We start from the raw sequence: 71,757 nt of genomic DNA, 5'->3' as shown, positions 1-71,757 counted from the left end.
CTCTGTCACTACTGACGTTCCTTGTGGGAGACTCCGGAACCTACATTAAGTCTTCTGTCCCCAACATAGACCTGATTCTTATCCCACTAACATTTGAGGGGTCACTTATGTAGACAAGGGGAATCCTTTAAGAATTTAGAGAAATTGGGATGCCTGGGTGGCTGAGTCAGTTGAGCGTCTGACTTTGGCTCAGGTCGTCATCTCGTGGTTTGTGGGTTCGAGCCCCGCGTCGGGCTCTGTGCTGACAGCTCAGAGCCTGGAGCCTGCTTCGGATTCTTTGTCTCCCTCTCTCTTTGCCCCTCCCTGACTTGCACTCTGTCTCTTTTTGTCTCTCAAAAAATAAAACATTAAAAAAAATTAAATACAAAGAATGTAGAGAAATTGAGTGACAGAAGTAGATTTGGGCCTAAAAACCATATTCTGATGGGACTTTGGAAGGAAGATTGGAGGAGTTTGGGACTCCTGAACTCCTGGGCCGGGGGCTGTGAACCAGTGCTTCTCTCCTAATGCTCTCGATGAAAGCATTGGAAACCTAGCAATGGCATATGCAGAAAAAGGAAACGATTAGAAAGTAAAATGATACAACATTGTGCATATGGGGAATACAAGGAATAAATGCTTGGAGAGAGTTTCTGGCTGCGTGGATGGTGGGGTCACGATGGAGCTGGGGCCTTCAGCAGGGAGGGTGGCTAGACGTCGGGGCTGGTGGGGGCATGCCGACTCCGCTTCCTGTCGGACCTGTAAGTTGAGATCTGAGTATGTACCTAAGTGATTTAGTTGAGAACAGCAGTCTGCCGGGGGTTGGAAGGAGGGAGTCTTCCAAATGCAGGTGGTAGTGAAGCTTCTGCCCTCACAGCGATTGTTGCCTAGGGAGCGCACAGAACTTTCGTTAAAGGACATGTATGTGGACTTGTGTTCGCCCCTCCCTGATTCTAAGTGAATCTCCCTTCCAGAACATGAGGCTTCTGGGAGGCATGCTGGTTTTGACGATTGGAGACTGAAAGACGTGAAAAATCAGATAAAGGCAATGTAGTTACATCTTTGAATAAGCCTAACTGGGGTACAGCGTGGGAAACCCTTAAACCTTCTGATATAAAAGCTGTGCAGTCCAGCTTTGGAACCAAGGCTGTGCCTGGAAAGACGGGCACGATTTGGGATGTTGTCGGGAAGGTTGCACTGAACACAGTTGCCAGTCTACAGGGTCAGTACAGTTAACGGGAATTGCATCTGGGAGATCTGATCATGAAGATCTCCAAACCAGTGGGTTTTCTTTTTTTAAGTGTTTATTTGTTGGGGTGGGGGTGGGGCAGAGAGAGGAGGAGTCAGAATTCTAAGCAGGCTCTTTGCTGTCGGTGTGAAGCCTGACAAAGGACTTGGTTCCATGAATCGCAAGATCATGACTTGAGCCGAAATCAAGAGTCAGATGCTCAACCAACTGAGCCAACCAAGTGCCCTGTTTGTTTTTTTTAAACTCTGAACTGTTTTCCCCCTTAACACACATACTCATGCCTTTGAAATGACGATAATTTGGATTGAGGTCTCTTCAGTAAGGAGATTCTAGCTTTAAGAATCATTTCCCAGGGGCCCCTGGGTGGCTCAGTCGGTTAAGCGTCCGACTTCAGCTCAGGTCACGATCTCGCGGTCCGTGAGTTCGAGCGCCGCGTCGGGCTCTGGGCTGATGGCTCGGATCCTGGAGCCTGCTTCCAATTCTGTGTCTCCCTCTCTCTCTGTCCCTCCCCCGTTCATGCTCTGTCTCTCTCTGTCTCAAAAATAAATAAACGTTAAAAAAAAAATGTAAAAAAAAAAATCATTTCCCATGCAGTTGTTTACTTTTTACTCCTTCATGTTGGGATTTGTACGTAAGATGTGGAAATAACCAAAGGGACCAGTGTCTTCATTCTGGCTTTGACCACCTATGTCAAAAATCACAGCTGCTTTCTGTTTTGGGTCCTCCTCTTGACCTCTGTTAGGAGAAATCGTGTAAAGGGGTTCCTTCCATGAAACCGGGGGGTGTTTTTCTGCTGCTTCTGATAATAACATACTCAGCAAGTGCTTTGTACAAGGTATCTTGGTCGACCCTAAATGTCTTTCATCAGAAGTCCCAAGGTCTCCAGGCCTTAGTATGGCTTTCGCTGCCGAGGCGTTGGACTTTTGAAAATCCCCAAGTCCCAGGCTCTGGGAATGGGGGAGGGCCCCATACTGAAACTAATTTTTGCAGTGCTCGCTGTGGCTTGTGTCCTCCAGCATTTGTATCACCAGCACTGCTAATATGCAAGCGTTGATAACGAGACTGTTACATGTCCCCACAAACCGAAGCTTGGCATGCAGGAGTTGAGACTGAAGCATGCCTTTTGATTGTAAAAACTGCAGTTTCTCTATAAAGCCACCAATAAGCAAAGCTAGTGATTATTGTCAGAGTACCCAAACTGCTCGGTTTACTTAATACTGCAGAGACCTCAGTCTGCGGTGCACACCCGTCACTTCGGGAGTTTGGGGGGAAAAGACCTATCTATGAATGTGGTACTTAACTTTGAAAGGTGTCCATTTGAACAATGGAGAACGTTTTCCTCCCAGTCTCGAGATAAGTTTCGAGGCTTGTTTGTCTAGGTGTCTATGGGGGCGGAAACAAAAATGCTCAAGGCCTCAGACAAGACCCCCGTCTTCCACGGGGGAGCAGGAGCAGTGACACGTAAGACGAGGGGCGCCGTGTGACCTGAATCTGCCACCGCGTAGGGACTGGCACGATTCAGTCATGTGCTTTCATTCCCAGGTAAACTTGATTGCTGAAGGACCCTTGTAGGGAGAGCAGGTACCTGGAGATCCCTCTCTCCCCCCATAATGATGATGGATTTCTGTGGGTCTGCCCCACTGCTCTGGCCTCCCTCATGACTAGTCGGAAGCATATGCAGAATGCTCGTTGGAGCTAAGCACAAAATCTATTGCCCTGGGACAGAAACTGTGTGATTCGCATTTGGATGAATCTGTGACTCTGGCCGAACCACTCCCCTCCATGCTGAAATCACTGAAATTACTTTACCCGTAGGTTAACGGCTGGCAAGCTACAGATAACCCTGTGTGGGTCCAGTCATGCTAGTCTTGTCCTCTCTCTGCCACGTTGTCCATAGACATTCATTCCTTTTTTCTTCTCTTTACCACCTATTAATTCCTTTTCTTTTTTTCATCTTTTTCTATCCTTGGTGGACCTTCTTTCCTCTCCCTTCAAATAACCGAAACCCAGGAACCCCTTGTAGAGACTCTACGAAGTACCAGGTGACTGAGCCCCATGTTGTCACATCTGTTCACTACATAAGCTGTAGTTGGGTGGACTCCAACTTTGGCAGTGAAATGATAAACACCTGTAGAACATATGTATATATGTTAAAATTGTTTTTAATGTTTGTTTATTTTGAGGGAGAGAGACACAGAATGTGAGTGGGCAAGGGGCAGAGAGAGGGAGATGCAGAATCCGAAGCCGACTCCAGGCTCCGAGCCATCAGCACAGAGCCCGATGCGGGGCTCAAACCCGAAGCCGAGAGATCGTGACCTGAGCCGAAGTCGGACGCCCAACCGACCGAGCCACCGAGGCACCCCTATGTATATATGTTTTAAAAGTCAAACAGGTTTATTAAAACTCCGGGTTTGAGCAAACATTGATGTGAATAGGGCAGTATCCAGTCTAGGCAGAAGGGAGTGGGAACAGGAAGTTGTACTGTGGGGGTGGGGGGAGGGGGGACCAGTTATTATAAAGTCCTTTTCCTTAGGGGATGGTGAATTAACTGACTAGGGCTGATCAGGTGATTCTTGACTGACTGGTCTAAGGTTCCCTGGGAGAACCAAAACTGTAAACGGAGTCTGATTGGTAGTGACATGGGGCTTAGCATAAGTGATTCCATTTTGGGTTTGTTGTCTGGGGTTGTGTGTGTGTGTGTGTTTAAACATGTCTATTGTAGTCCCCAGATATCCCTGCAATGAAGTCACACACCCAGTTATGCTGTCTCAGTTACAGGGATGCAAAAACCTAATGAATTAGCAAAAGATGGCTGAGGGCCCCTGGGTGGCTCAGTCAGTTAAGGATCTGACTCTTGGTTTCAGCTCAGGTCATGATCCCACAGTTTGTGGGAGCGAGCACGGCGTCAGGTTCTGTGCTAACAGGGTGGAGCCTGCTTGGGATTCTCTATACCCCCCTCCCCTGCTCATGCACACATGTACACACTCTCAATAAACTAAAAAAAAAATCAAATAAAAAAGTATTACCAAAAAAAGTCTCTGCTGCTTCCAGGGCATGTGATTGGTGAGCAGGTGGGGGCTGTCTGTGTGTCCTCTTCCATCCCCACGGTGCAGAGCCTGATCTTCTAGGGTGGAGCCTGCACAGCCCCATGGAGTGGCCTTGAGAATGTCCTTCCTTGGGATGAATCCTTTCCAATGTGTGTTCTTCATCTATTACTCAAAATAGGGCTCCCAGTTTTAAGAAAGGGGTCACACGTACTCAAGGCATAACAAAGCATCGTTAATATAATGTGAAATTCTTTATGTGTAGGAGGATGTACCTAAGCTTTTAGATTACTAGGGCAGGCGAATGGTCTAAGGAATTCTTCGTGCAGATCTCTAGCTGTTCATGTGACCGTGGTGATTTGCAGGCAAGGATTAGCCAGACCTCTGAATATGACCTGTGGTTATTTTTTTTCCTTTCGGTAACTTAGAAGATAATTTCAAGCAAAGCCATCTTGTTTTGTACTGAACAGTTAAGTACTGTGAATGCCAGGGTAGGCCCCTTGGATTCCTAAAGTGTGATGGTTGTCAGTTGAGATTGTATGCTTGGATAAGTAAGTATCTTAGTAATAGTTTTATGTTTTCATGAAATTCCAATCCTAGCCTTCTCTCCAGATCCAGTGGCTTAGGTATAATTAGATAAAAGGTAGGAAGGAAAACCAGTAAATAGAAACCAGGAGAAATGTTTTAGGACGTTGAACTTCTCAACCTCCTGTATATCTATTAAGAAATGGGCTTATTAACTCTACCTTAACATGCCTGGTCCTTTTCCATACCTGTTGGTTTTTTTTCTGTGTGTGGCAAATGTGACCTGTAATGGTGTAACTGTCTTCCTTTAATCTTTTTTATTTAAGAGCTGGGGGTCGGGGGGGGGGGGGGAGGAGAGAGAATGAATCTTAAGCAGATCCACACTCAGTGTGGAGCTGGACACACGGAGCTTGACCCCATGATCCTCGGATCATGACCTGAGCTGAAATCAAGAGTCAGACGCTCAACCGACCAAGCCACCCAGGCACCCCTGTCTTCCTTTAATCTGTAATGGATGTTCTGTATATCCTATGCAGACACAGCCTGTTAATTGGGAAAGGGAGAGAATACAGCTATGAATCCGCTGCTCCCAAAAAGAGACCTTATTTTTACCCAGAAACCAAATCCTATGAATCAAGATGCAAACTATTTCGATGAAATGTGTGAGAATGGACTTAGTCAAATTTTCATTCTGTTCCTAATGACCTGTCTTTGATTGTATTGTTTCAGAATAAAAAGTTAACTCTTGAGTTCTTTTTCCTTTGGCAATCATAGAGCACTTCCTCAGCTCTGTGATTCACTTCCTGTTTTGGGGGACAGGATGTGGGGTAAATGGTGAAGCCCACGGGTCTACTCTACAAGCTTGGGCAAATGGAGTGTTTGCATTGTGCATCCAGGGAACAGGGAGTCAAGTTGGCTCTTGTCAAACTAGAATCTTAAAACCAGAAAGTGATGGTTTAGTGTTTACTCTTTGTTTTAATCCTCATAATCTTTTCTACTACCTTGGCTGTTAATCTATTTTGAGAGAGAGAACCCGAGTGCTCGTGCAAGCGGGAGAGCAGGGAAGGGGCAGAGAGAGAGGGAAACGAAGAATCCCAAGCAGGCTCTGCTCTCGAACCCACGAACCCATGAGATCATGGCCTGAGCCGAAATCAAGAGCTGGGCACTTAACTGATGGAGCCACCAGGTGCCCCTCCTCTTTCATAAAATTGTCTTTCGGCTTGTTTTCTCTATATTTAAAAATGCCTAACTGATCTCGTGTTGTGTATAAGGAGTGATTCGTAGGGACTTAAATAGGCGTCTCCATTATGCCCACCCTCACGTTGCCAAGGTGTCTAAAATGTCGTTTGAATGATACTTAAGGTTTTCTCTTAAAATCTCAAACCTGTCTTCATTTGTGGTATCCTTCAAATGAATGATAAAAACCGTGCCCATACTGAATTGGAATATAGATTTGTCCCAAACTGCTTCTTGCCATTGTTGAGGAACTGAAGAAATGGGACCTCGAGGGAGGGAGTGGGAAAGAAGAGGATTGTACTAAATACCTTGTCCTGTTTTGGGAATGGCCCTTCCACATACATACCTTTTCTAAACTTTGTCTCCTGAGTTACAGAAGCAGATGTGATCTGTGATTCCACAACGAGATGACGGGGGAAAAAAAACACACACACACAAGGGGATTGACTTTTTTTTTTTGGATGAAAAGACCAAGGCTAGACAAAATGAAGGTACAAGGATGCTGCATGAGGGTAGCTTACATGCCACCTGCTTGGTAATACTGAGGAAAAAGAATTCCTAGTCAGGATGGTGATCCAGCCACACATGGGAGGAAAGCTTTCTGCACTTGTGAAAAACAGAATCTGGGTTCCCCTGTGTCTCCTGGATGAGCTCACTGGGCAATTGTCCTCCCAAATCACATGATCTTCGTGTGGTGTAGCCTCTGGAATCGGAATTGGAGTCCAGATTCCATCTGTCGTTTCTGACTTGAATAACTGTCATGAATATGTTGGATTTGAGTTAGAGACTGAAGAAACAGAAGCCTCAGCCTTCCCTTTGAGGAACTGGGCGGGGGGCGGGGGGGGGGGGGCGGTGGTCAGAAGGAGCAGGGTGATGAGCATGGAAAATGGAGTAGGGGAGAGTTTATCATGAAATACATTGTTTTGGTTTATGAGGTCACAGTGCCTTTACTTGGCCACATTTGTTCACACCTTTGTGCCCACATGTCACAGGCAAATCCGGGCCTCTAGATGCTTACCAGCACCTGTGCCTCTTAGGCTAATTCTGTCAACATGATCTATGTGTGGACGATGTATCTGTGACAGTTAAAAAAAAAAAAAAAAAAAAAAAAAAAAAGCCAAAAACAATTGGCTTTTTCCTGTTGCCAGACAGTCACTGTCTGCAGTTGTTAGCTGGTTTGTGCTGAGGGAATATAAAATTGAAAATTCTAAACTAAGCGTAATTAGGGAGGGAAATTTGTTGCCAACTTGCCACCCCCATAGGATACAACTAAAACCACATGTAAATGATTTTCCAGGGATCCAAGTTAGTTTTTCCCTTCTGCCAACTACCATGGAACACCAAGATTAAAGAGTAGTAACAAGGCCTTCTAATAGGTTTTGGAAAGGATTCCGTTTGTCTTAGGAAAGGGTATTGGGAAGAACACCGTTTTGAAACATTGACTTAAATATTTATTTTTGGGTTTATGATCCCAACATACTGCCTTTTGATCTGTTTCTGAGAGCTCAGATTTTCATGTCTTGCTTTTGATTTTTGTCTTGGTGAATTTTTAGAAATTAGAAACTTTAAAAAACAGAACACCCAGTGCTTAGCATATGGGACAGAAGAACCCCCCTCCCCCCTTTGGTTTTTTTTTTTAAATAAGGCATCTAACCTCCCCCCGCTTCCCCCTCTCTTATGCCTCAAATGACCTAAGGATTTAGAGGTCCTAGGTCAGATTCTTTGCTTTACACCCAACTGTTTTCTCCTTATATGGTGATCTTCCTGGTTTGTATGGACCCCAAGGGCTCAGGGAGAACCTTTGTGTTGGCTTCGATGGGTATATGTAAGTTGTAAGCGCAGTTAGAGGATTCTGATTATCTGGCTCCCAAACAGAGCCCTGACTCCTCTTCCCCCTTTGCATCTTCTTTACCTTTGAAGCGAGCTAATTATGAAAAGGTACAGGGTAGTGACTCTATTGGCCTGTTTCTGGCGTGCGGGGTGGGGAGATCCAAGCAGAAGGAAGCTTGTGGACCTTGACTATGCTTTGGGCAGAGAAAATCTTTTTCTCCTTGTACATTGTTAAATCTGTAGGAAAGGCACATCAGCTCAAGATCTGTCACTCTGGCTCCCGGCCAGCATGCCAAATTCTGTCATCTTTGCTGCATGGCCAAGCATATTTATTACATGTTATAATTCTGGGTTTGGTTTTGATCCAGCAATCCTGATACATCATCAGATGGTTAGGGGTGTGGAAAAGGAAAAAGGCTATATTCATTTCTTGACAGGGTCTTGGGAGAAGTGTGAGCACAGAAGTGCATGCTGCAGTTGGCTAGGGCAGGAATTTTTCACGCAGGCTGTAAACCTCTCCTCTGTGCTGACTGGAATATTAATTGCATCATCAATTTCTGTTCATACAGATTGGTGATCTCAGACTGAGGACAAATCTGGGCCATGCTCCTGCTCTGGCCACCATATTTCCAAGGAACTCAGCAGTCAGCACCAGCCTTGAGAACGGGGTCCCCGTGGCCCCACGCTCCCAGGGTCTATGGTGGAGCTTGGCCTCCATCGGTCTGGGGATGGGAAGGAAGCTGAACTCCTGAACTCTTGGGTCTGCCCCGGCCTAGCATTAACCATTCGGAATTGACTTTCCTTACTCCCTTCTTAAAAATGGCTTCAGAAGGGCAGGAAGTGGTGTGAGTAGATGGTAGTTAAAAGGAAAAAAATAGGGAAAATGATCGCATTTGTTTCTTCAGTCCGGAGAGCCTTGACCGTGTCATTGGCAGTAAAGTCTTTCCTGCTCCTAGGGGCTTCACAGATGAATCCTTGGCTTTGGGGTGGCCAGTGAAGGACTGTTCTAAAGCTCAGGAGTACGTTCAGCTGCTTTGCAGGAAGCAATGACACAAGGTTCCAGCCACTCTCCCCCGCCTTCCACTTATTGTTTGGGGCTTGGAAACCGGCTGGGATGAGGAGGAAGAGCCACTGAGAAGTGTGTTTTTTGTTTTTTTTTTTTTTTTGGCAGTTTGGCTGCTGAATGAAAGCAGGCACTTTATTTAGAAGTGAGTAGGGAGGGAAATGTAGCTTAGGGTTGACACCCTTCTGGTGCTTATCCATAAATATGAAATGGTGTTAGAACACCAGACACCAGAGAGCTTTCTGATTGGCTGTTGGTGATGTCATCTTGTCATTAATACTGTGCTCAGAAAATAAACTGATCTGCCTGTTTTCTTTCTTTCTCTTTTTTTAAGCTGAAATGTACAAAAATCCATTTTGTAATCTAAAATGAGGCACTTCAGTCACAGCACTTTGAAAGAATGCTATTTCTCATGTGTTCAGAGTCATTTTGGCCTTCACTTGAGCTCTGCAGTAATGAACCACAGGTATTCAGCCTGTCTTGTCTTCTTGCTGAAAAGTGAGGCGACTGCTTTTCAACACCTGGGCACCAACGGTTGACATTTACCCATATTAAGTGCTAATGCAGTAGATGGGAAAGTCTATCTGTCAGCCTTTAAATGTCTTAGTATGCTCACAGGCAAGGTTGGCGCTTGTGGGTATGGGAGGGATATGGATGGTGATGAAAAGTGCTTGCTTTATTATTCCTAAATCCTAATTTTACTTCTCTGCCTCTGATAACTCTGCAGCCAAGTGGACCCCGGCCTTCTTTTCCACTTAATGCTCATCTGATCTCGTGCTGCTGTTTGAGTACAAGGATCACACTTGTGGCATATGTCCAGGTTCCCTGTGTAAAATCCAATCGCATTCTTGCTATGCAGGATTGATTGACATTCCCAGGAGGAAAGCCACTGCCCAGCAACTGTGTGACCCCTGCATTGATCTGTGACCCCCAGGGGTCTGGGAAGGTCTCCCCATCCTGCATCCCTACTGGTTCACTCTGATCGAAGGAGGCGTACAGAGTCTTGATTTACTGTTGTGTACAACTATACTTGTATGTGTTTTCTTTAAACGAAATGAAGACCTGTCCTTTTGAGGGAAAACCATGATTCTTCATTAGGAATTTTAGCTGTTAAAGTCTTACCTTTCCTTAAAAAACTTGGCTTTTGTGTGTAACTGTTGAATGATAATGCTCCTTTGCTGCCAATGTACTCCTAGGTAGAATGCCTCTAAGAGTTCACCGTGTCACTGGTGAAATGGCTCTCCAAGGTTATTTTATGAAAGCCATGGGATGTAGTCCTTGGATCAGCTAACTGCCTAGCAAGCAGGTGCAAGTGATGTCTGTCTTGCAACCGTATCTCCTGTTAGAGGGAGATGCTGCGTTACTTTTCAGAGTTTCCCTTGTCTTCAGCAAGCTTAGAAACCATAGATTTAGGGGCCTTTGGGGTCAGAGGGGAAAAAAGAAGAGACAATGAGGCCCATTCATTCTTAGGGGCTCTAATGAGTCATAGAGATGGTCTATTTTCCAGGTTAGAGCTCTCTCTCTGACAGGCTTTAATTATCTGTGATCTGAAACAAGGAGTGATAAAAACATGCAAAAAGCCTTTCAGGAACAGGTTTTTGAAGGAGATGAATCATCCAGTTCTGTGTCCCGCTCGGCCCTTTTGCGAGGGGCTGGCTGCCTCTGCCGGCGCCCCCCCCCCCCCCCATTAGTTTGCCGCTTGGTCACGTGACAGCTGTCTGCAGACCAAAGGAAAGAAACAATCCTTCACTATCAGGAAACCTAATCCTAGGCAGGTGCAGCTTGAGTAACCACCCTGGACACGAAGGTCAGCATGGTTGCAGCCCCCACCCCCACCCCTCCCTTAAACTTTTGCAGATGGTCTGAGTAGGGAGGAGCAAAACCCAGTAACCCTTCTCTCAACTGCAGCCCCCAGATCGTCCTCTCCTCCGGGATCCCCATTTCTCCAGATACTGCTGAACTTTTGAACTCAAGTACAGTGCACTATTAGGATGTTTGTTTGAAGGTTTCAGATAAAGCAGTAGCAGATTTTACGGAAACAGTAGACAGATCCATTTTCCTTTTCCTCCAGTGATGGTAGGGATCTAATTAGAAGTCCATGTTTTAGCAACTTCCTCTGTATGTGTTGTGGGTTCTTCCCCCCCCCCCCCCCAAAAGAGGCTTATGGACATGAACAAAGGCCGGATGTTGCTCTAGAGCTTATGAACAAGTGCTGTACTTTAGATTTGTCTGTAGTTTACAGACCACGTTTTCCTTCTCCGGACCAAGCTAGATCCTGTCCAGTGTGAGGACTTGTTATTTTCATCGAGCTGTTGTTTTCACTCTTAAAGTGTCCCCTTGCCACTTTATTTCACATCCCTTACTAACGGCCACTTTCTCTATTTAGATTCTCACTTGGAACTAATGCAGATCCCGGGCACACAAGTGTGTCACGCCCAAGGGCTGGTATATTTGAAAAGCTATAATGAGAGTGAAGGATGTGTGTCACCCTTTGGAGGGGGGTGGGAGGCAAAAAGTTAAACAGGAATCAGTATCAAGTACACAAATCTGCAGGGAGAGGAGTCCAACATTTTCTTACTTGGAACCTCATTGACTGAAATCTGACTTTGGGGACAACAGAATATTTGCTAAACTAATCCACTTCTCTGAATAGCTCTCTCATTTCTCGTGGCTTGGCGACTGAAACTTAGAAATCCACAATTATACTGTACGGATGAGCCTTGTTGTAAATTTAGTACGTAATCTCCACATTCGGGCTACGTATGGCTATGAGCACCCACTTAAGAGCTAAAAATGTAAGTGACCGCCCACTCTGTCCTGAATTGGAATCCTACATAATTGCTCTATGCTTTAAAAATCTTCCCTGGAGAAAGGAGTTCAAGATTCAGTTGTTAGTGGGCAATCCTTTCTGTGAAGCCGAGAGTCCCTCAGTCCTGGGAAGAAACTAAGTAAAGACTTGCTGTTGAACAAATAGCATGAGTGAAGAACATTGGAGGAAGAATTCACATGTGTTGCTTAATCCAGAGGTCACACGTTGGATTCAGGGGCTCGGCACTTAGAAGTAAACATGCATGAGGCAATGGCTGTGGGATATTCAGAATCACTCACTGATGGGCTAGGCTGCTACAACTGGTCAAAATGGAACGTGTGGAAGGTTCGGTGGTCTCCGAATCTGGCCGTTCGTTGAAGTCCTATTGTGTGCTCTTAGGAAACCAGCACCAAAACTCCCCCACTCGCACACCTACCCTCCAGAACTCCTGCACGGCCAGAGGAACCACTGCCTTTGTCCCTAGGTCAGGAATGCGGGAATTGGAAGGACCAGCGGGCGGAAGGCATGCGGGGAGAGCACACGCCAGAGGGGAACCGCAAGGTACTGCGGGCACAGAGGAAAGAATCCCCCTAGTTTTGGGGCTTATTTTAAGACTGATTCGGCCACCAGCCTGACACATTGCGTCACGTATTGTGATAGACGTGTACACAGCGAAACCCCTTGTTGATGGGCTCAGGCAGATGTGAGCAGAATCACAATGGCACTTCTCCCCTGGGTTAGGGACCCCTGAGCACAATTACTAGAAGGACCTGCAGGAGGTGGAAGGTAACAGCTGGATTTGAAGAAGTCATCGTCCTGGGGAGGTGATACTTAAACTGGAGTGGAGAGCTGGGCGTGTAGGCAGTAGTTTTGTTGGGCGAAGGTGCTGGGGATTTTCCTCCTGTAGAGGATCCTTTCCCATAGGATAAGAGGCAGAGGTTGCATGGGTTTGGCCTCCAACAGAATGCCAGCCCTTGGATGGTGGGGAAACGCCTTTCCAAGGGCACCTCCTTCCTGTCAGGCAGCATGCATGCAGTAGGCGCTAAGACCTCCTCCGCTTAGTGCAAGATGTTGAATATATGTCTCGTTAAGCAGCGTGATCATTTTCTGAAAATACTTGTGTGCCCTATTTGTGTTTCTCATAAAAACAAAGATTGGGATGGAAAAGAAGGGAAATCTGCTAGTTTGCTCTCCATTTTTTCCCCCCCTCTCTCCTTGGTGATTGGTTTTTCACATCTCCCCTGTTGGATGACTCTGCCAGGATCCCAGGCTCATCTGATCACAAGGTGAGCACAGCCCAAGTCCGTTTCACACTCATCTGTTTTTCTTCACACCGCTCCCAAGACAAAGCCACAAGGATGTGAGAAAGGAAGGATTTTGAGCATTTGTGATGTCTGCCTGGGCTGTCTTTAATGTAGAGAGACCTTCTCGGTCCTCCTAAGAGGTACAGTGGCTGGTATCCGCGTCCACAGGCTAGAGGTGCTGTTTCTTTTCTTTTTTAACGTTTAATTTTGAGAGCGAGAGTGCGAGGGACAGAGCGTGAGTTGGGAGAGGGGCACAGAGAAGGAGACACAGAATCCAAGGCAGGCTCCAGGCCCTGAGCTGTCTGTACAGAGCCCGACACGGGGCTCGAACTCATGAACTGTGAGATCATGACCTGGGTTGAAGCCGGTTGCTTAACCGTCTAAGCCACCCAGGCACCCCTGTCGGTGCTGTTCCTAAGAACGTTCTTGGTGCTTATTTTTACTGCTGGTTTGTTGGCGTCTCTGCAGAATAGACTCACGAGATAGGAAAGGAATGTGTTTTTCTTCCTCCTTTTAAGATGTCAAACCCAGGTGGGGAGTCATGATCTTGATGAATTCTAGCACTTGTCAATTTGAAAATGTTCAGGGAAAACAAACGTCAGAAAGGATGGGTTTGTTTACGTGCTATCACTCAGTGATTTGAAGTCACAGACATCTTTCTTACGACACTTTTGAAGTTGAGGGTTGGAACTGAATAATAGACAACCTTCCAACATAGAGCATTACCAAGCTTGAGGGATTTTTTTTTTTATTGGGTTTTTTCGTACTGCATTGTTTTCTCGTTTGCCTTTTGTCTTTGATCACTTATTTCTGTGACAAAAATTTGGTCATGTTACTGCTTTTCTCTTTCCCCTAAGCTGATATCGCATGATGGGAGTTCTTCTCCCTGCTTACTCCCCCCCCCCCCCCCGCCCCCACCTTTTCTTACTAATTCTGTTGGTTGCACGTAAATTATTTATCTAGACCTAGATAGTTTAAATATATCCATCCATTGTATGTCTGCTTTCATTTTTTTCCTTCAGATGTTTTCAGTTTTCTTTTTAAAATTTGTTCATAATAATGGATTTCAATAGAACCTAAAACCTGTTAACCTCAAGTGTCGGGCTAAAGTTTATCTTGGTAAATCTTTATCAGTGCTTTGAATTAATAGCTGAGTGATAGTGTGGAGGATGTGGTGTGTTTAAAAATCAGAGTGTAAACTGTTTTCAAGTCCATAAGTCCTTGAGAAGACTTCATTTCCATCCTGGCCCTTGGTGTGGGAATGATGATTCTTCCATGTTCTTTAGCATATAAGCCTAAGGCTCCGTTCACCATTTGCTTCCCAAAGGTTGAAAATAAGATTGCTTTGCTTTAAAAAAAAATTGGGGTGCCAGGCTGGCTCAGTTGGAGGAGCATGCGACTCTTGATCTGGGGGTTGTGAGTTCGAGCCCCACACTGGGTGTAGATTACTTTAAAAAAATTTTTTTAATTCAGTGTTCTCACTAATAGAGGCGAGCTTTCTCTATGCTTTTCTCTGAAGTTTGTAAACGACAGGAGTTACTTTTTAAATATGTCTGAGAAAATGAGTGTAGTCGAACCACATTAGGGAGGAGGAGATGTGGGTTGCCTTGGAAGGTCCTGAAGGACCCATCTGTCAAAGGCATGGTGATCCCCTGCGTCTTGCAGTCAGCCTCTGCTCCTCTGTTTCCAGAAACGACTCCTATTTTTTCCTAAAGCCAAAATAAGTTGTCATTATTTCAATGAGACCGTTATTTTAGGAAAGGGGTGGGGCTGTATGGGTGGGTGGCTTAGTCATTGGAGCATCCGACTCTTGATTTCAGTTCAGTTCGCGATCCCGGGGTTGTAGGATCAAGCCCCGCGTTGGGCTCTGCACTGAGCATGGAGCCTGCTTAAGATTCATGTTTTCATCCTCCCTACCTCTCTCTGCCCCCAATGCTCCCCTGCTCGCATGCATGTGTGCTCTCTAAAATTAAAAAAAAAAAAAAATGGGGGTGGGGTCGGGGAGGCAGTTGAAAAACATGTCCGCATGATAGCCAAAAGGTAGAAGCAATCCAAGTGTCTGTTGGCAAAGTGTGTATATACGTGGGGTAGGATGTTGAGACTGCAAAAGGACCCTCGGGGACCTTGTGCTCCATGACCTAAGCCTGTCCCAAAAGAACAGATTGTGTGACTGACTTGTACGAGGGACCTTGAGTAGTCAGATTCCCAGGCACAGCAGACCGGTGGTTGCCAGGGATGGGGGGTGGAGGAAATGGGGAGTTCACGTTTTAACGTGTAGAGTTTCACTTTTGAAAAGGCTTCTGTGGCGGGTCGTGCCGATGGTACCAAAGTGGGAAGGGTGCACAACACCGTAGAACTGTGCCCTTCCACATGGTTGGGGTGGTAAATTTCATTACGGTTTTTACCGCAATTAAAAAACAGGAGAAAAAGTATCCTTTGTAAAACTTTACAAGTTAAATGTAAAACAACTGGGTCATGTGAGCTAAATGACAGATGTTTGACCTTATAGCAGCATCGAAAAAAATGTACTAAACCTTGATGGCAAATAATTGCACTGAATGTAAAGGAAGCAAAACACGTCCAGTTAGGTTTTTCTGATCTGTGGTATTCGTCTCCTCTGCGTTTTCTCAGTTGGATTCCGAACAGGGTAAATCACTCTTTTTGTTTTGAATTTGGAATTCCTGAAACACACGAAAACAGGCACATGTTCAAAAGCAAATAGGATTGAACTAGGGGCTAAAGTTGATATGCATGTGGAGCACCTGGGGCTCTAATGCCTACATTCTGACTCGGGGTGGGGGGGGGGGGAGGGGGAGGTGGAGATGGGGGAGGAGGGACCCAAGACTCTGCATTCCTCCCACAGTCTACCTGCAGAGTTCTTGAGAATGGTTCAGCCTCCCCATGGCTCTACTAGGATCCCTCTGAAGGCTTACTCACCACCATTTTTCTTGCTACTTTGGGTTTCTGCAAGATCAAGGCTGTCCTCCTCCGAGTTATCTTGACCTCGAGGATTTCTACAATCTAAAAAACGCCTTCACTGCCATTGTAGTGGGGTGTTACACGAAAGGAAGGGAGGTGTACTGCCCGCATCTAATATGAAGTCCGATCCCCTTTCGTTTTATGGCCATGTGCTAGTTATTGGGATAGCTGACTAATTTTGATCATGAGCCATGAGACCATGATGAAAGTAGAAAAAAAAAAGACCCTGCCCTCAATTTCAAGCAGTGGAATGTATTTCTGTGAAAGTTCTTGTGCCCATGCCACTTGATCATGGGTAGCTCAGACTGAATGGCTTTTGTAGTTAGGCAGTGTTGAGGGGGAGAGAAACATGGCTTTATGGCATTGCGTGGAAGGCAAAATTCTAATATAACTCTCAAGATCTCCTTACTGCATGTGCACCCTTAATAATCCCTGGGACGGTGGATTTGGAGTTCAAGTCCTATGACCTAGTTGACCTTTAGGGAGATGGTCCATGTGAGCCTGACCTACCCATATCAGCGCTGTTAAAAGCAGTTTTGTCTTGATGATTGAAGAGAGCATAGACGGATTCCTTGCACCCTTGCTGGCTTGGGACCTTAGTCCTATCACTACAAGCAAGTGAATTGTAATGCTGAAAATCAGCTTGGAAGTGGGTCCCTCCCACCCCCACCTCCCCTTTGAGCCTCCTGATGAAAACTTAGTCCAACTGGTACCCAGATTCCAGCCTCACGATGTGCTGGATTTCTGATCTGAAGAACTGATCTGGTGCGTGCCTGTTGAAGCCACTAAGCACGTGGTAGTCTGTTGTACAGGAGTTAGAAACTGATACACATTGTGTACTGGTGTGTAAATGCCTTCAAGGAGTATACAAGCTGTTAATAGAAATGGGCTAATGCTGCTTTGCCGGCTGGACAAAGAAAGCCCACCCCCCTTACACAGGGTGGAAATAAAACCCTTCACGAATGGTAAGAAGTCAAATACTGGAAAGAACCCGGATTTGGAGAGAAGAAACGTGAGCAAGTCTTCGCTCTTAGACGTCCTAGCTAGTGGGTCATGCCTTTGGGCCTTATCTATACAACGAAGTTGACCAATGGCATCACACGGTAACCACTGGTTTTATTTGCCATGTCCTGTACTCCTCTCCATAACTTCCTTCTACATAGCCTAGCCCTCACCCACTTGGTGTAGGATTAAGGGTGTCCGTTGTGGGTCTTCTGAGGTAGCTGCCTGAAAGCAGTTGAAAATCTTCTGCATTTTTTTGGACCAGTCTAAAGTGTTCCCATGTCAGACCGTCGGTAGTCTGATGTTTGCACCAAAAAGTTTCATCAAAACCTCTTGCTTAGATAAAATGTCTGAAATCTGCTCTAGTTCTACAAAACTAATGTGCATGAATAGCTTTTACATTTTTAAAATCCAGAGACTCCCTTCCTGTGTGTTTGAAATATGAAGGTAGAAAAAGGATCTTTAAAATCTATTTTTGAAACCTAGGGTGATTTTAACTAGAAGTGTTTCTCTGCCTAGAACCACTCACGCTTCCAAATAACGTCCTTGGGCGTGTTTCTGCAGCCCTTGTGTGTGCATCACTGCGTGTGAGCCTGGTCCCTTGCACATCCAGGTGTGTGTGTCTAAGTGCTGGAGTCTTAAAGGAAGTGGTGTTGTGCGGAACTCTCCAGTTGGATAGTCTGTTTTTCCTATGCGAGGTCTCTTCCTTGAGCTGAAGGCTCTGGTTCACACCGTGAAATAAAAATCTGCAGAAAATGAAGAATGCTTCCATTACAGCCTTTCAGGAATAGGGCATTTCGAAGGGAAAATGCTACTTCTGGAGAGTTCTTTCCCTCAACCTGGAGCTGCTTTCTGTGTTGTCAACTAGCTGCAGATAATTCACTTTTTTTTTTTTTTTAAAGCATTAGTACTTTAGATTTTTGTAATGTTTATTTTTGACAGAGAGCATGGGCAGGAGGAGGGGCAGAGAGAGAGAGGGAGACACAGAATCGGAAGCAGGCTCCAGGCTCTGAGCTGTTAGTACAGAGCCCGCGGGGCCTGAACTCACGAACTGCGAGATCATGACCTGAGCTGAAGTCAGACGCTCAACCGACTGGGCCACCCAGGGGCCCCTGCAGATAATTCACTCTTAAACAGGACTGTAAGGGAGGGGTGACCTCCAACAGTTGAACCACCGGGAACATGGTAGGAAGGATTGGTCAGCTGTTACAATGGGAGAAAAGAGCCACTTTTTTCAACCCCCTCCCAGCATGTGAAGGGCCTTGAGGAATGTCTTCCAGTGTGGAAAACAAAGTTGTCTACAAGGCCAGCAGGGGAAGTGCTGTGGTTTCAGGACTCCATCACAGGCATGAATAAACCTTTCCGTCTAGCCAAGGGGCGTCCCCACTGTCTACACAATACCCCCGTCAGAGCAGATCTGTGGTGTGAGATGCTCCCCCGTCCCCCATCACTTGTAATTTTGCCCAGACTTGCTAGTCCTCATTTGGCGTTGGGTTTGTGGAAATCGCTTTTGTGGAGCTATTGTTTCTTCTGTCATTTTTAAACAATACCAGAGGATGGCAGGGAGGGGAAAGGGAATCGCAGCTCCCACACAAAGCAGATGCCCCTTTGAGAGGGTGCTAAAGCAGCGATATTCTGGGCATAGCAGTCTTGTTTTTCTTGTCCATTCTTCACCCTGAGTAGGAGTGACGTACGTTCTGACAGTGGTTCAGGGACCAGAAACCTCAGGGTTCTCATGGTCTGCCACATTTAAAAAAAACTTTTTTTAATTATTATTTTTTTGAAAACGCTGTCTTTAGGGTATATGCCGTGACACCACACGTCAACTCTTGCCTCTGTTCCATCCTAGCGGCAACTGTCCCGGGGCGCTGTGCTTGTAGGGTTACAGCAAAATCCTTTTATGGATTTGTAGCTTGGTAAAGCACTTTGCAAACAGGCCTTAAGCAAATGAAGTTTCAGTCATTTAACAATTTGAGCCTTTAGAGCTTACCTTTAATTTCCTCACCCTTCAAATCTGGGTTATAAGATTGGGGGGGCCAGAGCTCAGTAAAAGTGGTTTGGTCTTAGAAAGCTCACGTGTTGAAGGGACACCTGGGTGGCTCAGTCGGGTAAGCATCCGACTTCGGCTCAGGTCACGATCTCGGGGGTTAGTGAGTTCGAGCCCTGCGTTGGGCTCTGTCCTGACAGCTGGGAGCCTGGAGCCTGCTTCGGATTCTGTGTCTCCTTATCCCTCTGCCCCTGCCCTATCCCGAGCCCCTCCCTGGCTCACACTCTGTCTCTCTCAAAAATAAAAAGTAAAAAAAAAAATAAAAAAAAAGAATGCTCACGCGTTTAACTCTGCTCCACATTCTGATGACCCATTGTGAATAGAGGCAGCCCGTCTCGGCTTCTAGCTGGCCTAGCTTCCCGCGTTCCCACTTTCCGGAGTTTGAAAAACCATGGCTCTGAACTTCCCAGCTGCTACATTGAACTGCCACGCTGTCCTCATGAGGTGCGGCCCTGAGCAGTCGTGGCAGACGGGGGGATACCCGGAGACACCATCGGGGTCCAGAGACACCATTGTGGATGCTTCCATCCCGAGGCGTTGTTAATGTAGCACCTGAGATTCCACCTGAGGTCTGGGGCTTGAATACTCCTCTTCTCCTCTCTTGGCAAGTTATTTTCCTTGTGGGGCTTCGTTCTCTTCGTGGGAGAAATGGTTATAATGGCTGCGTTGGGCCCAGGGCCTTGTGATTAGTGAATCGTAAAAAGAATGGCCAACTGTTGGTCACAAAGCTAAGTGCTTCGTGGCTAACAGGAGTCGAGTCTTTGTTCCAGGTTCGCTTTTTGAGCGTAAGACGTTCTTTTTTTAATTTTTTTTAATGTTTATTTTTGAGACAGAGCATGAATGGGGGAGGGTCAGAGAGAGGGAGACCCAGAATCCGAAGCAGGCTCCAGGCTCTGAGCTGTCAGGACAGAGCCCGACGCGGGGCTCGAACTCACGGACCATGAGATCATGACCTGAGCTGAAGTCGGATGCTTAACCAACTGAGCCACCCAGGCGCCCCAAGACGTTTCTATCTATGTGAACTTCCTCCCTTAAAGATCACAACAGAGGTAATGCCAGATTCTATTTCACATAATGGCTCTAAGGGTGTAACTCACGGCCTTGACTCTCCGAGAACATACATTTGCGTAACATTTCCCTTCTCTTCGTGATCACGTCTCTAGGAAGGAATTGGGGCAGGTGACAAAGGAGACCCCAGGAGGGGCTCGGCGAAGGCTCGGCGGAGCGGGCCCAGAGGGTCTCGTTGGATGTCATCTCCTTCTCAGGAGGGCGAGGGGCGTCCACTGCGCCAGCTAGAGTTCGGACCTGCCTTGGCTTTGCTTTAGGTGGAAGCCACACAGAACGCAGCTGAGGAGTAGGTGAATGGGATCCTTTTCCCTTTAAAAACGGAACAGTACACCTGATTCATGGATGCTGGCTGCCAGCAATAGCTTTGGGAGTACCTTTGAGGTCAAGGCTGCTGTGGCAGCGCGGTGTCTGTGTGTTGATTTTTGCTGCCAACAAAGCCCTGTCCCTCAACTTGGCATTGCTTCATCCCCTGCCTGGGGACAGCGCCAGGATCTCGGCATTGTACCTGTGGCCGTGTGGGAGGGCCGTCTTTGAGATCTTTGGGCAAGTCTGAGCGCTTCTCCGGCAGCCTACCCTGTGTCGTGGCTTCAGCCGTCCTCTTGCTGCCGGCCACTTGCTTAACTTGCTGTGTGTTCAGAGATGCGTAATTCCATTGGATCTGGTGTTTCGGCGACTTCCCTGCTGCACACCCTCCCCTACCCCGTGGTGCCTCATTTTGTGTCGAGGCAGGATCCTGTTGTCCTTTTCTCCACCTCCCATCTCTCGTGGTCTGTGGGAGCTAGCAGGAAAGGGTGGTGGTGTTCAGTTGTCAGGTTCGTGCACTCTTAGGGGTCAAGACCTATTCTAACTTGTTCATCTTCCTGCCTCTTGATTTCTTTACTTATGCCGTAGGGTGAGAAATCAGACTGCAAAGAGTGAGAAATCTGTTGGCTCCTGGGGGGGTGAGGGTGGGGAAGGGGATATTGGTGGGGCCCATAGGGAGGGAATATTTACTATAGTAGACACCAGAAGACTCCGTGCAGGTGCTCTCTGCCATTTTCTAGCAGGAAGATGTTTGACAAACAACTTAACCTCTTTTAATCTTTGATTCCCTCATCTTTAAAATAGACATCACCTCTAACTTTCACTGTGGGGCTGCTGGGAGAATCAAATGAGAGAAATAAAGCATGTGTGAGAACTTTGCAAGTTGTAAGATGAATTAACTAACACCCATCCAAGGCCGTGTGCTCGGTGCTGTGGGACAGCTGGTCCACCTGGAATGTTGAAAAAATGTGTAGGGTTTTAAGTGAGAAGACCCAGGGCTGAGGCCCAAGAGCGGAGCTTACTGGTGGTATGATCATTGGCCAATCATTTAACCTCTAAGAGGTTTACTTTCCCTATGCCTCACATTATTATCTCTTAAAAAATGTGATCATGTATTATCTAGAAAATTCTGGGTAGTGCAAATGTTAGCTCCAAAATGTCAGCTCCAAAATGTCATCCTCCAAAAGAGTTAAGAGATTCAAAGAAATAATTTGCGGATCTAAAAATTCCATATTACGGAATTGTGGGAAACTAAGGGGTAGATTGTCTGATCCAGGTGGCAGTTAACACGAAGGGGCTTGTTTTGGAATCCAGAAGTTTAATAGGACACCAGTCAAATTCCTTCAACTTCCACATAGATGATAATTCTCTCAATTAAGCACATTCTTTCATTTTCTGTAGGACTGCGAGGTCATGACCTAAGCCAAAGTAGGACGCTCAATAGACAGCCACTCAGGTGCCCCTTAAAGTTCACATCTATAAAAGGCAGATAAAAAACACTTGCCTTACTATGTGGGATTGTTCTAAAGGCAATGTGAGATAATTTATGGATAGGTTTTGGAAATTTGAAAGCTAAAAGATAGATGATTACTATTTTAATGTATTTTGAGCTCAACATAAACTTGGGTCTAAAATACTTCAGAACAGGCTAAATAGCTAAATAAAACTGAAATGGGATCATTCATTTAAAGTTCACATTAAAGGGACCCCTGGGTGTGGCTCAGTCCGTTAAGCCTCTGATTCTTGGTTTTGTCTCAGGTTGTGATCTCCTGGTTTGTGAGAATGAGCCCCACTCGGGCTCTGTGCTGAGAGTGCAAAGCCTGCTTGGGATTCTGTCTCTGCCCTTCCCCTGCTCGTGTGTGTGTGCGTGTGCACGCGTGTGCACACATGTGCATGTTCTCTTTCTCAGAATGAAGCTCAGTGTGAATTTTATCTTTAAACATTTGTTTTACTCTGGTGGCTTTGAGTTTCGTAGTTCACAACAATAAATACCATTGAAGTAATCTCTTTAAACAGAAATGTTAAGAATGAGACTTTATTGGATAACAGAGGAAAATTTTACACTGTCCCAACTAGAAACCTAAAGGAATCAACAGAAATGAACTTGAAGGAGTAGGTCAAACATATATCTGTCTGCAAAAGTCAAATGGACAGCTTCCAAATAAAGATGCTAAGGATTTGATCAAGGTTAGTAACAATTAAGAATTAAGGGATATATTGAGTTTTTGTGCCTCACTGAGATTGGATCTTCTCACGTGCGTAAGACTTCCCCCCCCCCCCCCAAGAGTTCGTATTACTGCTTCTATTTTTAAATGGGGCACCTGGGTGGCTCAGTCGGTTCAGTGTGTAACTTGGACTCAGGTCATGATCTTGAGGTTTGTGGGTTCGAGCTCTGTATCTGGCTCTATGCTCACAGCTCAGTCTGGGGCCTGCTTCAGATTCTGCTCTCACTCTGTCTCTCCCCTGCTCATGCTCTTTGCGTCTCTCTTAAAGTAAGTAAATACTACAAAATTAAAAAGTCAGTGGGTAGTTGGGTGATTCTGTACTATTAACTTGTTGGTAATTGTTGTCAGATTTCTCTGCTGTCTTAGAATAAATACGTGCTTCTGGCTCACGTTGAACTAAAATACCTGGAGACCGTGTGATCTGATGAGAGCCATGTCTATCTGAGGCCAGACAGCTCCCCAAAGAGCTTTTACTAAGAGAAAACAAAATTTCCCTCTTGCCAGCAGTTATCACCCCCTTTCTTTTCTAGCCTGCGCAGAACACTGGGGAAGTGAGGAGAAAGGCTCATCAGCTTTATATCAGAGGTGACAGGGAGAATTCTGAAAGACTCACCCATAGAGATGGGGGTGCCTGCAAGAATGCCAAAGCTGATGTTGGATTTCCTGGTTGAATGTCTGCTCAGGCTGACATGCCTGACTACCCCTGTGCTTGTCTGGGCTGGGGCGGAAAGAACTGTGAGGCACAACAGGAGAGGGGGCTCCCAGCCGGGTAGCTCACATGTATTCTCTGTTTAGTTTGGCAGGAGCATGGGAGTTCTCTAAGGGTGAAGGGAACACTGCAAATGGTAGATGGTCTTGATCCATCTTGTTAGAGGATCCCTACAAGGCTGTTGTCTGGTAATGGCAGTCCAGGGGTGGGTGGAAGAGGCTGGGCCAGAGCTGGGGTCAGATCTACATCAGATAAGCTGTGCCGTGAGGAGGTCCCTTGGGAAAAATCACACAGGAGCCAGAATTAGAGGAGGAGTCATGGCCAGTCATGGCGGGGGGTGGGTGGGTGGGGGGACATTTGTCTTTACCTGTCTACCGGTTGTTTGCAGGAAGAGTATGGACAGCCCAGAGCAGGGAGGAGGAGAGGTCAGTGAGTAAAAGAGTAGATCTTAGCCCTCCCTGTTTATAGTTGGGGTCGCAGGTTTGCAGGGTGTCAGGGTGGGGCTTGCCTAAACCATAGTTGAACTGGAGAACGAAGAAAATAATTTGGCCTAGAGCTTTACTAACCAAAAGTTGGCCCCAAATTGTAGCATCTGCACTAGATCCTACATTAGAGATGGGAAAAGGGTTACAAAAAAAAAAACCCAAAAACCAAAAAACAATACGTGGCTCTGATGTGAGTGAAGCGAAGCCATTTCCCATTAATGGCCTGTGAGATGCTAACACTCAGGAAACCGAATTTCCCAGATTCTCCCTCTTTGTTTCTAGGATTCCAAGTATTCATTCCATGTCTAAATCCACCCCAGGGCCATTGGTGTTTGTCACGAGCCTCCAGGAATTTTCCTGTTGCCAGGCATGTGGTCCTTCCTCTTGTGGTCTATGGTGTGCATTGTATCTGAGGATAAAGAGTCACAGTCATGGCGCCAGATGTTGACTTAAGTGAATTACGGGTGATAATTTGATGGCCTCTTTGTACATGAAAATGTCTTTTTAAGAATTGGATTTCTGTTGTCAGTAGGGTATTGGGCAGATCCCTGAGACCTATAAAAGATACTAGACAATAAAGGCAGATGTACATCATGATTCAGTTTGAAGGAGCCTCCGTGCTCCTAATTTGCTTAGAAAGACTTGTGAGCATTCTATGATACCATGTCAACACGGCTTAATAAAAAGCTACCTCATAAAGGGAGAAACAGATACAACATGCCTCTCCTAATGTTTTCCAGAGAGTCTGTGAATGAATCGAGAAGTGGATCCAGGATTTCACGTATCAGCACCCTAGGTTTTATCATTTCTATAATCCTTTTCTCTTTCCCTGTTGCTGTCGAGATTTTAAAGGGGGATTATGGTTTGAGTTAAAGAGAGCAGGCGATGCAAGCCTACCACACAAAGTTGTTAAGTCTCAGAGGCCTGAGATTTCTTGGCTCCTTTCAAGTTTTGGAAGCTGTGCACTCCTAGGGAATGCTATTAGGAACTGGCTTCATGGAGAAAATGTAGCTTTGGGGCAGTTAGCTTTTGAAGCTGGGAGAGGATAATAGGTTGGCGGTCGTGAGTGGGGAGGTGTCTGCGGGTTCAGAAAATAAAGGGCGTGAGGAGGGTGGCGGTGGTGTGCGGGTCTTACCGTAATAGTTCTTTAGCAGGACCAAGTGGTTCTCCAGATCGAGTTCAATTTTCCGCTGAGTGCGTTTTCTGTTTTGACAAAGCCTGGGCACCCTCTCCCGGAGCGTGCGTCTCTCTGTGCCCTGATTGCGGGGGGCTGTGCTGTTAACTTGGCCAACGGCCCCTTTGGACCCGAAAGGACTGGTTTAATTTACATCAGATTGTATAGGTTTAGGGCTTGGCAAAACAAAAACAAAAAAAACAACCTGCACTGGCTCTTCTGTCTCCACCTCACACTGTTAGAGGTCCCGTATCCAGGGAATGAATCCTAACACGAGTTACATACACGTGGAAGCAAACCTCAGGTAGCAGGGTGGAAAGGGGAGGAAGAGCTGTCACATCTGTGCCTTCCTGAGTGGGAAGTTCAAATCTGGGCTTTGGCAGAGTAGGACACAGGCGAGGAGGAGGGGCGGCAGCGCTAGGAGCTCCTTTGGGGAGGGCGTTCCGGGACAGGGTCACCCACTCGGGAGGTGGTGGCCCTGGAACACCGGAGCGGGCCGCACCTGCGGCTCTGTGCAGACTAATGTTTCTTTTGCTTAATGGGCATTGAGTCACCTTGTGAAACGTCCTTCCTAATAGGGAGGTGGACTTATTCCTGCCCCAAAGCTACTGGGAGCCTGTTTAGGAAGACGCTCCTCTCACACACACCCCTCCACCGCTGATGAACAGCGTTGCTGTCACTCGGTTAAGCAACTTGCCAGGGGGGAGGAAGTCACCTTGCTGGGAGTCCTCTACCTGAGGACTGAGTTTAGAGGAGGGAGAAATCTGAACTGCTCGGTGATTGCCATGCACAGCGGCGATGCTATGGGGGTACTTAGGAGTGCCCTTGGAGGGAGAACTGGTTCTTGACCTCAAGGAACACCAGCCAGTGGCTCTTCCCTCCATGTGCTTTCGTGTGCCGTCTGTTTGTTCTGGTGAGATCTTGCTGGTACCCTCAGAGTGCCTAAGTAGGCTCGTTGCTGATCGCACTGTATTGAATCTTGCTAGAACCTTGTGAATGTGCTCGCTGGGCAGTCGTCGAGGCTCCCTGTGCCACATGTGTGTGTGTGGGGGGTGGGGGCATCCAAATGGCTTTGAGTGTCAGTTCCCATGTCAGTCGGAATTCTGTGCTAACAGAGCGCATCTGCTCTGTATTTTACAGATGACATTGAGTCCCAGAGAGGAAACGATTTGCCCCTTTCCCTGAGGTAAGCCAGCAGGGTCGCTCCCGAAATCTAGGTCTGCAGATTCAGCCCAGCGCCCTTCCCTGAACGTCACACAGCTCCTGTCACGATCTTGAGATTTGTTGAAGCCACAGGACTGCGTGATGGTTGTACATATGTGGATTTCAGTGCCCCAGTGGTATGAACCCCTCTGTCAGTCTATGGCCCGAGCCCGGTTCCATGACACGTGGCGAATGGCCACTCGTGTGGTCTCAGAACTGGGTGCCTGAGGATGTCCCGGTCCCCTGGGATAGTGCCTTCTGCTGCACCCTGTGTTGTCTTTTCCTCTTGGGGCCCTGTGGTTCCCGTGTGGAGGCAGGCAGCCCCATGCGGGGCCGAATTTCAGCCCCGTGAAGGGCATTAGCATAGACACCATACATTCTTGAAGAGCCAGGATGTAGTTTTCAGGTGGATATACTTCCGTTTTAAGAATACTTGCTTTGACATGCTCTGAGATCAAGAAAGGGGCACTGCCCGTGTCTCCAGAGGATCCCCTTGGTGCTTTCTCTGGGTTAGAACTTGTCTCAAGAAATGGCTTTGCCCTGCAAGCTTCTAACATCTCTTCCCTTATTGGCTGGCAGCTTTTGTGCAATGGATTTTACTGATAAGCTACTAAATTTAAATCTGGCAATTACACGGTGTGAATTACTTCAGGGAACTTCCTCGATTTTAGGCCAGGACTGCAATCAAGCCCCAGGCTGTCAGGATTTGGAGTTTTTCCAGTCATGGTGATGGCTCACCCTCCATACGCTCTTATTTTGGTACACAGTACAGAACAGATCAGGATAATTCACTGGATTTAGGGATCCGAATAGTTAAACGATCACTCGTCCCGGGACGTGGGCTGGAGTTCAGCTAGCCTCATTCACATCTCCTCCTGATTTTGTGCCTTGGCCCCTTCTTAGAGAAGAACTACTCCATTTCCTAACTTCTCAAGGGGCCAACCAGAGGTTGCTTTTTTTTTTTTTTTTTTTTCCCCCTCCTGTGTGCCAAATTTCTCGCAGCCCTTTTCTCAGGAATACCCTACTCTGTTTGGGCTGCCACAGGCGTTTTAGCTTAACTTTTGGTCTTGTTGATTTTCCGGTATTGGCTTTTCTCCTGCTGCCTCTGGGGTTCCTCATTTTCTTCTCTGCCCCCTTGGTCTCAGGTACTGGTTGTTCTTTTGGCTTTATTGCCTATTAGAAGTACGGGCAGGTGGCAATTGCTACACTTTGACCTCTGGTTCTTCTTCCCCTGGAGGGCTGGTGTTAAAGAGGCCAGGAAGGCAGAGAGCTGGGAACAGGAGGGAGAGGAGCCCAAGTAAGCCTGCTGATTGCTCCTTAATGTAGCCAGATGTTAAGTACTAGGAGAAGAGTAAATGAAAGCAGGCTTTCTCTCTGTCCCTACAAAGCCCTTCTCTTTGTCACTTGCCTTGACCCCTTAGCTACTCTTTGCTTTCTGGGTTCTACAAATGACTAGCATTTATTACCTCAGGTACATACGGAATTGGAAATGCCTCTGTAGGCTGGTCTGGAAACCTAATCACTTTGATGACTGTTACTATGAGAAGCTGTGCTGTGAGTTTTGGGTAAATTTCGAGCATTCCTTAGGCGTATGAGCCATCTGCATGTTTAGGTAAGTAGATCGGTCCTTTGTTGCTCGGTCTTTTTAAAGCTGGTAGTTCATTTTAGAATCTAAAGTTATAATGACACATAGTTTTGAAGGTATCTGAATGGGCAAAGAGCCTACTCTTTTTTGGCATTAAATCTCATTTGTTACCTCCACACACTTCTGAGAGGTCTACATTTTCCTTTCCGTCAGTGTCTTTCAGAGGATTGTGTTTTGGTCTCGGGATAATTGTGCTTTAAGAATACAGCATATGGTTGGGGACTTGCTTTTAAAGTATTATACAGAGTTTTCTCATTTTAGAATAGTTTTTTGTTCCCCCTTGGCTGACTTGACTAAATACCATAAACTCAAGAAGCACTCCATGGGTGCAGGTCTGGTATCGATTATCATTAATTCTTCCCTTTATGACTTTGCCACTTAAATACACATTTAGAAACAAACCAAATAAACATTAAATAGCATAAGTAGATTTTTGACTTGGGTGGTCCAGTGAGTTTCAACATGTGCTTATGCTTTGAAAGGTGGTTATGAAAACATTATATTTAAGCAACCCATTAAATGATTGCAATGGATTTATTTTGAAATGTATTAATACAGATATATTTAAAAAGAAATCTTGGATTATTTATAACTTCTGTACAAAGTAGCTAAAAAAAGGTAAATTTTTGCCCATATAAGGGGTTAGTCACTGTATTTCAGCTTGGCTGGTATAACCTGATGGGTTTCCAAAGGCACGCCATTGGGCAAGACACATGACTTCCTAGGTTCTCGTTGTTTCATTAATGACAGGTGAGATAAACTAGTTGGCTCTTAAGCTTTTCTGAAACTCTAGGATGCTGCAATTCTGTGACTTTAACAGTTGATATTTAAAAGAATCCTATGAAGCAGAAAATACAGTATTTACTCCACAATATACATGGAGAGATGGCACGTTCTGGAATGATCAATAAAGGTCTAAAAATAGCCTATAATCCTAAGCCTTCTTTAAAAAGTCAGTCTTTATTCATGGCCTTGTTTAGTGAACTGTGAACACTGTTGGGAAAATAGATGGGGCATCTGGAAAAAATACTAAAATATTTATGGGCAGAGACTATACCTCAACACCTTAAATAACTTGTATTTCTTTCTATGTGTGGTGATACTGCCATCAAATGCAAGGTCAACTATGTGAATCAGCCCCATTAGAATAACTTTGGATTTGGGCCAGTGGTGTTCTGTTGGTTTCTGGATTGTGTGTTAAAACTTGGAGCTTGGAGAAGAAAGCTTTTACTCCTACAGGTTGGCATTTTGCTTGCAACTCCCCAGAACAGAAAGGAGTCCTCCTTTTTGTTTCTGTTTGTCTTCCACACCTCGTGGTGATCATTATTGTTGCCTTCTGGTGATCCATTTCCCCACCTTGCAGTAGGAGGGTTTTTTTGTGTGTGTGGGTTGGGGTGGGGGGGGGGGGGCGGTAATTAGTTGTCTAAGTTAATTCTCTTAAGGATTCTTAACTGGTTTCCTTGAGGAAGAATTGGGGATTAGGGAGTGATCTCCTAAAACCATTGTAGAGAAGGTGTTGTATGAAGTCCATTAAATGTTAAAAAAAAAAAAAAAAAAAAAAAAAGCCCTGTAATGTAACCTGTTTGCAAAATCAGACAGTGGCTCCTGTAAACAGAGCCTGGCGCAAGCCATTTTGATTTGTCACAGAGGTGGCTCTTAGGCAAATGCTAATGGCACATGAAGGCAGAGTGACCACAGTGTTTAGTGTAGGTTCCTTTGATCACTCGTAACTGGATTTAATATTATACCAGCATTTTATCAGAAACCAAAATATTTCTCCGTGTTCTAACCCTGGCTATTGTGTCAATATCGCATGTCAGCAAGTCTCTTAAGAAAAACTGTAGCCCTAAGGACTTAAGAGCATTTGATTCCCATTTGTCCCAGGATGCTGGGGGGGTGGGGGTGGGGGCAGAGGTCATATCTTGATACCCCTGGACCCTACTCAGTGCCTGGTATATGGTGGGGATCTCCTGTTGGGCAGGGCTTCTGAGGACCCTGTAAGAATCTTCCATTAGAATCTTAAACTGCCTAACATCTAATTGATCATGGAAGACAGAATAAAATGAACTTGGTTCCTTTTGTCCTTCTGTTATTCCTTCAGAAATGAGGGTCCCCCCGCCCTTTACAAACCAGTATAATCCTATAAATGCAGAGTTAAAGTTTATCCGTTAATATTCATGCTTAGCAATGGTTGATAAAAAAAAACCAAACATCCTACCTCTCAGTAATAGGCTAGTGAAGTATGATTAAATTTTTAGAAATCGAAGAGGCAAAAGAGAGTGTAGATGCCTTGATAGGCTCATGAGTTGCTTACAGTGGAAGAGAGTCTGACCACATCTATGCTGGCTGTTTTTCTGGGGGATGCTTGGGCTGCTGGAGATACATGGATTTGTTCCTATCTCTACTTATAATATGGCCGTTTAGGTCTTTACTGTGAGTTCTGTGGCCATATCTTTGCCACCTTCTAGCTTGGCTTGATATTTTGAGACTTGTCGAGGGTTTCCCATTCCACCATCTAGGCCTCCTGCCTTCTGATCGTTGCACTTGCCACCTCTGTGCTGGCAGTGATGTTGGAGGCACAGGTCTGTGCAGCTATTTCTATGCCCAAGCTTCCCTGGTGCTCAGAGGCAGAACCTGTGTTTGTCAGTTGGTGGTTTAGATGAGTTACAGGTAAAACACGATGCAAGTCTCTGTCTAGATGCTTATCTTTTGCCCCAGCAGAAGCAGACAGAGAGGGAGATAAATGTTTGGCAGGCTTTGTTTAAAAAAGGAGCTGCTGGTATCTAGAACAATCCCAGCCTCTAAAGCATAATATAGGGCTTTGGAGGTGGGGGAAAGACAACAGAAAGCTTTACACCCGAAGCCTAGTGTTGAGTTAGGGCTCGTAAAATCTGACTATTTCTCAAAGACCAAAACAGGTCATCTTGGAACGTGAAGGTGTTCATTTTATAGAGAGAATGAAATCTTCAGTGCCAGCACGTCCCAGGATGGGTTCGTAAAGTCACGATAGATGTGAAGCCTCTCGTTCGAAATGCTTCCATTAGTTTCGTGTGCTTAGCACGTTGTAGGATATCCAGAGGAGTCCAAGGGCTGCGTGCAGGTCTGTTGTTATGATAGCAGTGCTTCCTTGATCTGGAACAGATTAAGGCTAAGGGATGGGGTGACTGCTTCTTAGGTCATGCTGAGGCACCCTTGTGAGGGGAGCAGCCTGGGGGCGGGGGGTGTGCTGGTAGCTGGGCCAGCCTTCGCTTGTAGTTGCCCGGAGTCCGGAAAAACTGCAAGAAGAAATTACTCACAGACTCCTGCCAGCCACCTGCTTCAGATCATGCTGAAGTGACCACGGTAGATCTGTGACCCTCCCTGCCGGCTTCTCAACAAGCCCACAGTTCTGTGAGGAAAAGGACCTGGCTTAGAGGGATTATTCATTTTATTTTAGCCCCACAAGTTCCTCTTTATTATGACCTTTTTAGCCCAATTTAAACTGTTCAGTGAAGAAACTGATATGTAAGCAAAAGTAAGAAGATGAGGTCACTTACCTTAATTTCCTTAAGCCTTTAATCATTGTAAATAAAGATCTGGTTTCTTTGGAGTTTGCAGTGAGTGATGTCTTAGTTTTGTGGTGATTGGTGGACTCTTGGCAGATTGAGTCATCGTTTGACTTGAAGACCTAGAATAACATACCATCTGTCAAGAAATGATGACAGTAGTTGGTCTTGACACACCAAAAGTTGCATTTATGAAACAACCTAAGATTTTTTAGTTACCGTAGTACACCTGAAATCATGCCGTTGCTACCCAATGGCCTTTTGAAGGTGGGACTGACTTCCTGTTTCCACGGGGCCCTGGGCCAGTATAGAGCTGAGCACGACACTTGCTTATTCCATAGCTCTTGGCACGCAGTAGGCGTTCAGTAAACACTTGATCGGCAGCTGCTGGCAGTTGCGGGCCTCTTGGGTGAATTCTGAGATGGATGGGAGGTGAGGCTGTGTTTTTGTTCACCAGCCCGAATTGCACTGCCTGGGCTCCCACGGTACTGTCCTGATAGGATCGTCTTTGGCATTTACTGTTCTTCTGCAGACTCCCCTTAGGGGCGGTGCCTGGCAGCAGTGGAGTCTGAATCTTGCTCCGTGTTGGCCTTCCTCTACGCTGCCGCTCTGAAGGCTTTGTGTGCGCGAGGAAAGTCGTCCCCCTGGCCTGGTCACCCAATTTTGGAAGAGGATCAACGGCTGAGCCTCCGGCCCCGCAGATCTACCCCTCAGCTGGTCTCGGGACACCGATGACGTGCAAGCGATCCCCCACGCTAAACTCGAAGATGAGAATTTTTTCTTTGAAATTTAAAAGAAGGATAAAAATGTGGTTGCTTTTCAGCCTAGATTGATGAGCTGGCGTGGGGGGAAGGCCGGCCTTTGAAATCTATAGGCCTCATGTTGCAGGCCTGACCCCGCCGACCCCGGTAGATTAGTAATGGTCTATGCAGCCTGCTCTGTCAGCACGTCTGGCAGGGCACGCACAGATGGTGCGAGTTGTAGAAAATCGCAGCCCAGCGCCACACTGCAGCCTCGCCTTGGCCGTGCTGCCTCGGGAGGAGGAGCCGAGACCGGGTCCTTTACAGACGTGTTTGCGCCCCGCGCTGCGGACCAGACCTGGGAGGAAGCCGGTCCAGGTTTAGGATGCGTTTGCCGGTCACGACTTCAGTCGTGCTTTCTTGAGCTCGCTCAGGCCTTCTGCCCCGCCGAGCAGCTGGGATTTGTACCGGGTCTGTGGCCTTGGGCTTGTTCGGCAAGGAATTTGAAACTAGAACTGATCTCATTCCAGGGAGTCCAGCATAATGCGATACTTGTTTTCCTACAGTCAGTGAGCCTCAGGAAAATGCGAGTGGGATGCAAGGCGGGGGGCTGGGAAGGGGGAGGCAGGAGTCTTTAGAGTTGGAGTCATCAACCCCCGGGAAAGAAGAATTTCACTGGAGAAAGCCGCTTCCGCGACTGGCTTCTGGGTTGCCGGGTGGTACCCTGCTTTGGTGAACACTCCTGTGTGGCGTCAGCCCTGGAAGTGGGGACTCTGCTCCCCACAGGTGGGAGGGAAAAGGCCCTCCTTGGCGCGTAGCCATCGACCGGGGGCTAGGCTTCTAACCGAGTCCAGGGGAGCCTGCTCTTTGGACTTAGACGTTTTATTCTTTGAAAATTCTGCTTGGAGTCGAAAGTCCGGGGTTGAGGGTGCGTACCCTCGGAACGCCCCTCCACCCGAGCCACATCTCAGTAGGTTGAGGGCAGGCTGAAAAAATCCCAGTGTGGAACAGATGTGCGGGGCCCCATGGCAGGGGCTCGCTTGGTCAGCCTCGGCCTCGGCCCGTTCGTGACTTTGTTTTGTACTCTTTTTGCCAAAACTTCTTCTGGAAATCTCCACCCAGGTTAGTCTGGCTTTGTACGTTGTCACTGCTTAACGGGCTCATTGGGTTCCTCTTGAGTTTGAGGAAATCTGTTTGATTTCTCGAGTTTTCCTCAGAGATGCCACTGTTGGAAAACGCGAGCCGCTTTTAAGCGTTCGCTTCGGAGGAGCGGACCTGGGCTCCACGAAGGCAGTTCGTTTCTTCCTCCCGAAGATGGAAGGACATAGGTCTGCTTCGACACACCCGGTGCTTCCGAAATTGGGCCGTGGCCGTGGCCCGGAGGGCGACGTGAAGGAGGGAAAAGGACGTTTGCTAAGTGCACGCCCTGGGTACGCACCCACACGAGCCTTGCTGGCTGCGGCGCAGAGGGAGGGCCCCTCGGGAAGCCTGCGGACATCTGACGGAGGCGTGGCTCTCCTTGGCCAATGGAGCGCGGCTCAGACAGGGTAGCTTTATGGATGTGATGGGAGACTGAAGGGGAAAGTCAAGGTTGCCTCCCGAGCGGGAGGCGGGAGAAACCGGGAGATGATGAAGTGGGTTGGCCAGAGGAAGAGGAATTCTGTTTTAAGCCGTCGGTAGTTGGAACGCCCTTAGGTTGTTGGATTTCTGGGTCGGGATTTGGGCACGGAGGTCTGGCCTAGAGAGGCATTTGGGAGTTAACACGTAGTAATGGTACAAGAGAAGGGGGAGAAATGGGCAAGTCCGGAGAGGACGAAAAGCGAGCTCCCACTTCTCTTCGCCCTCGGGTGTTTGAGCAGCGACAGGTATTTGCCGAGAGAAGACCGTAACGAAAAGTACTTTGTGATTGTCAGGGTCAGGCTGGTTGTGTAGTTGATTGGAAAACTCGTAGGAGTCTTGGCAATGCAGACACAAATTCTTAACCCCGAAGCAGAATCTTGGAGTACTTTGGGCCATTTCACAGATACTCTACCATTTGAAGTAGACGCCAGAACAAACGAGGAGACGGACGGTGGAGAGGCTGGAGCCCACAAAGCAAGCATCTGCTGGTTATTGAGTTGCAGGAATAGCAGAGGGACAAGTGGACGGCAGGAGCCAAGAATAAAACCTGGTCAAGAGGCCACATCCACCCAGCTTGGCAGACAGGCCCGGTGGCTTTGGTAATGACACTGGTGCCTGCTGTATGTGAGCCTTTCCACCGAGTTTAAAAAAGGCTTTCCTCTAACTACCGGGTCGCCCAGAAGTTGGGCTCCTTCTGCCCTTGGTGGTTTTCTTCCCGAGCCCTCCTGCCCCGAGCGCCTAGGAGGTTTGTGAGGACATGCCCTTGTGGACGAGCCCAGCAGAAACCACATGACTTCACGGCTAGACTGGCACACGTGGACTTGACCAAAGCTTTGTCGCTTTGTCTTTTTCGATTTCTCTCCCCGGCCCCTCCCTTTTTGTTCTCTCAGTACTTTTGGCATAAATAATATGTAATTAAAATCATTAGAAATTTCATGGCAAGCCTTACTACTAGTGGTGAGGGATTATTAACACCGGAACTTCCTTTGGATTAATACTTACATTTTGACTAGAACTCCCTTTTTTATACCCACATTCACCACCAATTCTATTTTAAGTATTCTAACTCTGGGAATGACATAGGAAGGAAAATAGACCCACAACTTTGGAGGAAAAAAAATCCAGGAAATAATTTTGTAGCCTTTTCCTTTGTATGCCCCACCATACATGAAGTCTCAATAAATATCCGTGAGACTTTTCACTTTCACTCATTTTCTGGGGTTTGCTTGTGTTGGGTTTTGGGAGAAGAGACCTGTAAGCACTAGTTCCTTCTAACGAAGGACATAAAATGCATCAGGAAGACAGTTTGCTGAGACTAGGATATCCTAAATATTTGCAGCTGGAATACTTCTGGCATCTGCTGAAGGTTGTGTTTTAAAATGCCATTACGTTGTGCATAAATGTGCTCTTTTGTGTGTGTGTGCCACCGTGAGTGTTGTTTATTTTTAATGTTCATCCACCTTTATGTAAATAATAAGTGGTAAAAGTTAAGTCCAGCTTTTCCCCTGCACCCCACCTCCTCCCTTGTCTGTCATTTACTGGGCACTGGGCTGCCTTTTGGAACTCAAAGACATGCATGAAATGGTCTCTGCCCTCAAGGAGCTTAGTGTCCCATAGTGGTGGATGTAGAAATACATGCTTTTAGTTCAGTGTGGTCAGGGCTGTGGGAGTATACTCCATTCTAGGGGGCACTGTTGGGAACATATTCTCTTGGAATTAACTGTACCTCATTCTTGAAGATCCAGTCTAGAAAGAGGGGTGGTCTGGGTCTTAAATGTCATGGGATAGGTGGATTGCTATGGTTGGTCATCCAGTATCAGCAAGCTCTAAGGTGGGGGGTGGGGGTGTGGCGGTTGGAAAGGCTGGAAAGCAGAGCCAAGGTCAGAGCTTGACCTAGAGTTGATGTTACCTATGAGGGGTGTCGGCTAGTAAATGGTCTCCCGCTGGTATGGAGGATGAGAGGGATTGAGAAAGGGGAGGAGAGCCTGGCTAGGGTATCCACTTGGGTGGTTGTTGGCAAATCGGATGAAGGCCTGAGTTAAGGCGGGGACCCCGAGCAAACTCATGAAGAGAAAGGTGTCAGAACGATGTGGAGATGAAATTGGTGGGACTTGTTAATTCTTACGGTGCCGTGTTTGTAGGGAGTGGTGGCAGGGGAGGCTTGGGGCTCTCCTCTTGGTAGCTGAAACGATTGGGTAGCCATCACTGTTGGGACTGTGAACAGAAGGGGAAGAGTTCTGTGGGGAGACCAGTTGTGAGTTTGTGTCATTAGTGTTTCTTGAATACTTTAAAAAAAAATTTTTTTTTACGTTTATTTATTTTTGAGACAGAGAGAGAGCATGAACGGGGGAGGGGCAGAGAGAGAAGGAGACACAGAATGGGAAGCAGGCTCCAGGCTCCGAGCCATCAGCCCAGAGCCCGACGCGGGGCTTGAACTCGCGGACCGCGAGATCGTGACCTGAGCTGACGTCGGACGCTTAACCGACTGAGCCACCCAGGCGCCCCTCTTGAATACTTTTAAATTACATCTTGGGGCGCCTGGGTGGCTCAGTTAATTGTCCGACTCTTGGTTTCAGCTCAGGTCATAATCTCATGGTTCATGGGATCAAGCCCTGCATCAGGCTGTGTGTGGACAGTGCAGATCCTATTGGGATCCTCTTTCCCTTTCTCTCTGCCCCTTGTCTGAGCACACGTGCACGCTCTCTCTCTCAAAATAAAATAAAAAAAACCCACTGCATCTTGGATGCTGTTTGACTACTTGATAAAAGTTGAAGTATGTGTTAAAGTCCAGCAGCACTGATTGTGAAAATTGGGGGCTACAGGAATTACTGCATGGAGAGGGCCTTGATGTCTAGACACATGGATTTAGGAGGATTGGAATTGCCCCGATCTCCTATTTTCTACTTGAAAGCTCGTCTTTTAAACCAGCATAAAGCCCTTAAGCTATGTCTTTGTGAGTTACGTCCAGTTTATGCGTCCTTCTTGCTGTCTCTACTGCCACCACACTTCCTGTGGAGTCTACTCCCGTGATGGTCTGCTCTCCATAGAGCAGGTAGCACGGTCCTTCCAGAACACTAGTCAGATTATCTATCCTCTGCTTAAACCTCTGAAGACTTCTCATTTCACTGAAAGGAAGGGCGTGTATGTGCGCACGCGCACACACACACACACACACACACACACACACACACACACCCTGAAGCTGTTGGTTGGGTTCCCCAGGATGTGGACTCAGAGGTTTGAGGAAGGCTCTAGGAAATAACCCCTATGAGGGGTGAGGGAAGTAGGATTGTGTAGAGCAGGAGATGGAGTTTGGATGCAGTTGGAGGAGCAGACACCTGATGTTACAGTGATCTTTGAAGTCGGAATGGCCTTTCAGACCCATTCTGGCTCTCCTTAGTCTATACGTGGCTGGCTATACCCGAGCAGGGGTTTGAAATTCTTGTGGGGCAATTTCCCTTGTCAGTCCGCTCCTGGAGAAGGACTTAACTGGGGCCCATTGGCAAGGAGCCTTTGCAGGAGTTAGAGGAGTTAAGTGTTTTGGTGCTGGCGGGATTTCTGGACGGTAGACGACAACGTCCACCACAGGCAGCCTGCAAGTCTCTGTGTGGTCTCCCTACTCGTTCCTGCTGCCCCTGTGACCTCATTGTCTATTTTCTCCTTTGCTCACGTCGCTGTAACCACATTGTCCGCGCATCCCTTTGACTTCACATACGTTTAGTTGGTGTTGCCTGCTGGGAAAGTAGACTCCATGACGATGGAGACTGCTGACTGTTTGTGTCCTTTTTTTTTTTTTTTTTTTTTTTTTTTTTAAATGTTTCTTTTTGAGAGAGAGAGCATGAGTGGGGAGAGGGAGAGAGAGCGTGACAGAGAGAAAGAGACAGGGAAACACAGAATCTGAAGCAGGCTCCAGGATCTGAGCTGTCAGCACAGAGCCGGACCCTGGGCTCGAAGCCACGAGCCATGAAGATTGTGACCTGAGCTTCGAAGTCAGATGTGAACCGACTGAGCCCCATAGGCACCCCTGTGTGATTGTTGATGGTGTGTTTTAAAAGATATTTTTGGAAAAGTAAAGATTCAAAGATCGAGAAGTACAAATGAAATACAATTTAAGGGGTAGTTGATACTGTGGTCTGATTATTTTGGGACTCTTTGAGACGAATTCACGTAGAGCATTTTACTGGTGATGGATTTATAAAATAGACTTGATAACACTAGTTTTCAGCACTACATCTACTGTATGAAATAACGTGAACCTGTTGTGCCTTTTAAGGGTGTACTACTTTGCAATAAAATCTTCTATTGGACAAGCTCCAATTGAAATAAATATTTATCCGAAGGCAGAAATGATGCTATTAATAATTCAGAAGAGTTTTCAATTAAGCATTAACAATATCGTTGCCTTTGGCGGCAATCTGCTTGAGCTCATAATATCGAATTATTTTTCTCAGTGGAGCTAAAGTTAAACCTCAGATAACCAGAACTCAGGGATTCCACCTTTAAAAAAAATGTTTATGTTTATTTTTGAGAAGGAGAGAGCATGAGCTGGGGGACAGGGGGGCAGAGAAAGAGGCAGACACGAAATCTGAAGCAGGCTCCAGGCTCTGGGCTGTCAGCACAGAGCCCGACGCAGGACTCGAACTCCCAAGCCGTGAGATTCATGACCTGGGCCCAAGTTGGACATTTAAGTGACTGAGCCACCCAGGTGCCCCACGAATTCCACCTCTTTAATCAACATGTGCTCTTTGAACATCTGTTAAGAGAAATCTAGGATCGTAAAATAGATTGAGGATTTTTTTTTTTAAGTGTCCCTTCCTAGGCATATCTGGTTTTCTGTTGATATTTGGCCCAGTATTCTAGGACCACATCCTCACAGTTGCCTCCATTAAAAATTCTGATTGAAAAGCATCATGAACTACTTGAAAATTCTATCAAAGAAAAATTATGTTCATTACATGGACACATGGGCTAACAAATGCATCTCCTAAAGATGTCAGTGATAGGTTTCCTTCTACCGGATGGGGGAGGGACTTGGATCATCTGTACTGTTCCTGCTCTCGAGGGTCCCCCCGCCCCCATCAGAAGGCTAGCTAATTTTCAGTGAATAAGAAACTCCATTTATTAAAACATCCCGTTCAACATAGCGTGTTTAGCGCGCGTGCTTTGGGCCAGAATATAAGATGTGGTGATTGTAGACTTGTGCGTGAGTTTTCTTCATTTCCTGAAGCAATAGTTGATGTTTCTGCATTGCAGGTAAAGAGAAAGTGATTCCTCAGGCTCCCAGAGGTGTCTAGAATACTTACGTTATCGGGCATACTTCCTTGGTATGTGTGTGTGTGAGGGGGGGAAAACAATAAGAGTGGTGGTACATTCAGATTTTATCTACGTGAATTTTTCTTTTCTGGCTAGGATATATTTGCGTCCATCATCCTTCCAGGTAGACTACTATCACTGTCACTCCTTCGTGTTCACCCCCAATTTTTTAATCAAAAGGCGCTTTCCCACCTCAGACACTAATTATTACAATGGCATGATTTGCCAGACAGACACGACTCAGTAGTGGTATTTGAGCAACAAATCAATGAGCAAATATTGATGCAACAGACTTGCCACATGAGCGTGACACCATCTGGGGTTCTGTACATGATTTACAGTGGAAGACACAGCATCTCTGCCTTCAAGTGGCTCAAAATTAATTAATGGGAGATGGGAAAGAAACAGAAAAATTAACCAAAGCTCCTGAACTCATTTTCACAGTTGCTCATGTACGAGTATCATTCATTCATTTGGTGTTTGCCGATCACTCTTGCTTGCTTGTCAGGAGATGCACTGAGGCTGGGATGAATGGGGAATGTGTGTGCCCTGATCCTCTGGGAGATTACAGATGGGGTATGTTTGACCATATAGTTAGTAAGATGGAGAGAGCATCTTCAGTGATCCAGAAATGAGTGAGGTAATTACATAAACTACTTAGGAGTAAATTGTCAGGAAGGCTTAATATCTAACTGCTGCAGAGAGCACTCTTCATCACTAGTAACAGGTGGATTTGCCTATGGGTCGAGAGAGAGAGAGAGAGAGAGAGAGAGAGAGAGAGTGTGTGTGTGTGTGTGTGTGTGTGTGTGTGTGTGTGTGTGTGTAGGCAGTGTTGGCAAGGGAATCCTGTTGAGTTGGGGTCTTTTGTATATTTCCAATGCCTTTTTCAGCAGTACTTGCTTTTTTTTTTTTTTTGACATGCTGTAATGTTGTTAGAGCATAACGATGCTGGAGCCTGTAGTTCTGGTTTGAGGTCTGACTTTGCAACTTACCAGCTGTGTGAAATTAGACAAGTGACCTAATCTCCTTGAACCTCCACTTAAACAGCTGTAAAGAAGAGACCGAAGCTCTGAACTACCTGCTTCGTGTACTCTTCGAGGGTTCAAGGGAGACCACATGTAACACGAAAGAAGTTGAAAGGTGACATTGTACGCATATTTGTTGTTAGTATTGAGTGGTTGTGAAGGATTGTTCCCCCTCGAGCACACCTACCCAACATGGTTTTCAGTTGTTGAAGATAATTGTGGCTGCATTCAAGGGATGTGTTAGTTTGTGGGCTTAGTAGCATTACTGAAAATGTAAGAGCCTTGTCTCATGCCTTTGAGATTGACCAAGGGAAATTGAGTCAACTGGTAATTCCAGGCCTCTAAATTTTAACTGAAGTCAGGCTTGGACTTGGACGATTTGAAGGAATTCTGTACAGGCAGGCCATCCATACACATGCTTTCTTTCCGTTTTATTGAGTAAATTTCTAAGCTATCAAAAGGATGCTCGTTCTGTAATGTGCATCTGTGCAAATGTGACTTGAATGGAAGCCTGATGCAGGCTGGCAATTTCGTGTATTGTGTTCACTGCTCTAACCCCAGGGCCTGGGGCAGGGCCTGGCCAATAACAGATGCTCGGTGGATTTTCCTTGAACTGTTGGCTCTTTGAAGACTGGTGGTTGTGTTTGAGGCACCCTGTAAGGTGTTTGGTAATAGTGGGAAAGTCCTCTCAGAGTCCATGACCTTAAGGACTCTAGCCTCTAAGAGATAGAAAAATAAACGCAGAATGCAGTTCTCAACGAGTGCTCCAGTAGTGAGCTGGGTGGGGTAGGATAGCAATTGGGAAGACTTCATGGAGGTGTTGGTAATGATTATATTCCATATAATGTGTTCAAGAATGGTGTGTTCAGTTACAAATTCAGGCAGTAAGAGGATTCGTGGTTGGTAGAGAATTTAAAAACAATACAACTGACTGAAGGTTGGTTGGCTGTTTGAGGACTATGTGGGGAGCAATTGTAAAGTAAGACTGTGAGAAAATATCCTTCCCCCAGGGCTACTTTGGGCCTGCTCCCCACCCATCCCCCCACACCCCTTCCTGTGCCTCAGCTTCTCTGGGTGGAGTTTGTCCCATTGAGATACTTGAGCTTCGGAGACAATGGTCTCCTTGAGAGAAGAGCCTTCTGGCTTGGTAATGATGATTTTACACAAGTGTTCTATTAAAAAAACAAAAACAAAAAAAAACAAAAAAAAAGAAAAAAAACCTAAACCCTGAACACATATCTACTTCAAGATAACCCTAGTAAAAAGGAAACTGCTATAACTCGCAGAAGTCTGGAAAGTTTTTTTTTTTTTTTTTTTTTTTTTGGGTCTCCTTTAAAAGCAATGTAGTCTTAAAAAAAAAAAAAGTGTACTCGACCTTAAAAATTGATCGTTGCTTGGATCAACCTCACATACCATCAGACCTCTATTATAAAATAAAATGACCTTTGACTTGTTGAAAAATTTTTATAAAGATTTTTGAATTCTATCATTTTCATTTAGAATAGCCAAGATTGATCTACCAGTGGGTTATCGTTACGTGTTAAGTTTTTCGTTTCCGTACTTAAGGAAAAAGGGAATCCTTTTCTCGGATGAGCCAAAGTTCACAACTCTCAGTGGTCATCATTCACTGCCGAATTTTTATCTTAATATTTGCCATAATTTGGATGTTGTGCATGTTATAGGCTAATTAAGGATCTGTTCCAGCCCTGCTGCTTTGGGCATATGGAATGAGGTGGCACATGAGTCTCCATATCAATAGCAAACAAAAAGAATTTAAGAAAGCTCTGAATTCCCTAGGACGGATTTGTGTTATTTGAAGCAGTCACTTTTCAAATGGTCCCTAATGGTGTGGTAGCTGTACCCACCAGAGGAGAGTTTTTAGCCAGCGAGTGCTACATCATTGATTATTGTGGACTAAATCATAACAGCCTATGAACGTTCCATTGTGCTGAGCCTAGAACTAATAGGAGAACATCTGTGAGGTCAGATCGGAAGTGGATTTCAGAACGTACTAACCAAAGAAGAGGGAGACGGAAAACATTTACAGACGCCCATGGGTGAAGCAAAGACTTCAAGGGAAGGTAACAAACAACAGAACTGTGTCATTGTGTAACTTCCTAGCCCTTGGGATTTCTTAAGACAGGTTGAAGCTATTGCTAACGTAATTAACTCTTCACCCAAATTTAGCTGACTTGAAGATGCACACACCTTGTGACCTTCCTCAGCTGTTCTCACGAGGGTTTCAAGTACTTAACTCCATTAATGAGAAAATGCAAGAAAATTGTTTGAATATTACAATCTCCTTGAAAGCTTCTACTTAGGCTAAGACCCTATGGGGGCAAGAATGACAGCCGGGACACAACAGTCCCGGAGGGGCAGTATCCTGCAGAAATTCCTACAGAATAACCTGGACCCCTCGAGACCGTGAGACATGGCAGACGGGACTTGGAGAACCACACAGAAGTACAACAGCGGTGGATACGTACTGCTTTAGAGCTGTTAAATGGGGTGCCAGTGGACCCCTCGTTGGCACTGGAAGGAAGGGGACTGTTGGCTAGTTGGGGAACTTGTCTGCGTAAAAACTGGCAGCATATCGTAGGGAAAGTGGTTTTGAATGTGAGAACTTAGCTATGTTAAGGTTACGTTACATCTTGAGGTTTATTATGTGCCAAATATTGGACTAGACGTTTTGAGGTGTAAAGTAAGTGAACTAGAATCCTGTCTCCGAGTGTCAGCTCTGGAAGATCTGCTTCTGGGAGGCTCTGGAACCTATCACAAGGCCTGGAAAGAACCCTGTGGATGTGTTAAATTAGCTAAAGTTAATCTTACTTACTCAGTCACTTAGTTATCCATTAGCCATTGTTTGGTGGAAAGTTGGGGACGAAAATCTACTTCTTGAGAATGTGATAAGGAAGGGAGTGGTTGGACAAGTGGGAGGATTACCAAGAGCAAACGGTGTCCAGAAAATTGAGGAAGAGATAATTTCCAGAAGGAAAGGGTGGGTCAGATGCATCCCCTTTGACAGAGAATCCAAGTAAGATAAGTCCAGGACACGGGCAGTGATGGGGAGGTAACTGGTGCCTTTCAGGAGATGTGCTTAGGGGGAATGGTGTGGACTGGCTTACAGAAGCTTGAGGAAGACTCTTTTGAAAGAGGAGGGGGGTGTGTGTTTGTGAGAGATAAAGGGGGTGATGTATGAATTCACCATTAATACCGTCAATTTGTAACTGTCCTTGGACAAGTTACTGGATCATTCTGGGCCTCGATTTCCTGGCCTGTAAAACAAGGTTGATAGTAGCAGCTAGACAATAAAATGAGTGTTAACTCATGTTGTTGAGCAACCGGTTTCCAGAACTTTTTCATCTTGCAAAACTGCAACTCGCCACCCATTCAACAGTAACTCCCCGTTTCCTCCATCCCTTCGACCCCTGTTCCTGGGACTTAGGTTTAGTGGTCAAACTCGCGGGAGTGGAATCGTACGGTGGTGGTCTTTTTGTGACTCAGCTATTTCACTCAGTATACGGTCCTTATGGTTTCCTTGCGTTGTAGCGTGAGTATGGACCTGTCCTCCAAAGGAAGGAGACATTGTTTTGAGGGCTGAGCGATACTTCATTGCGTGGATATTACCAGATCGTATTCATCCGTTGGTCTGTTGATGGTTATCTGTGTTGTTTCCACCTTTCTGGCTGTGGTGGCTAATAGTGATACAAACATGGGTGTACAGAGAGCTTTTTCTCTTTTAAGCAAGGGGTGTCGACTTTTCTGCTCCTTGTGAGTCATAACTGGTGCGAGGGCGGGTGTAGGAACAGGCTATGCATGGGAGATGGAGTGGCTGTCAGAAATGTCTGGAAGCCCACTAATGGAAGGAAACAGAGCTCAGAGACAAAGGTCTTTTTCCTTTAGAACTTAGGGAGTGCTGTTCCCAAGAGTGTCGTGATTGTTGCATTTCTCAGTAGACAACGGAAGGGTCCATTTTCAATTTCTTCTTTAAACTTGAGTGGCTGAGACACCTCAGATGCGTTTCCCATTGTGTTGGTCTATAAAAATGGTTTTCTTTCTTTCTTTTTTTTAGTTGTTAAAAATGCTTATTTACTTTTGAGAGAGAGTGCGAGAGGGGATGGGACAGAGAGAGAGGGAGACACAGAATCAGAAGCAGGCTGTGGGCTCTGAGCTGTCAGCATGGAGCCCGATGTGGGGCTCGAACCCACAGACTTGAGAGATCACGACTAAGCCCAAGTTGGCTTCACCAACAGAGCCACCCAGGTGCCCCAAACGTTTTTCTTTATAGTGGTTTTTTTTTTTTTTTTTCTGGGCAAGACAACAATGATACACCTTCTCGACAGGTGAAGAGAATGTGACAGACCTCCTGCAGTGAGTTCATGGCCAAGCTTGTGTTGCTCTGGCAGCTGGGCATGGGGTCCCCAACCCCCACTGTGCCATGTCTCTTACTGGTGGCCTCCAGCCTCTCCTATGTACATCTTGCTCCTTTTCTCCCTAATAAATGACATAAGAGCAAAAGTTGCTGTAGTGTCTTGTGTTTTGTCTTTACTGAACTTGTAAAAATGTTGCTGTCTACACTCGAAGGGTAATAAACTCTAAGTCTGGAGTCCAGGGAAGGGAGTCCTTTACCTGATCAAAGGTAGAATCCTATTAGCCACATAGTTGATGATTTTCTAGGAGATGCTTCAGGCCGGACATAACTCAGCCACCAGGAAGTAGGATAATCCCTGAGACTGGTAATGTCAAAATTGATTCAACTTTGCCAAGGGTTTCGGAGCAAATGATCTCAGATATTTCTCGTGTGGCTTGATGTCGAATAAGCTGTGGAGTAGTGAACCAAGTAGATGGGAACTGTCATTTTGGGCTGAGAATGGAGAAGAGGAGAAAAGAAAACCTAAAGGTTAACTTTTTATGGTCTGTTTAGCCATAATGGATGCTTTTTCTCACCTCATCAGATGGTAGATTTGTGACTTGCCCACCTCCCTCCCACACTGAAATTTGTGGAGAACACCCCCATGTTCTCCTTCCACCCCAGCTTCTAAGGGTCTCCGGCCGCACCTGCAGATGCCCATCCCTGGTTGCCGTCTGCTCTGGGCCACACGCTCACCCCTCGGATCCCTTCTTTTACCCGGTGCCTGTTCGCTGTACAGCCTTAGCTGCCTACAGAAGTGACAGTCTGTTGATGTAGAAAGGGTGTTGGGCAGTTCTGCTCCATCTGTGCCAGAGTTGAGCCTCAGCAGAGCCTTCGTCCCCCTTCTCTGGGGAAACTGAGGCTCTCTGAGCTGGAAGGCAATTGCTTCATGTGAGAACTGAAGGTTCTTCTTAGCAGAGGTTGCTTGACCACTGAACACAGAAGCATCAACTTCGGGAACTTACTGGGGTTCTCATTTCACATTCGGCACGAGAGTCTGCTGGTCTCTGGCCCAGGCGCTTCAGGAGTTTCACTATCAAAATGTGAAATGCTTCTTGGATGTTCAGGAAGATGTAGGCCTGCTCTGGCTGGCTGTATGCTCAACCTAATCTTTGAGTTCTGATGGGATGTCCTCCCACTCCAAAAGCTAATATTTGAATGTTTTGATAGGCTTTGAAATGTTGGTCTGCAACCCAAATAGAGAAGTGACTTTGCCAGAATAACAAGTGTGAGAAACCACTGGGTCCGGGGGCTGAAGCCAAGACTCCAAATCGATCGCCAGGACTTTTTTTCAAAAATTGCGTAAAAGTCTGCTCTCCGGGTCAACAGAGCAACACTTTTCCTCCATGTTAACAGTTTTGGTGGGTCAAGTTTTAAAAAGATTGTCCCTGCCTTGACTTGGGGTAGAGGATTTTAATTCTGAATCCTGGGATTTTATGAAAGAATGGGAGAAACGGGTGAGGAAACAGAGCAGAGAGGAAGAAGAAGGTATCCTGGGTTAAAGGCAAAGGGTTGCCAGGTACCCAGGACGGGGGGGAGAGAGGGCAGAATGCTAAGCAAGACAAGCAAGATGCTGCTGTCTTTCTCCCGCAGATACGTGTTGCTTTTACCTGGTTGATGGTGCAGATGATGAGAAAATCAATCTTGAGAATACGATCCGCTAAAGGAAGCCAGGCCTCAACATTGTTCACTTCAAAATGGACTAAAAAAAAAAAAAAATCCGTGTGTTCTGATAGGTTTTCCGACTTCCTTCTTGTTTCCTCAGAACTCTAAACTGCCTTTGGTGGTGGTCCGGTCCACACTAGTTACAAGCTTTTCTCCTTAAATAAAACTTTTGATCCATTCTCCACTTGGACTGTGGTTTACCTGCTTAGCAGATGATATCCTTGGGGACTTGATCACAGTATCCCTGTACGAAACAAATTTATGCTAAGGAGTTAATAGGTGTTGTATCCAGGGGATGTGATATGTTCGGCACTAAGCCATGGGTAGGGATTTGGGTATTCTCCCGAGCAGCCTAGAAGAGAGTTCTAGAATAGCAGGGCGTCTTGGTGCTTCTGACATCTTGTACGTATTGGCTGAGTGAGCCATATTTATGTATGTATGGTTCTGGCCATATTTAAATACACTTAATGGAGTAAGAAGTGTTTCCTTTGAACGCATAGTTTTCTGTTACTTGACTTTAGAGATTCTCATTAAATTTTCCAGGTGGAAAAGACCAACAGTGGTGTCTATCTAAAAATCACAAATTGATATATATGTATGGTTTGTTGCTGTCTTGGGGTGAGAGAAGGTTTAAAAAGGAAAAACTCCTGAAGCTGTGATTCTCACAAGCAAGAAAAGCTGGGGCCCAATGATGCCCTAGGGTGAATGAAACTGGCCACATGTTGGCCTTCTCAGGTCACTTGTTGGTTTGGTGATTCGCCCCCGCCCAAGACATCAAAACTATGTTCTTTCATCAAGACCTCGCCCAGTCAGCAGACCAGGTTTGGTTCTTTTTAGGTGGCATCAGGCTTGGAGTTAGTATGAGTCAGCAAATGGACAACAGCAAATGTTCAGCCACCTTCATGGTGTCAAGCCTAGCAAATTGGCAAATTAGACGAATATGCCAAATGTGTAAACAAGTCTGCCTGAGCCAAGTATTCCAAATGGGGACAGCAGCTGTTGGTTCTGTCTTTAGAAGATCAGAAGGGGCATTTCTATTCTTAATCTGTTATTGCCCTAGGTGGGGAAATGGCAGCTGTAAGATTTATAGATGGACGGCTCTGGGATAACAAATTCCCTCTTTGAACTTTTCAGCTCCAAGAGCTTCTCCTTATCTAACAAGACAGAGATACAGAGACCTATTTATACTTCCTTCTAGAATTCTTGAGCCATTCACAACATCAGTGGTAGGCTTAAATTTTTTTTTTGGGGGGGGGGTGGGTAATTGATATGAAAGTACCCCTCAGTAAACCATGATCACTTTCAGAAAAGGTTCTCTTCAGCTGCATTTTAAATGCTATTCATACTGGTAACTGGAGTACAAAACTCGTAAGAGTCACACTTTTTTGCAGTCTGGGCTTAATTAGACCTAAGCGATGCCTGCAGGGTAATGGAAAACTCGACTCCCTCCTCTGTTCCTCCTTCCCACCAATTCTTTGAGTCTGTATACTCTGCCTTCTAACCCTGTTCCCCAAACTTCCCCTTTAAAAAGTTATAAAGACAGTAACCACCTTCCAAGGAATAAGACTGTCTAATGGAAGGGAGTATCTGTGATTCATTATTTAGTGCTGAACTTGATGGGGGGAACCTTTCCTGGTAAATCAATAAAACCAGTCTTATATCTGGCTCCCGATAACCGAGTGGCAGGTTGAAGGGACTTGTGACCTCGTGGGTCATCTGCTTTGATCAAGAGATATTGGTAAACCACTTGGTCTATGAATCTTTTCTGTAATTCCATAGCGTCAGGACATTTCCATGGATATTTTATTTATACAGAGTAACAAAACCGAAATCTCAAACCACCGTTTATAAAACCCACAAAGTGCTGGGCTATCATTTGGGCTGTGGACTCTAAGCTCTTTCCTGGTTGTATTTTGCGTGGTGGGTGAATGTGTGTCTGATGGGGATGCATTTTAAAGGCAAGACCGATGTAAGGATATAATTTAGTGATGTTTTGCTGAGTGCCCACCTCTGCATGTCTTTTCACATATTTTACTTTTTAAACAATATTTAGGTAAACTTTGCCTACTTGAGGCAGGCCCAACAACTTTGGGACTGTTGCAAACCTACGTAATCAATGTATGTCTCTTATGGCATTAGCCATTCTTGGTAAAATTTAGGACTGCTTTGTTGACTATGTAGGACTCTGTGTGTACTTAGCACATGAGCCAACTAAATGCCATTAACTGAGCTGTCCTTACTTTGGCTTATGCCCGGCCCCAAAGTTAAGTTTTCATATCGAAATCTAGCTTTAACTACTACTTTAAAATCTATGCCTTTTAATTTTAGATACCAAATATGGCAGAGTTATTCAGGTGGCCAAGTAGACTTTTTCTGACCTTGAATGTGGTTTACTGGTATTACATTAAAAAAAAAAAAAAGTCAGTATTTGCCGTTTTAGGATAGCATAAGCCTGTGAGATTTTCCAAAGATCATTTTTAAAGTCTGACATGCAGCTGCTTGACATCTACATTTTTAGCCAAAAGGCGTCTTCCTTGCATTTGGATTTAAGTGACCCAGGCATGCAGTGCAGGGAATAGTTGGCTGTGGGTTAATCTTTGGACACTTCATATCTGACAGGCACCAGCATCTGTGGTTTATATTGCATTGTTCTTTAGATCTAGAAATAACATTCTCCTGAACCCGATGACAGTCAGGGGAATGTTTACTGAGATTGGTTTTCTTCCATTTGCATGGTTTAAAGCTGGAGGTAAAACAGAACACAACTGTGATTTAAAAAAAAAAAAAAAAGTCATTCAAAAAATAATTCTTGCCACTAGTCCGGTTGAAATAATCCCAGGAACTCGTGTTTTGTGGTGGATTGTTTATCAAGATGGATTCTTTTGTTGAGTAATACATTGTATCCATGTACTTGAACATGGATGCCAGCTCTGTGTTAACATAGGCTTATTAGAGAAAGTGTATTTTTGTCTGCATATACATACAAGCAAAGGCATTATTAGTGTTTTTCAACAGCACAACCAAAAAGTCAAAGGAGATACTTTCGTTTTAATATCATGTTAATGGAGTGTGGATAAGAGGGTCCTTTGTCGAAAGTTGAGCTGACCACATTTCATTTAAATTCGGTCAAAGAGCTTTTGGCCCTACAATGTAGGGCATATAATCTTATTAGAAAGCTCTTTAAAATCAATGAAAAATAAAACAACCCTTAAAAGTGGTAGCACCGAGTTCATTCTTGAAAAAACAAAATCTATTTTCAATTACAGTAGTCTTTTAAGTGTACCACGGTGGTTTTTATTTAAAAAATGCTTTCATCCAATACATTTGCTGCTGTCCTTTGTTCTCAAAAGAAATTCCTTTTCTCAGCCATTTCAGAGCTAATCCTTGGGGCAGCCATTTTGCTGAGAAGCAGTTACAGAAGCTGTCTGTCAGCCCGGTCTGGTTCTTGCCGAGTGTCTATATGCATTCCTAAATGCCTGATGTGAGCTTCAGTTCCACATTTTTTGAATGAAATAAAATTAAGGTCAGAAAGTCAGATATAAAAAATCTTACAGACAGAGCTCTCATTAACATCTACTCCTCAATCTCCAATCTAGGAGCTGGGAGACCATTGTACTGTTATCATACTGATACTGAGCTGATAGAAAATTTGATGAAACACACTGGCAGTTGTGAGGGGCAGCTGATAATAAATGGGACAAACTCAACAAGAAAGTTCAGTAAAATCTGCAGGAGGTGTTTTCTGTCCTTTGGCCCTGTTCCGTTGGCTGTTGGCTTTTGCTTGGCAAGAGGAAAGCATTGTTCTTACTTTCCCAACCAGAGAGATTTTAATGTGCTTAAACGTATTGGCTGTGCTCTTCTCTCACTGCCTTTCCCCAGCGAGACAGATAAATAAAAGCAATGAGCTGGTGTGTTGAATAGGAAAACCCACACAAACTTATAAAAGTCCCAGAAACCTGAAAAGTTTTTTTGTTTTTTCCATACTCCAAATAAAAGCCACCTCTTTGATTATTGAAAACTTCTTTCTGTTCAAGGCATGGTAAATATAAATGGGCAAGTAGTCTTAGAAAACAGGTTCGCGTCAATTATTTTTCTGTAGAATTGATACTGTGTTTTGATTCTTAACCGCTTCTATGTGAATTTAAGAGTTCTTCTGTGTAATTAGGTAGCCTCTTAAAACTTACGATTGGTCATGTTTCTGCCTTGCCAAATTTATGAGAGGAAAGTCATGCTAACAACAGGGCCAATTCCACTAATTAAAGTCATGCCTAAGTGGGTTAACATGATATAGATGTTTGCTTTTAATAGAGCTTAGGAAGGGTACTGAGTCCTGAAACGTTCTGTTTGGAAAGCTTTGCTCTATAAAACTTGCCTTTAACACGGCTGATGACTCTGAATTACAATGACAGTCTTGCTGGTGTGATGTCTTTTTTGAGGAGAAACAACGCCGGTTTGCCTGAGTATTCTTATTTTTCAGGTATGAAGATGCCTGTCTTCTGGGCATGGCATTTCTGTCTACCTGTCTCATCCGCTGTGTTTTAGGTGCGAATCATGGTGCCACAGTGAAAGACAGATTGATGGCTTGGAGGGGCATTTGTGTGTATGATTAAGGGTTGTAAGTGCTGGACTCGCAAGATTTACCTCCTTCCTGTTCCATTGGGGATCGTGGAGGAACGTGAGTAATGGGATAGTCGATAACACCGCAGGCCCCTCATGAAGAGACCTCTAGTCAAAACAGGAAGATAACAACTCAGAAGATTTCAAATAGAATAAAATTTTTGCTACTCTCTGGACATACCATTTCAGTGCAAACTCCGAAACTCTGGAAGTCTTGAGAATTTCCCTGTCTTCCTCCTTTTTCAAGATTTCCATTAAAAAGGCTAGTGTGCCAATACTGGTTAAATTATGTAGGTACTCTTAAATTCGGTGTACCTTTGCCCCATGCTTTTTATTTTTTGATATTCTTAGGTTGTTGAGATGTCAAGGAAATGCAGTGCCCTAGTTATAGAACGGGAGGAATTTTTGTGAGTTCTTATTGAATGTTGGAAGTGTAATGACATATTTTGGTACTGTTATCTTTTTTTGGAGCTTACCAATAATTAGCCTGCGTTTTTTAGAATCTTTCATTTTTATTTCCATGTGCTTCAGTCTGGTTTTGAAGTGATGAATCAGGGGATTGGGTGGATAGAGTTTATTCCCAACTGGGTGTGTGTGTGTGTGTGTGTGTGTGTGTGAGTGATATGTATATTTAGGGCAAAAGGGCTTAACTAGTCTTGGAGAAGCTTTATCCTTTTTTTTTTTTTTTTTTTTAAATTACAAGCAAATACAGAAGTAGAATGGGGCATCTGGTAATGTTCAAATGGCTTATTTCATCACCAGTGACTCTAGATACAGGCTTCTGTGCTTTGTTTATTTTCATGTTCTTTACAAGTGGCAGATAGTGCATTGGGAACAGAAATCATCCCCAAATTAAGGTATATTCTCACTTTGGAGTTGCTTATTTCTGAGAGATTTCAGGTACAGCATACTGTGATGGGATCTTCTGACTTGTTGGTGACATTAAATTCATGCAAAGTGAATACCACAAGTGATAATTTTGTTAAAAATACTAATTTTACATTTGACTTTGGAATGTCTTAGTAGTTGGCGGTATAGAGTTCTTATATTAATGATTGAGGTAAAACGGGAAGAGTTCCAAGCTCTTCGTTTTCTCCTATCTGCCCGAGGTGACTAACACATTCCCATAAATAACAGGTACCCTTTTGAACTGCGTTCAGGTTCATGAGCTATAAATATTGATGGCCTTGGACATTCCTTGGTATGTACATGGTTCAGGAGGCACAGTATCTCCAGATAACTGAAAGCAGGTGAGCGGGTGGGTTGACAGCTGTGGGCTCTCACTGATTCCCATAATTCAGGGGGACCCTTGTTGGAACCCTGTCTCTAGACTTTGTGCAGGCAGAATGTCTACTGAGCAAAGTAAACCACAAGTTCAGGTCTTCTGGTCATTTCTGTAGCTAAATCTCTTGGGGTTGGACCCATGTTACTCTGGTCTTCTATGATGTTTTCCAGGACAAAGAATAAATGAGTTGGTCCCGTCACCTCTTGAAAAGCAGGGACTCCAGGATGACTACCAGGGTGCTACTGAGTAGTAGCTAAGTTCTCTGGAGCTGGAGTTCTCAGGTTCAAATTTTGGCTCTACTGCTTATTAGCCATGTCACCTTAGGCAAATTATTTGACCTCTCAGCCTTCATTTCTCCAACTACAAACTGGGGACAATAATGTGTTAACATTTAATGACCAATATCCAGTTGGGACTTAGCACTTCAGTGAAGATGTCTTCAGTGTCCATCATTAATGAGCTTCCATGTATCTTGTGCCCATGGAGTTGACCCACAAAGCTGAAAAGTCCTGTTGGGCAGGGTGGGGGGGTGTTCTCTCTTGGGACACCTGGGTGGCTCAGTTGGTTAAGCGTTGGATTCTTGATTTCAGCTCAGGTCATTGTGTGAATTCCAGTCCTGTGTCGGGTTCTGTGCTGACAGCTTCAGGAGCCTGCTTGGGGTCTTCCCTCTCATTCCCCGCCCCCCGCCTTTCTCTTCCCCCTCTCCCCCCCCTCCATCTGTCTCCCTCCCTCCCTCTCTCAAATAAACTTTAAAAAAATTAAAATCTCTTTGCAGGTTCACTCTCCTGAAGTATGTATTTTGTTTCATGAAAACCATTTATTAAAAACAAAAAAGGATCTAGCACCCTGACTTGGCAAAAAAATGGCCCAACAAGTTTTATGTTGCTACTGGTTTTAAAGTAATTTTTCTGGTTTTATGCAATGTGTGTATTAGAAATGGGAATATTAGAAAACTTGGTTCATTGTATTGTCAAGCATTATTGGTAGCCTTAATTTATACATCCATTGTGCTGCAATTTTGGTTGCAAACTAGGCCCTGCAGGGATCATTATAGCACTTGAGGGGATCGAATTACTGCACTCTGTTGTGGGCACTTTTTTCACTAAGAAGTATGGGCATCATGAGATGGTACTTACCCATCTGTCTGTTGAAGCATTTATATGTCTATTACCTGAGCACTTACGCGTGCCACTGAGCAGGGGGGGGAGGGTGCTTAAAATGGAAAAGAAAGAAAAATTGAAAATAAAATACCATGATGGAAATAAGAGAAGCCTCTCGAAAAGAGTACCTAAACTGTTGTTAAAGACAGCTTGAATAGCCAGTAGCAAAACCATTCACTATTGTCTTGAAAACAAAGCCCAATCCACAGAGTGGAATCTGAAGTGCCATTCTGGAAATTTTCCAGGAAAGTCAAGCCATGCAAGCTTCTAGATCTCAAATTCAAGGGGAAAAAAAACCCAACCCAATTTACAAAGTAACTTCTTACATTGATTGCGTGCTGTCAGTGTTTGGGTAGTTCTTAAGACATTAACTGATTAAATTCTTCAGTATATGTGGTCATAATTACGGCCTCCTCTGTTTGGAGCTTCTAGGTTTGTGTTATTGACACAGGAGACATTCACTAAATGAGGAGGAGGGAACAGAGTGGAACATTTTGCCCCCAGCTCGATCTTTTTTTCAAAAAAAGAACAGAGAGGAGTTGAATTCAAGTGAAATCCTACTTACTGATTGCCTGTGCTTTATAGCATTTAATAAACTGTACTATCACTTAAAAACACTTAAAGATACTTTAAAATTGGTAGTGAAATAAAACTTAAACCATTTTTTGTAAAGTCTGTGCTATATTCTCATTCCCCTCCCTCCCCCCCCCCCCCCCCCCCCCAATATATTAATAAAACACTCCTTCTGCCTAAGTTTCTCTTTCTGGTCGCATCAGATAAAAATACTCTGCCCTGGTGGGGAGGGATGATTTCAGGTTCACCACTGGGCTCCTTGCCCGCTATTGTGTACTGTGCTGTGGGCCTTAACACTTTGGAATTCCCTTGGAACGTAAGACAAAGTGTCCTCTCCAACAGCAACCCCCCCCCCCCCCCCGCCCCCATCAGTTGTCCTAAGTTTTTCCCTAGGCGGCCCCCACCCCTTAAGGACACTGCTCTTTCACCATATGGTTAAACACGGGGGGCTGGTCTTCCATGGTTCTTTGTGTCTGTGAATGCTTGAACGCCTTGTGGGCTAATGACTTGGGAGGATTTCGGGGGTGATAGGACTGCAGAGATAGACTCTAACATTTTATAGATGGCAGAAACCGAGGCCCAGAGAGGTGAAGAAATTTGCCCGAGACCATTCAGCCAGCCAGAATCAGGGCGATGCTTAAAATGAGTACCATTTTGATTTTTCCACTGAGCCCTGTCAGGAGGAAGGTACACACTAGGATGCTGGGCTCTCTCATGGTTAAGGGGTTTGCAGCAGACTGAGGGATGAATGAAGAAGGGTGTGGAGATAGAAGAAGGAAAAAAGGGTTTGCTTGAGGTTGTATTGAAGGGATACCCTTTGGCAAGGAAGCAAGAATATTCTTTCTCTGATATTATAAGGGGAAAGGAAGAGAGTAAAAACACGACGAATATCAGATTTTTAGTGGTTGTTTACCTTCTCCTGAACCTGGAACAAGGAAGATTTATTCATGAGATGATTAAGGGGAATGGAGTCTGGACAATTTGTGGCTCTACCTTCTTGCCTCCTTTGGTCCCTGCTACTTTTGGCCAGAAGAGAAAGCAAGGAAAACGCTTTTTCCAGATCTGATAAATGCAGAGATCTCAAGGCAAACCCTTGGTTGGCTCCCATCCTGGGGTAAAGCCATACTATCTGATATTAGCTGGCTTTGTGTCACCGTGTCAACCAAAATAGAAGGTGTGTTGCCATGATTTTTTTCCAGCCATCTCTGGGGTCAGCAGGAGGGAGCTCTTGGGGTAAGTGTATAGTCTGTTGTCATTCAGAGGCTTAGCCTGTCCGTGAGCGTGTGTCTTAGCCTTTTCAATGGGTAGTTTTAAATGCATGTGGAAAACCTGACTTTGAGTTGTAACCGGGGGTATGGCTTTGGCCTGATCTGTGCTTTCTCACGTTCTTAAATTCACTCTTGTCTGGGCAAGTGTGGAGGTCTGGTGTTCTGGTTTCCAGGAGTCTATTTTGGTGATTGTTTGAGGAACCTGGGGGAAAGACTTAGCTGAGTTGGACAAGAAATCTCTAAACAGATAACCACCGGTGGTGCCTTATACAATCAAAGCAATAACTGTGTGTTAAATGTATGTACCTGAGGAAAACGCTTACGATAACAACCAAGGGTTATTGAGTGCTTACTATGTGCCATGAACCATTCTAATTACTTGACGCATCTTCACAAGACCTGAATTGTGAAAATGCACGTACCTCCCATGCTTGTGTAAGAGCTTGCAAAGCGATAGAGGAGTGTTTATATAAACCAAATCCAAAACGTGTCTGTGACTCGAGTGGAGGCAGATTTCAAGGAGAAGCATGCTGACGATCATTTGGGTTATTCTACAATTGAACGCCTCCTGGCATCATAATGGCAACCTAGGGAGACTTGACTGTGTTAAAAGGGAAACGAGAACCAGAAGAGAATTGACTGACCCACATCTGTGTGCCACAGTGAGTGTGTGAAGCGGCACCAGGAACTCCATGGATGGGGGTTGGCAGCAGCAAGAACAGGTCGTGTGGGCCACAGCTCAAGTGACATCATTGGTGTCTCAGCAGCTAAATTCGTACATTGGGCATCGGCACCTTTGACATTGGTTCTCCTAGGCAGATAACGCTGCAGGGGACTGAACAAGAGAGGAGGGAGGTGGCAGATACCATGTGACGGATGAGAAGACGGTGTTGCTGAGCTCCTCATCTCCTGGGGGGTCCGTGACACATACATGGCGAGGGTGCCCGGGACAGGAGGAATAATTAAAGAGAAAGGAAATCCTTAGTGGTAATTCTGCACTTGAGTTTGGGGTGTGCTTTGGGGAGCTTTATGAAGCCCAGGAGGTACCATCTAGCAGGTGTGTGTGCCTCAGTATTGGCATGTGGTGATAGTAAGAGAATTGACCTTTTTTTTTTTTTTTTTTTTTGGCTTTGTCTTAACATAAGGTGCTCACAGCAGAGCCTGTGAGCCATTATCTAAGTGCTAGATCCAGTGATGAAGAAAGAATAGCCGTCTGTTCTTTAGATTAAACGGGAGGAGGCATAAGCCACCGCACCTAGAATCCAGGGAGGTTTTGTTTTCCTCCTCAAGGAAACTTATCTTCTTGAGGAGTTAATTACTTTGACAATCCTGCATATCTTCAGTCTTGGTGTCCAATTCCTATCTATCCATATGTAGCCAGCCCCAGATTACATTTTATGAGCTCTTCTCCAGTATCGTCCTCCTCTAGAGCCATGCCGGACAACCCAAGTGACTCAGGTTGGCTTCTCTTATGTCTTGGTGCATTAGCCTGAGCCATTTCCACTCGTCTGAAATTCCTTTTGTTTTAATTGGCCTGTTGGAATGGATCGCCTGTCTGCAAACCCCTCTTCCCTCCCCCGGCCCCTTGTGCAGCTTTCATTGCTTTGACTCTGTATCTTGTGTGTAACCCACACATCCTTCCATCACTTGGTAAGCTTCCTTACACTGATGTAAACTTTCATATTTCAGCCTCTGTGTAGTTCAGCTTATTGAATGAACAAACGATTATTTTTCCAGCTCCACTGTAAGTTCTTGGCGACTGTATGGATCATGTTTTTGTTTTGTTTTGTTTTGAGCTACTTCCCTCATGTAAAATAGTTCTAAGCACCAAGAACAGTGGTTAGCAGGCAGTAAAGCACTCACTGAGTGTTGGATTAAGAACAGAACTTTCAGACCTATGTTTTCAGTGCAGTTTGTTTTGATTATATTAAGGTAAGTACAATGGCTAACTTGATAGGTTTCGTTCTTCTAGCACTCCTAATCTTCCTTATTTATAGGAGGACTCTTCCTCAACTACACTCAGACATAACTTCCCTGGGGCCACTTACCTCCCACTAAAAAGCAGATGAAGCTAATCTCTTTGGCTTGAAATTGATTCTATCTAGACTAGAGAGAACATGCTAATCATCTTTGCTAAGTGCTTTTTGGCCAAAGGTGTAAAAGCCTGATACTACTTGGGGGAAGAAAAAAGTTCTGTCTTGAAATTTGTGATTACCGAATTTGCCTTTTGAAAGGTAATAATATCTCCATAGTAGGCTCTATCCACTGTACATAGTGTACCATTAAGTTTGACCTTTTGGTTGAACTAGAGGCAGGCATGGGTTGGTGACATATTTTATTGTGTTATATGCCATTTAATTTCTATAAACATAGTGGAAGTCTCCTCTCCACACCTGCCCCCCCCTCCCCCCCCCCCATACTGGTGGTATGTTTTTGTGGATGTTTAAAGCCATTCATTTTCCAAAAGCACAGACTGTTTTAAAGAATGGTACTTAAGGCTGTCAGCCTGCCTCAGTTTCTTTGTCAAGGAGTATAACCCTGGCCACCTGCATACCTCCCTGGAGTGTTTGGCTGAATGGCTCTGAGCTTGTAAAGTACTTTGAATTTCTTGGATGAAAGGATCTCTAAGTACAGGTCTTAGGAAGGTATTATACGTGGGCTTTCTAAACTGCCGCACAGCCTGTTTTGCAAGAACACTAATGCACTTCTGGGTTTACAGTTGTAAAAAGATGTATGTTCAGAAGCCTTGGGCTGCCTCTGGTGAGGTTCCTGAGGCATGTGTCACTGCTTGCTCACCTCTCGCAGAGATTCTCTGGGCACTGCAGGCAGCCACAAGCATGCCCGTGTAGAGCAAACATTTGGACTTGGAGTTGCCTGCATCTGGCTCCTGCGGGGTTGAGGAGAAAGCTCGAGAGGCGAGAAGGGTGGCCGGTGTTTCCTGGAGCGGTGGCCTCAACTCGTCAGGGTTGATGGGTGTGCTCGCTCACTCTCGTATTAGGATTAAAAGTCCTTTTGAAGGGGGTAGAGTTGAGGGGAGGGGGTTTGGTCTGGGCAGTGACACTGAGGTTGTGGAGAAACTGGATTTGAGTTCTGGGTCTTCCACTTACTGGCCCTGTACCCTTAAGAGGGCCAGCTGCCTTGAGTCTCCGTTTCCCTTGGCATTCATTGCCCTGCTTTTGTGGTGGTGCCCAAGGCCAGAGTGTGAATGTGGGTCCACATTCTATGTATCTAAACATTTGGAAGTCCTAAATCAGACGAAAAAAACTGTCATTATGTTCAGCAGTTGTCCTTCTCTGCCAAGTAACACGTTCATGATAACCTTGAAGGCCAGGTTTGAATTCGGAGTTTCAGGATTCTAGAGCCGTCTTCACCTGGCCAGGTGGCAGGAGCAGAAGCATGGACCCAGCATGCATGTTTGTGGACAGCTGAGTCTACGTGTGCTCTTGTCCACACCCCCCCTTGTGGGCCTTGAAGGGTGTCTGTTGAAGACTGGGTGAGTATCTGGGGTCAAGGTCTGCGCAGCCCCTCCATAAGCTTGCGCTGTTTCAACGGGGAACTTGAGGGTCCCAGTACGTGGAACGTGGTACAGAAGGGGCTTGGGGGATCCTAGTGGGCATGTACTCTTGGCCACGGATTCTTCTCGTCTGGGGCTAAGGATGGTGCCACATACAGGATCGGAATGAGCATTTAGTGCAAAACACATGGAACTTTACATTTACAAAGTGGTAATGTCACATAAGTGGAAAGACTTCGAGCAGGAAAGTTTGAGCTCTTAGTGCAGCCCACATACGTTCATGTTACACAATGATAAAGAGTGAGCTCTTCTGGGGCGCCTGGGTGGCTCAGTCGGTTAAGCGTCTGGCTCTTGACTCTGGCTCAAGTCATGATCTCACCGTTCATGGGATTGAGCCCTGTGTTGGGCTCCGTGCAGAGTCTGCTTGGGATTCTCTCTCTGTCTGTCTCTGCGCCTTCCCAGCTCGAGTGCACACACATGCTCTCTCTTCCTCAAAATGAATAAACTTAATAAAAGTGACATCTTCTATAGGTAGGGTGATGCCTTACGGTTCTTCTTCCAGAGCCAAGCCCAGTTCTGTTTTTACTTTAGCATTTGTTTGATAACCTATATTAAAATAAATGCCGGTTACCTCTTGTTTCCTAAGCATCTGCTTAGTCACGTTTGTAATATCAGTGTGCAGACACAACTTCCTGCCTTTATGGAACTGATACTTTAATAGGAAGAAACAGAAAACAAGAGAAATATATATAAAATTGTTGGATTCCTTGAAGACTGTGTACTCCCTGTTCTCTTACATAGAAAATGTGCCCCTGCCAAGGACTAGACACTATGCCTTCACCAGAGATCTGGATGGGAAGAATGATGACAAAAACCGAGGCCCGGGCATTGTTATGTGGGTCACTCACTGTCGACTGCAGGGAATACTCATGCGCTTCAGAACTGACGTTCTGGAATTTTTTTTCAATCAACTCCTCGAATGGTTCCTCACTCTCCATTGTATTTAAGGCATTGTCCTAGGCTCTACGAGAGAGAGGTTAAACGTATTAAATGCAACCTCTTGGTTCTTCAGCGTTTATCATCTGCTGGAGGTAATATATAACAATTTGAGATCAGTTCTTGGTGTCTGATAAGCACTTGAATAGTTAGCAACTTTCACTTACCAGACTACATCCCTGTCAACAAAGGGAACTCTGCGCCATCAGTGGGGTCTGTGTATATTGAAAGAATTCTTTTCAGTGCCATGGAATGCTGTCCTTGGGATTCAGCTGACTTCTCTCAATGGGGACTCCTACATCAAGAGGGCAGTAGTATAATTATCTGAGCTACCGTGAGGCCGCTGAAAAGCACTTGCGAATCTGGGTGTAAATGTATTGTGAAGTTTGACAAAAGGAAATGTCACCTCCTCCTTTCCTTTTCTTCCCTTCTGTTTGGATTGCATTTAAAAGTTTTCTGTTAGGATAAATGTTACTTGATCTGTTAAAAGTCCTATGCTTCCTGGGTTGGGATATGGAAACCCCTTCCTGAAGCACAGGAGAGGACTTGGCTGTTTATGCCCCTTTGTGGTGGCAATCTTGTTCTTGTTTTTGACAATTAAAAACAAAATAAAGCAGCTAGAACGAGAAGTATAAACAATTGTGATGAGCCATAATTTTGTCAACCAGGAACTTCCCACCCAGTTGATGAAGGGCTCAGCCAGCCTGTACCCTGTTTTGATCAGAATCAACTACTCTCTACAGCTTATCTCTATAAAGGGGTTTCTTGTGTATTTACTACAGTTTTTATGCAGATGTCAGTTAATTTTTACATACGAGCTATAAAAGGTAAAATATTTTTCTTAAAATTGAGGTGGTTGTAGGAAACTGAGTAGAAAGAATGCTAAGCCCAATTTTATGGTTTTTCTTATAAAGTATTGGTGACTTTAAAGAATCTAAAAGCAGTACATTTTGGGGTCCACATTTTATCTTGCAGGGGAGATTCCTTTCGCACATAACCTTCTTTTTTTGGGAAACTCTATTTCTGGTGGCAGATTTTTTTTTTTTTTTTAATTAAAAAAATTTTTAATGGTTTACTTTTTTTTTTTTTTTTTTTTTTTTGAGAGACACAGCAAGCAGAGGAAGGGCAGAGAGAGAGGGAGACACAGAATCCGAAGCAGGCTCCAGGCTCCGAGCCGTCAGCACAGAGCCCGACGCGGGGCTCGAACTCGTGAACAGCAAGATCATGACCTGAGCACAAGTCAGATGCTTAACGGACGGAGCCACCCGGGGGCCCCTCTGGTGGCACTTCTAACTAGTTGTACCATCCTGGGCAAGTTTCTCGACGGATCTGGCTCCTCCCTGTAAAGGAATGTTCTAGTTTTTTGGTTTCACGGGTTTCTTCAAGGTTTAAAGTTCAGGGATAGAACAAAAAGACCTATCCGTTGAACCTATGCAGTATTTCGGGACCCTGTCTATGTAATAGAATCATTCAAGAGTTGTTGGTTTTAAATTACATGCGAGGGCCCTATCTGCCAGTATTCTGATTTAGTCAGTCTAGGAAAGAGTCTTGGCATACATAGTTATTATAAAGTTTCCCTAGGAATTCTTCTGATGCACAGCAAGAATTAAGAATGGCCACTTGGGTCTCAGTTATTCTGAAAGGGGGAATGTGGTAAGAGTCCTTGAAAATGGAAAAGAACTATGGAATTTTTTTTCTGAATAAACTGGATATACACCATTCTTAAAAGTGTAATCTAAGGGCATTCATGTACCTGCCTGTATTTAACAAATCTTAAGGGTCCCTGATCCAGAAGCTCCTTCTAGGACTCTGTTTTTATCAACTACTACAATCACATAATGTCAAATATGATAGAATTACAGTGGCCACTGATGTGTCTGTTGGAAATGCCACTGAGGGCCAGAGACACAGAAACTGATGTTGAAAGTAGGAAATAGTGGGAACAGGTGACTTTTTTTTAAAATTTTTGCTTTGGCCTTATTGACTGTGATCTGACCTCTCTGATCAGTTTCATGACTCCTTTGGAATGCAGAGTTGGGGATACTAATATTTGCCACCGGGCAGTATTTATTTAGTGAGGTGAGAACCTAGGGCATGAGTTTGACTGCATGTGTGATTATTAACAGGGCCCAGGAAAATGCTGCCAGAAATAATGGCACCTTTGTTTTCACAGTGAGCCTCCCCCCACCTTGCCAATAGCACTGAAGGAAAAGTGATATTTGTTATCAAATCAGTCAGGCAATTTACAAATGATAACAAGTTAGAGAGACTGAATTCTTGCTAGTATCAGCCTTGTAGTCCTAAATGTCTTTCTCCCATGGAAAGATAAAAACTCTTGACCACGGCCATAAATTGGCTCTGTCTTCTATCACTAGGGCCTTAGGAAGTATGAGCAGCTTTGACCTCTTCCTGCTCTTTTATTGAGATCATGCTCATACTTACTATGTGGTGATAATTTTAGGAGGGCAGAAGAGCAGCAGTAAATACATCAGTAGAATTTCCCAAGGAAAGGAGATAGATAAGTGGCTTTTTGGAGGGTGGACATAGCTTTCTTGTGGTGGGGGCTGGGGGTTGGGACCCTCACACCTTCCGCAAGAACTCTGTGCCTACAAGTGGATGTGAAATGGATTGGCCAAGAATAAGCATTAAACTAAGACAAAACCCAACTTTTCAGTTTTTGAAACTGATTTCTGCTTTTTCCTGTCCATTTGTGTTGCCTTGATTGCTGCCCTTTTTGTTGTTTTTTTTTTTTTTAATTTTTTTTTTTTTTTTTAACATTTATTTATTTTTGAGACAGAGACAGAGCATGAACGGGGGAGGGCCAGAGAGAGGGAGACACAGAATCTGAAACAGGCTCCAGGCTCTGAGCTGTCAGCACAGAGCCCGATGCGGGGCTCGAACTCACGGACCGCAAAATCATGACCTCAGCCGAAGTCAGCTGCCACTGAATGAGCCACCCAGGTGCCCCAATTGCTGCCCTTTTTGGCGGGGGGGGACAGGGAGACGGCTGTTGCTGGCCTCTGCTTTTAAGCGGTAGGATTGAGGTCAGTGGTGATGGATATGGAATGGAGAAGAAAAATTAATCTTTTTTATTTTGAAAGTGCCCGGATGATGTTTTATGGTGCCCTCTGAACGACAAAACACTTCGTAGACTGGATATTTCCATGTATATTCTGGGCTTAGCATTTGAAAGGCCAGAATTTGACACAGATGACCATGTCATTATCCAGAGTGGAAGGTGTTATTTCTGTAGGTTGTTAGCAAGTGTGGGGATTGGTTTTGGGGGGCACCGTAGATTGGGTTCTGCTGGTCTCCAGCCCCAGGCTTAGTGTTGGGCTGTAACTGACCTGAAGCTAGCAGCTGATATGATCTCATCTTGAGTGTTGCTGGCACATTTTTTTTTTTTTTCCTCAGGAGGTCTGTGTTAAGTTATCTTTCCTTTTCCAAACCCAAAACAAAGAATTTTGGCTTGCTTTGCACACCCTCCAGGTATGTCTGGCGGTTTCTGATGAGTGAGGTATTGTCCTCCGGTTTATTTCTAAGGAAGTGTCTGTTGACACAATACGCATTTCAATCATCTTCATTACAGGGCAGTCTGAAGAATCTTTAGGACAAGTCAGGAAAGTCCCCCAGAGCAACTTCAGAAAGACAGGCCTAACCAGGTACCAACAGTTCATATTTCTGCGTTTCTGGCGATGAGTCTAGTGATAATGAGAGACCTCACAGAATATTAAAATCTGTCACTTAGAACTCGATGTCAGGAGACGTGAGCAAGACGTCTCCAGGTGTTTTTCCTGAGTATATCTATGTGTGTTCTCAGGGCTGTGGAAACGCATAGGACCGCTTTGCTTAATGCAGAGATGAAGTTGCAAAGCTCAGATCAACCTGGGGTATTTGGGACTTCCAGACTCGTTCTTTTCCGTTTCCTGGTCTCAGGTTGTTTACAATACTTGGCTATCAAAGATTGCTGTTAAGAAGGCTGTTTCAATTTCAGATGCCTAAGGATGGGAGCATTGGTTTTTGTGGATTTCTGGCAGTGGGACTTGAAAACTGGAGTCTTGGCCAGGTGCCTCTCTTACCTTATATTGGCTCTTGAGCCCCTAACACTCAGCAGAATCTTCCTTTACTCTCCCCCCTCCACCTCCATTCTCTTGCCGGGAGTGTTGTACATGTAGAGATAAGCTAGTTGGACTTAGATGCCCCAAAGCAACCCTAAGCAAGGAAACCTTCATTTTGCTTGGATTTTCTAATTCATGCCTCCCTTTCTAGTTCAGACTCTTTGGCTGTTTTCTCACAGATATCAAAAGCAATGTGATTTCTCCTTACCATATTTACTTCTGAAGTCCTTTACCGTATTGTATCCAAACCAGCTGCTCCTGGAAGAGTTCATAGTCTATTTGTGACGTATAAATAGATCTCACCACTCCCCTGCCAAAAGACGGAGGGACAAGGCTGTGGGTGGGGAATTGAGGAGAGAAGTGTTTCATATGAGCCAGGGGTGGCATTGCTTTGGGGTTTTGAGGAGAACCTCGGTAGAACAGTGCCTGCTGATTCTGGGTTCTGTTTAATCAGCTGTTGGATACCCTATCCAGGCCGGGCTGGGCAAAAGACCGGAGTTTCTAATTGGCCTTCTAGAAGTGGAGTTTACTGTTGATGGGAGAGCGGTGCATAATTACTGGCTTTTATGATCCTTTTGCAACAGTGGTTTATAAACTTTGAAACAAAGGAAACTATAGTAAAACTTTAAATCAGTTTTCAATCTGTGGTTTTTGGCCAATGAAGCATTTATTTTAATATGATAAGAATACATTTTCCGTGTTTGATTTCATGTGTCCCCAGAGACTTCGGTAACTTCTTAATCATTTGTCTTTAGCCTCTTGACTCTTAAAATCCACACTCCTTTTCTCACTGTACTGCTTTAAGTCTCCATCTAGCTACCTAGGAGGTACATCACCTTAAACGTGAACATATTCATAGCTAATACGTTATCTTCCTCACCCAGTTTTTCTCCCTTATTGTCTATATTTAGCATGTGTCCAAGTTAGAAGCTGGGATTCACCCTGGACTCCCTTCGTCCTCACAGCCAATTGGGTCACTAAGTCTTCTCTGTTTTATCTGGTGAATATCCGTGGACTCTGTCTTCCCTTCCATGTTTCCATGGATACTGGTCTAGTCTCTAACCCTTTCTTGCTAGCAACAGATGCCAACCGTCTTCAGAGTTGGATTTTAAAGGAAGTTTGTGATGACTTCTTTCCCCTGCTTCAGATCCTCCAGGGTGTCTAAGACCCTTCCAAAACGGGCTTTTCTGGGTCATTCTCTTCCCTTTTCCCTCCTCATCCTGTGTTTAAAGTGTCCTGCCTTTTAGTGTTAAGGAATAATGCTCTTTCAGATTCTGTGTACGAGTGGGCCTGGTTTTTTTTGTTTGTTTTCCCTTGGTCCTTCCTCCTGGAGACTGTCCTACCTGCTCAAAAGCCTGCCCAAATACCTTCTCTGTGAAACCTCTGTCAGTGTCCCTTTGTCTGTGGCCCCTTTGTTACAGCAAATAGCATATTGAATCGTAATTGTTTGTGTCCGTCTCCCTGCTGAACTGGGTATTTCTCAAGAGCGATGACTGTGTAATGTCTGGCACCCAATAGACAGTCAACAAATATTTGCTGAAGGGGAAGGTAAGCTGAAGATAGAAACTCTGGATAGTAAGCATTTTTTTCCTTTTCATATGGGTCATTGTAAAAATGCACATTTATATCTGTTAATAATGAAATCTTTTGGCATATTTCCTCTTTTGCCTTTACAATGACTATATTGCTGTCTGTTGGAGATGAGTATGTAATTTGAAATTAGAAAAATGCAGAACACTGGCATTATGCCCACTTAAAATATCAAGATAGGCCATAACCAACTCCTCCTTGATTGAATGTGTTTGACAGATTATCTCAACCCTGACCTATGTCCTTAGGAAGTCAAACTTCATTTCCTGTAGATGACAAAGTCTCCTACGTGTTTCAGGTGTCTAAAAGTTCACATTTCGGGAGCAGAGATCCTTTCAAGCGTAAATGTTGTAAACTTCTCTAGGGGTAGCAGGAGGCTGGACAGATTGGATCAGATCAAGGCCTGTAGAGACTGAACACTGATGTAGTTTTGTTTTAAAGTACTGAATCCTTGAAGGATTATTGCTGTTGATACATATTGCGAGACGATGAACAGAAAACTAAGATGAAAAGGATCCTATCGACAAAGTTAACAGTTTTTTAGTAACTTAGGGGCAACTGATTAGGGAATAGTACTTTACTGGGTGTGATCTGGCAGTTTGAGAGCTGCTCAAATGGTTCCTTAATGCTTAACACCAATATTGGCTGTGTTTGAGTGGCTTGACAAGGTCTCCCTCGAGATTTCCAAATGACTCATTCCAGAGAGTTAAATCTCTCCTGATTTTTTTTTTTTTTTTTAAATTTTTTTTTCAACGTTTTTTATTTTATTTTTGGACAGAGAGAGACAGAGCATGAACGGGGGAGGGGCAGAGAGAGAGGGAGACACAGAATCGGAAACAGGCTCCAGGCTCGGAGCCATCAGCCCAGAGCCTGACGCGGGGCTCGAACTCACGGACCGCGAGATCGTGACCTGGCTGAAGTCGGACGCTTAACCGACTGCGCCACCCAGGCGCCCCTCTCCTGATTTTTAATGCATCATCAAATTAGATACAATTAAAAAACTTTTCAACTTTTTTAAATGAAACTAGGTTAAGAGTAGGTCTATCAAATTGTATTTTCTAGGTATTTGGAGATGTTTGTGTTACTGCTATCTAGTTTAAATGCATTATAGTTTGAGAATGTACATTGTATGATTGCAGTTTTTTAAAATTGAGGTTTTTTTTTTGTTTTTGTTTTTGTTTTTGTTTTTTTTATGACCCATGTTATGGTCTACTTTGTTAACGATTTTATTTACTCTCAAAGAATGTGTATTTTGTTGGTATTGGTCAGTGTTGTCCTCTGCATGTAAACTAGATCCAGTTGGCTGGTAAATTCAGTTCTTTGCTATCATTACTGATTTTCTGTCTACTTGCTCAATTTTTTACTGAGAGGGGTGGAGCTTGAGGTCTCCAGCTAGAATTGCAGGTTTATAGTAGTCCCCCCGTACCTGTGGGGTGATCCAGGATCACGCATTGATCAAGTGCAGGGAGTACTGAACCGTATCTATACTGTTTTCTGTATAGATATCTAGGATAAAGTTTAATTCATAGATTAGGCACAGTGCGAGATGAACAATAATAACTAGTCATTTATAGAACAGTTATAACGATTGGCTGTACTACGTTATGTGAATGTAGACTCTCTAAACATCTTACTGTACTCGCCCTTTTTGTGATGTGAGATGGTGAAATGCCTGTGGGAGGAGATGCAGTGAGGCGAACGATGTAGACATTGCGAATGTAGCGGTAGGCTGCTATTGATCTGACCGTATGTCAGGAGGGGGATCATCTCCTCCAGGATTGTCCTTGACTGGGGGTAACTGAAACTTCGAAGAGCAAAACCATGGATGGAGGGGCACCAGTGTATCTACTGCCCCTTTTATTTTGGTCAGGTTTGCTTTGTGTTTTTTAACCTCTGTTGTTACGTGCATGTACGTATGTGATTGTTAAGCCTTCCTGGTGAATCAGTTCTTTTTTTTTTTTTTTAGTATATGTGTTGCTGAAGCGAACGCTGAATCTGTCCTCATCCCTCATAATCTTCTTTGTTCTGAAGTCTACTTTCTCTGATATTTATATAGCCATTCACTCCAGCTTTCTTATTTGACTTAAACAAAATTTTTTTTTTTTTTTTTTTTTTTTGGTCTGCCATAATTACCACTCACATGCAGTAGTAGGAGTGAACTGTTGATTTCATTTCTCTTAATAGTGACATTTTATAGACTCTAATACAAGATCACAATCAGGAAATGGACATTAATTCAAATCACTGATCTTATTCAGATTTCCTCAGTTCTACGTGTCACTTGTGTGTGTATTCGGTTAAATGCCATTGTATCATGTGTGTGGTGGGGGTATTTACCCCTACTGTTAGGGTAGAGTAATTCTGCTCTAAGGATCCTTCCTGTTGCCCTTTTTATCACCACACTCCCCTCTTGTTCCCTTCCTTCCAATCCCCAACCCTTAGCAACCACCAATATGTTTCCCATTTCCTGAATGGTCACTTCCACCATGTTATATAGAATCATACAGCATAGAACTTCTTGGGATTGGGTTTTTTTCCCCACTCAGCCTAAATCTCTAGAGATCCATCCAACTTTGTGTCAGTAGTTATTTTTCATTGAGGAGTAATATGTATCTTATTTGTTTATTAAAATGTTTTTTAATGTTTATTTTTGAGAGAGAGTGAGAGAGAACGAACACGAGTGGGGGAGGGGCAGAGAGAGAGAGAGAGAGACACAGAGTCTGAAGCAGGCTCCAGGTTCTGAACTGTCAACACAGAGCCCGATGCAGGGCTTGAACTCACAAACTGCGAAATCATGACTGAGTTGGCCGCCCAAGCAACTGAGCCACCCAGGCGCCCCGCAGAGTAATACTTAAATGTTGACTATTAGAAACTAAACATCATTGAGTGGATTTCCAGAGTAGTGGTATCATTTTATATTCCCAGCAGCAATGTATGAATGATCATGTTTCTCTACATTCTTTCCAGAACTTGATGTTGTTGCTATATTTTATCTCAACTGTTCTGATGGGCTTGTGAGGATATCTCACTAAGGTTTTAATTTGGATTTTGCTAAAGGTTACTGATGTTGAACATCTTTGCGTGTACCTACTTGCTATCAGCATATCTTCTTGCGAGAAATGTCTGTTCATGTCCTTTGCCCGGATTGTTTGCTTTTCTAGCTTTTAAAAAAATTGTTTGCATTATGTATTTTTTTTATTCTTGTAACCTACCTATATAAATATATTTAAAGTGAAGTTTTCATAGACAGCATATAGTTGAGTCATTTAAAAAATTCGACTGTCTCTTTTTGTTAGTGTATTTAGACCATGTATATTAAATGCAGTTATTGATATATTTGGATTTGGGTCCACTATTTTTCTCTTTTTACTTTTGCTGTCATATTTTGGGTTATGTGAACATTTTTAGTAGTCTATGTTGAGAGTGATTTTTGATATCTCTGTATAGTTTTTCAGTGGTAGCGTCATGGATTATAAAATATGTGTTTAACTCTTTGACGCATAAGTTATATCTTAACACTTTAGGCTGTGGAACTCTTAGCCTATAGGTCCTTCTACACTTGCTTCTTGATGTCATTGTTGTCTCATGTGTAATATCTACGTGTATTGAAAACCCAGTGGACCCTTTTTGCTTTTAACCATCAAACACATTTTGGAGAGTTCAAGAGGAGAGTAGTCTGTTAGATTTATCCAGATATTTACCATTTCTGTTCTGTTGTTCTTGTTGTTTCCTTTGAGTATCATTTTCTTTAAGAACTTCTTTCAGTTACTCTTTTAGAGCAAGTCTGCTGTCTGCTTCCCCTCATCTGAGAATGTGTATTCTGCTTTAAAAAAAATTTTTTTTAATGTTTATTTTTGAGAGAGAGACAAACAGAAACAGAGCATGAGCAGGGGAGGGGCAGTGAGAGGGAGGCACAGAATCTGAAGCAGGCTCCCGAGCAGGGCTCAAACCCACAGACCGTGGATCATGACCTGAGAGCCGAAGTCAGACGCCCAACTGACTGAGCCACCCAGGCGCCCCTATTCTGCTTTTATTACAGATGTTTTCACTGGGTATAAAATCTGAGATTACAGTTCATCAAAGATTTCATGCTGCTGCTTTCTTCTAGCCTCAGTGGTTTCTACAAGATCTCCACCATCATCCCAATCGTTATTTCCCTCTGTGTAACATGTCATTTTACTTTGGCTACTTTGAAGATTATTTCTTGGTTATTTTTAATTGTGGTAAAACAGACAACATAAAATCTATTATAATCATTTTGAAGTGTACAGTAGCTTCGAAATGAGAGACACGGAGAGAGAGTTATAGTCAAGTTTTGCAGCCATAACCATTCTCTTGTTCCAGAACTTTTCCACACCTCAAATGCAGTATCTTTAGTCTGTAGTAGTTGGTCTTAGCATGGATTTCTTTGGGTTGACTCTGTTTGAGATTTGCTCAGATTTTTGAATCTGTAGGTTCATGTCTTTTGACAAAGTTAGCAAATTTTCCACACGTTTCTTCAAATGTATTTTTAGTACATATTTTTTCCCATATCCTTCAGGGATGTTGATGGCATGGATGTAAACGCTGTGTTGAGAGCCACATGTCTCTGAAGCTCTGTTCATCTATTTCTGTATTTTTTTTCTGTTCAGATTAGATAATTTGTATGATTAGCTTAAAGTCTACTGACTCTTACATCTCGAATCTTTGCTCTTGAGTCCATTCAGTGATGTAAAAAATTTTTGCTGATTGTCATTTCTAGTTCTAGGATTTTCATTTGTTTTTCCTTTACATTTCCTATTTCTTTGCTGAGACATTTGAACATTTGTTTCAAGAATGGTAATGATTGGCCATGAAACGTTTAGATAATAACTGCCTTAAAGTCTTTGTCCCATAATTTCAACATCTGTATCATGTCGGCATTGGCGTCTGTTGACTATCTTATCCTGTGCAAGTTGAAATTCTCATGGTTCTTAGTATGTTGAGTAATTTTGGAATCTATCCTGAATATTTTGAAGATTACATTATGAGACTCTGGGTTGTGTTTACATCTTATGAAGGATGTTGAATACTTTATTTTAAGCAGGCAGGTTAGGTTCAGGCTGCAAGTTCCAACCTATGTTCGGTGGGGGCTGTGTCACGATTAGTTTATTTTCCAAAGTCCTTGTGGTAGGTACTCTTCGGGTCTTCCTTGGGTGTGAACCTTCCAGAGGTCCTTCTGTGACCTGTGCAGTGATCTGTCTGTTCATTTCTCAAAGTCTTTGGTATGTGTGATGACAATCTGATCCACACGTCAGGCTTGGTGACGATCCCTGCGATTCATAAACCATGTTACAGGGTCACCTTTCTGAGCATCTCTGCATCTTCCCTGTATGTCTGTTCCTCAGAGATGGTATTTTCAGTTCAGGTTCTGCTGTGTGCTTCCCTCTTTGCGCCCAAAGGCAGAAGGATGGTATAAAAGAACTGCGAGGGCGTGGCCTCCGTGTCTCATGGTCACACCTTGGCCAAATGGATAGAAGGATCCTCGTCCTCAGGGTTCTTATTCTTGTTGACTTCCGTAGAGCTCTCTGCCCTTGCTGCCACCAAGCTGGCTGGGGGCAAGGGCCTGAGAAAACTGGCAGAAAAGGGAAGACACAGAGGAGAACTGGGAGTTTCTACACTCCAGGGAATGGTAGGAGTCGCCGTGTCCTTCCGTGAGCCAGAATAAGAAGGATGGCAGCTTTCTCCTACTTGAGTGCGGGGCTCATTTCTAGGTTTCTGGCTGTGTTAAAGTCAGGTCAAAGGATTCTCCTAGAAAACGGTGAACTTATGGTCACTTGGAACTGTAGATTCCGTTGGTCTTGTTGATTGGCCTGCTGCAGACTTCTCAAAGTGTTCAAACAGCTCCTCGATGTTGTGTGTCCAGGTTTTAAAATTGTGTCCAGTGGAAGAGGTGGATGGAATATGCTTATGTCATTGTCCCCAGATCTAAAAGTCTGATCTAATCCCTGTTGAGTTTTGAACAAGATAGGGGATGGCTTTTTCTGTTTCCCACACTGACGAGGGAGTCATGCATGTAAATCTTGAGGACCGTATTAATTTCGGTACCGTTCATGAGTTGTACATGGTTGTAGGTGATCTGAATGATACAGGTTTTTATGCATATAGAAATGTGGGACTCTAGGTAAGGGAACAGAATTAAAAAAAACATTGATACACAGGAGTATGTGTGCATATATACACTCAGATACACAATTTTGATAAACTTAATTTAAAATCTGATGAAGTTTTCAGTGATGATATAATTATCTTAAACTCAAGCAGTGGGATGCTGTACTTAGCTCATTCTTATCCTAAAAGGTAAACATCAGTAATGCAAGAGTGTATGAATCTCTGTGAAATGATTGACATGAAAACTTTAATTTTCCTGCTTTACCATGTTTCGTATTCTTGGCATCGAACAGAGAGGAGCCTTAGGAA

General features: G+C 44.6%; 1 long non-coding RNA gene across 2 annotated transcripts; it reads right to left on the bottom strand.

The window, feature by feature from the left end:
* Positions 1–22,717: 22,717 nt before the first annotated feature.
* Positions 22,718–33,214, bottom strand: LOC131513712 (uncharacterized). 2 transcript variants are annotated; one of them, XR_009262740.1, is made up of 3 exons: positions 31,644–33,214; positions 31,416–31,546; positions 29,676–31,154 (listed from the first exon to the last, which is right to left on the bottom strand). It is a non-coding gene; the product is annotated as an uncharacterized LOC131513712 (long non-coding RNA). The 2 variants fall into 2 exon arrangements; XR_009262739.1 differs by lacking the exon at positions 29,676–31,154 and adding an exon at positions 22,718–24,266 and having other exon boundaries at positions 31,416–33,214.
* Between the last annotated feature and the right edge of the window lie 38,543 nt (positions 33,215–71,757).

This window comes from Neofelis nebulosa, chromosome 6 (genome assembly GCF_028018385.1).
Source record: "Neofelis nebulosa isolate mNeoNeb1 chromosome 6, mNeoNeb1.pri, whole genome shotgun sequence".
Classification (NCBI taxonomy): Eukaryota; Metazoa; Chordata; class Mammalia; order Carnivora; family Felidae; genus Neofelis; species Neofelis nebulosa.
This window is presented reverse-complemented; position numbering and strand designations above follow the sequence as displayed.